Source organism: Tenrec ecaudatus, chromosome 11 (genome assembly GCF_050624435.1).
Source record: "Tenrec ecaudatus isolate mTenEca1 chromosome 11, mTenEca1.hap1, whole genome shotgun sequence".
NCBI classification, from domain to species: domain Eukaryota; kingdom Metazoa; phylum Chordata; class Mammalia; order Afrosoricida; family Tenrecidae; genus Tenrec; species Tenrec ecaudatus.
In genome coordinates, this window is record NC_134540.1 from 75,215,555 (window position 1) to 75,285,149 (window position 69,595).

Consider the following 69,595-nt stretch of genomic DNA (forward strand, 5'->3'; position numbering starts at 1 on the left):
TCTTCCGTTGCACACAGACCTGGTGACACTTTCCGTTTGTATTAGGTTTGATAATATAATAAATACATGTGTTTTGCTTACCCTGAAGCAAAACTGAGGAAGAAAGACAACCTCTCACATTTAAAACCAACCCCCCAAGTCTGCTCTGGGCCCCTCAAGCCATTTTTGCTGCCCCTCGGGAGGAAAATGAAGCTTTCTACTGTAAAGAGTTTCCGTTTCTGAACCCCACAGGGTCAGTTCCACGCTGCCCGCTAAGGTTGTATGAGTTGAAAGTCCCCATGGCAGTGAGTCTGAAGACCGAGAAGTACACAGACCAAGCAAAGGCAAGCATCTCAAAGACTCCCCCGCTGATTGGGAACTGTTTCTGGACCTGGTGCCTAGCTCCTGAACCGGGCTCACAAGCTTGCTCCCAGAGCCTGGTCTGCTTGGTTGGTGGGAGAATCCAGGAGTAGGCATTTTTTTAAACTCCACAAATAATGAGTGTCCAGCCAGATTGGGACACTGGACACTGCCCAAGACCAAATACATCACAACTAACGGATCTAGTGACTGTGTTTAAAAAGCTGCCTAGTTATGAATATGTATGTCCTAGCCCAAGTGCTCTCCTACAATATGTCCTCAGCCATCTGACCAAAGACAAACTCACGGCCTGGAGTCAAGTCTACTCACAGGGCCCCCATGGGACCGTGTGGATTGAGGAGACTGGAACTCTTTACGGGAGTAGAAAGTCTCACCTTCCTCCCATGGAATGCAAATGTTCTGAAGCTGGCCTTGTGGTTAGCAGCCCAACTCGTAAGCCCATTGAGAGCACAAGTCTAATTCCCTTCCCTTCAAATCTAGGGGGCTCCTGTATGTTGGCAAATGGGGTGTGGCCAGAATAGCATGTGACTTCTACGGCTGACCCATGAGATATCATGCAACTTCCACCTGTTTCTCCTGGGACAGTCACTGTGGGGGAGCCATGTAAGCACCGCCGGAGAATGCCATGCCGGAGAAGCCAACAGACCCAGCGCATAGCCGCCCAGGCACACACATGCGAGTAAAACCATCTTGGACTCTCCAAACCAGCCCTCCACCCCCACCCCACCAGTGGCATACCACCTGCGCTCCTCGGTAGCTACCACAGGGGCAGATGAACCACCATCTCAGATCTAGACTCCTGGACCATCGATCCCATCAGCATAAGGAAATAGGCTTTGGTTTGCACTGCCAAGCATGAGGCAGGCTCCGATGCAGCCGTTCATACCAATGGAATGCTGCCAGAGGTCAGGGTCATGTTCTTACACCAAGGACATTTGTCTAAATCATTACAGTAGGTCCCCACAGGCGAATGCAAACGGTCCTCCTTAAAGCTTCTTGCCTATACAGGCAGGCAGTCCCTCAGCGAGGCATGAGGTCTGAACCTGTGTCTGTTAAAAAAAAATGTAGGTAAATTTAAACAGTTGCACGTGAGTCTTATTGCGCTTTATTTATTGCAAGAAAAATGGTGCCTGTTGGTGCTGTGGACTAAGCATGGGACTGGTAGTTCCAGTCTAGCAGTTGCTCTGAAAGGGAAAGATGAAGCTAATGGCTCCCGAGAAAGAGACAGTCTTGGAAACCCTAGCTAGTCACACCTGCTCTAAGGCCACTATGGGACGGAATCAACTTGAAGGCAATGGGTGGCCTGGTGCAAGAGAAGGCTTGAAACTTTTTTGATGGTTTAAAAGCTGTATGAGCAGCAAGAGAGGAAACGCTTAGAGTTTGTTGCAGTCGGTGCTGATCCAAAGAGCCCGAGCAGTGCAGTGGAGTACACTAGCTGCCATCTCGGCGGCTGGGGCCCACCAGTCTCTCCTTGGGAGGTAGATGAAGCCATCTACTGTCATAAATGTTACTGCTTCAGAAACCCCAGGGAGCATTGCTACGCTATCTACCCTACAGGGTCCTGTGAATCAGAATCAACCCAATGGCAATGAGGTTTTGCTTTTTGTAAGGGTTAATCTGATGATACAATGATATTAAACAGTGCCATCTACTATCTGCTAATTGATCCCTTATAAAACAACCAGAGGGTTCCAGGTTCAATCCGTTCCAGGTTTCAGTTGGTTAAGCAAACTCATCTATAGCCCATGTAGATGAGCTTGTGCCAATCACCAATGAAATGGCCTTATGCCCTCTGGGTGAGCCCTAGGTCACAGCTGTCCTACCAAACCCAAATCCACATGATTCTGACTCATAGCAATTGAGCATAGCAGAGGAGAACCGTGGAGAGTTTCCAAGGCTGTCAATCTTTCTGGAAGTAAACTGCATGCTACATCGTTCTCCTGAAAAATGAGCGATTGATGGGTTCAAACTACCAACCCTTCTGTTACCATCACCGCACCATCTGCCACAACTCCACAATATACACCATCAAACCACACCTGCATTCTTCCCAGTGTTTACCCAGTCAGTGTTACCTACAGGCCCACCTTTCACCTGTTCCTAATGAAATCCACCAGCTGCCATCAAGTTAATCGCAACTGATGACGGCTGTCGTTGTGTCAGAGTAGAGCTGTGCTCCTAGGATTTCAATGGTCAATTTTATTTTTAGAAGTAAATAACCAGGACTTTCTTCCTGAGTGTGGGTGGGTGGAATCAACTTTATCTATTACCCTTTCTACACGTAGTACTTTTTAGAACGGATCAAAAATAGCCAGGTTGCCTCACTGGGCAGAACTAATGTGGCCGAGGCTGCTTGTCTGCACGGCTCCCTTAATGGCTTCCCCAGATTTCTGGCTTCTTTGCCCAGCTGTGCCTGAAGCTAATCCTCCCATTCCCAGGTTGGTCACGTCCCCAGAAGCTCCATTGAGCCTGTGGGGCCTCTAAGCTTATAGTCTTCACTGCTTCCTTCAGCAGGGGGGAGATCTGCCATTCCTGATGGACATTTCAGCAGTCACCTTCTCAAACATTTAGCTTTGAGAGACACCCCATAGATGACAGGAAAGCGAGACAAGGCCAGGGACATTGGCTTTTGGAAGTAAGCACGTGATGGCTTTGACAAGGGTATGTTCTGCGAGGTTAGCAGTACACCAAAGAAAGAGACACTATCTCTTTTCAAGGCAGGTCTTAACTCGGGCCTTGGAGACTCAAGTGCAGCAAAAGGCCAGCCAACTGAGTACGGCTCCAACAAGAGCACAATGAAACGCTGCCACCTCTAAGTGCGCTGTGTCCCTGCAGCCTTAAAGGGCCTGCTGCCACAGCTGCTGGGCCGGGGTAGGGGTGGCTGGTAGGTTCTGGGAAAGAGAGGCCTTAGGGAATTGCAGAAGGCTACTGTGACTTTGCATTGTGTTGGGGAAATTATGTTGGCCCATGACTCCAGTCCATCCATTAAATATAATAACCCCAATTCCAGAGGCAAACACACAATTCAAACACTTTTCCAGTAGCAACAATAGCAATGACTCAGCCTAGCTGCCTTTGAATAAAAGTTATAGTTCAGTAAAAATGTATATTGTAAAACCACAAAATTGAGGGTTTGATTTTTCCTTCATCCACCTAAAAAATACTACAAGACTCTCATGCAAGAACACCACGGCATTTCTGAGCCTCCCTTGAGACTGTCGGAGCAGTGTCTGGAGAGCCTGTGGTAGGGGATGACTCTTTCGGGTGGGTGCCTCCCTCACAGGGTTGCTACCCACAGGCACTGCAGGCAAGCTATCTTCTGTTTTTAAAGAACTAACATGTTTCATCAAGAACTGGGAGGATCACCATCTCCTTTTCTCGTCCCATTTGTCCCAGTAAAAAGTACATTTCTGCAACGTAAGATCTACTTGGGGGTGGGGGGGATGGCGAGATTTAGATAGACCTTAACGTGTCAACAATCAGGTTGGGTTAAGGACTGAGTTGTGTGTTGTCGATCTGAACCTTCAAGCCTATGGCTAGACGGCTGACCGCAAGGTCAGCATTTTGAGCCACCAGTCACTCCAAGGGAAAAAGATGAGCTTCCGCTCCAGTAAAGATTTACAGCCCCAGCAGCCCACACAGGGGGCAGTGGTTCTCCATCCAAGGGTCACTGTAGGCCAGTGACCCTAGGTTATCATTCCATTTGCAAGGGGTTGTCTTTGTTCCGTTATTGAGGCAAGATCATCACAGGGTGTGTCTTTAGTTGATCTCTCTTGAGATCCGACAAGCCAGCAGAGGAAGGATGAGATAAGGTAGGTGGGATAAGAAACAAGGAAGCATCAACTGAAGAAACCAAGACCTTCCTTCAGCGTCAACCTAGAAATCTCCCCCTGGAGCTGGTGCTCAGAATTTGCCCTTGTATCTCCTTAACTGTGAGAAAACAAAAGTTGGTTTGTAAAAGTCATCTCCTTGTGGTATTTCTGTTACAGCAGCACTAGGTAACTAAGATATTAGACAAATGGATGTAACCCTCTTTTGAATTCTTAAGTTGAGTTCAATTAAAGAATAAACTTGCCAAGTACACTTAGTTGTAAAACATTCACAGCACACTTAAGGTATGGTGCCCAAGGGAGTTGAACTTGTTTTTTTCTTAACAAGGGAAATAAGTCTCTAAGTGGGTAACTGTTTTTTCTCCAGGGAGCACGGTGTGTAGAGCAGCCCTTCTCAATCTGTGGGCCACGAGCCCTTTGGGGGTCGAACGACCCTTTCACAGGGGCTCCCCTATTCATCACAGGAGCAAAATGACAGTGATGAAGTAGCAAGGAAAATAATTTTATGGTTGGGGTTCTCCATACCAAGAGGAACTGTATGAAAGGGTCATGGCATTAGGAAGGTTGAGAACCGCTGGTTTAGAGGAAAAGGCCTGGTTTCCTTGACAGCAGCTAAAGGACAGAGATAATGCACCTGGGAAAAGCCAGGTCCATCAGTATTTTGTTTCCTACAGTTTCGTTAAAAAAATAGTATTTAGAAAAAAGGATCAAACAAAAAAATGGAAAAAAATAGTATAAAGAAAATGTGTTTCCACAAACTGAACACATCTGTTTCCTCAGCACCCAGACTAAAATAGAGAACATAATTAGCACCCCAGGAGGCCCTTCCTTCTCCTTTCTAGTCAAGCCACCTCCAACATAAAACCAGAAACTAACCCAGTCACCCTGGAGCCACATCAACCCCAGGTGAGTCCTTGTAGAGGGGGTACAAAAAAAAAAACCTAGAAAAGTTTAGCAGGGTAGAGCTTTTGTAGCATGAATTTTTCCCACTAGGTAAGCATAGAACAACTCACTCTGAGTTAGTGAACCCAGTGTTGTCACCTGGGAAGCTTCTCTCTGGTCACAGTGAATATTTTTGTAAAGGCAGTTTTGCTTGAACCTCGTTTTTTGCGGTAGCTGATTTAAGAGAACACCTTGCAGCTGTGAAATTTTGTTTCCTGCTTGGGAAAAATTCAGCAGAAACTGTTGTGATGTTGAACACAGCTTATAAGGATAGCACTATGGGAAAAACTCAAGTGTACAAGCAGTTTTCCCATTTCAAAAAAGGTGAAATGTCAATTGATGGCAAACCTTGTTTGGGACGTCAGTCAAGTTCCTGAATGGAGGAAAATGTCACTTGTAGTGCATTTGGAGTCCATTCCACCAGGTCAGACTGTTAAGCTTTCTATTTCGAGGTTCTGAAAAGATTGCCTAACAGTGTGCAACCAAAAAAAGGCCTGATTTGTGGCAGGCGGGGGACTGGTTTTGTCACCACAACAATGTACCTGCTCATGCAGCCATCTCAGTGTGCCAGTTTTTGGCACACACAAAAAAAAAACAGCATGCCTCTCTTGCCCCACACACTCACCTGATCTCAGGCTATGCGACTTCTTGTTGTTTCCAAGAGGAAGGGGGGACATGAAAGGACAGCAATTTGATGACATAGAAGAGGTGAAGAAAAAAAACGAGGGAGGTGCAGTCAGCCATCCAAACAGATGAGCTTGAAAAATGTTTCTGAGAATGGAATCACAGATTTGACATATGTAATAAGCATAATGGAGAGTACTTTGAAAGTGACAAGGTTGTCTTGTAAAAAAAATGTTAATACATAGCTTTGGGGCGGATTCACTTTTTGGGGGGGCATAGAATCTGTCAGCATAGAACTGGCTCCACAGGGTTTCCCTGAAGGTGACCTTTTGAAATAGATCACTCTTCCCAGGTACCTCCAGGTAGATTCCCAACCTTTGTGGGGAGCAGTTGAACACTGTTTGCATTAGCCAGCATAAACCTGGTCACCAGTATCCTCATTTTAATGTGACTGATTCGGTCTGTTGATTGCACTTTATGTCACGGTCTGGAACCATACTGGAAAACCTAAAGTGAACGGGGGGAGAGGGGGGGGGATTTTTTTTTCGTGGAGACTGAAACCCAAATAGGACAAAAGGAAAAAGAAGAAGAAAAAGAAAAGTTTTTCTGAATCTAAACTGAAATAGAAAACTTATTTTTCATTCCGTTCATTTTGGCCCAGCTACAATGTTAATGTTAAGTCGCAAGCCAGACCCCGGCCTCTTTATGTTTGATGTGCCGCGGTGCCCTCTTGGTGAGGGAAAGGAAAGCGTGCAGCACATCCCGTTAACAAGCTATGTCGCAGGGTCGCAGCTCTGGCAAGGAGAGCCGCTAACGAGATGTTCATGGACCAATCAGCATTCACAGTGTGCCTTCCTCTCCGGGATGTGAGAGATGCTCGGCTACTGAGAACCTTGGCGTCAGAAATCTGAAAGAGCTGGTGACACAGCACTGCGTGTGGAAGAGTTTCATGTGAACAGGAATGTGCGCTAGGGGAGTGTAAAACATTTTTAAAACACACTATTCAATTTGCTTTCTTTTCTTTAAAGATACTCTTACTGGGGGCTCTTACAGCTCTTATAACAATCCATATATCAATTGTATCAAGCATATTTGTACATATGCTGCCATCATTATTTTCTATTTGAGCCCATGGTGTCAACTGGTCCTTTTCCCCTCCCTCCCCGCTGCCTTGTGACCCTTTAATAAATTATAAATTAGTATTATTTTCATATCTTACACCAACCGCTGTCTCCCTTCCCCCACCATTTTTGTTGTTCCTCCTGGGGTGGAGGGTGGGGATGTGGTAATGTGTCTGTCATTTCAATTGCTCTGCTTCCTCCCCTCCTCTCCCCCCTTCCACCTACCCTCCTGGTATCACTACTCCCATTTCTGTTCCTGATGGGTTTATCTGACCTGTGTTCCACGTGTTACCAGCTCTTATCTGTACCAGTGTGAATGCTCCAGTCTAGCCCGAGTGGAAGGCAGGACTGGGGTCATGAGAGTGGGGGATGAGGAACCAGAGGACACTATTCACATTTTGAAGCATGAGATTAAAAAACATTTTTAAAGAGAGAGATCATGTATACTTTTTGAATATTCCATTCTTATACTCAGTCTTGATTTATTTGCAACCGTTTTGTTGACATATAAGTCACATATCATACAATCTGATAGCTCAATCACACCAAGAAGAGCTGAACAGGCATCACAATCACAATCAATGTCAGAACATTGGGTTCGTCTTTGTACTTGCTGTTATTAGCTCTTAGCCTCCCCCAACACCCCTGCCATACTCCCAAGGAACTACTATCTCAACTGTTGTCTCTGTAGATTTACCAATCCTGAATTGCATATACAGAAAAACATTTTAAAAAACCTAACAACATGAACAAAGTAAACTGATAATAACCTCAACTGAAAAGAAAGCAGAAAATAGTAAAAACTAGAACAAACTTAAAATGAGGTAACACCTGTGACAGGTGCTAAATCAAACGATAAGGTAACTTATCACTTTCCAATGCCTTCTACATGGGAGCAGAGCTACCCACACCCCGGTCTGCAATCCAAAAGGATTCACTAGAGGATTAATCCATTTGTATTTCTTCACTTTTTTAAACTGAAACAACTTTAAAGTGTGTCAAAAGGAAAATCAAATGATAAGATATTACATTTTACCCATGTCTGCCATAATTGTCAGTCTTGGTTTAAGTGCACTGTCACTCATTGTTTGTACTTACACGTTTATATGTATCTCATACATTGAAACGCTAAACAGTAACTGTTGGGAAGAAAATGAATGTTCCAATTGCCATACATCATTATTTCATTCAAAACAGTTTAACGGCATCACCATGAAGATTTTCTTCCAAAGGTGCTGGGGAATCGTATGGGAATGGCATGAAATGAGGCTTTGGGTGGAAGCAATCAGCAAACTCTGCAAATGAAAAGTCTAAATTATTCCAGTTTTTCTAATACACTTACAATACCCGACTACAAGCATTTTAACACAGACTGGCTCTAGTTCATTTCTAACTGCAAGGTCAGGAGTTTGAAACCGCCAGTCGTGCTCCCAGGGCAAAAAAAAAAAAAAAAAAAAAAAAAAGAGGAAATATACTCCCAGAAAGAGTTAATAGTCTCAGCCACCACAGGGATGGTTCTACCCTGCCTTATAGGGTCCCTGTGAGTCGGAAACCACATGTGGTGGTGAGTTTAGTGTGGTTCTGCAAGAAATAAGTCACCAAGCTGCTCCATCTTCAGCCATCAGGGAACAGATTCAAGCGGTTACAAAATGGCCAGTGCACCAGTTGACTGATAGCTGACAGGACGATCACTAGAGCTCAGGCTCCCTGGTGAGCCACGTGCAAACAGGATGAATTTAAAACGCAGAGTCTGGGAGTGGAGAGGAGAACTGCTCTGGAGGGAGAAACCTGGAATTAAAGACATGGGCGATGTGAAAAAGAAGAAGTACATGATGTATATGGAAAGATTGTTCACCCCATAGTACTCAGTCAGTGAGGAGTCCAGGGAAGATGTTGGCAGACCAGGAGATAAAATGCTTTCAGAGGGGCTGTGAGGAGCGCCTGCCTCCCCTGCCTGGCTTATCTCCAGGTTGGGAGCCCAATGTTGCGAAATTGAATAATGAAGTCCTTGCTCTAGCTAAAGTGAGTACAAAGTGGATCTCCTGGTTGCTCATCAGTTCAGCTCTCATGATAGCCCATTGGCAACCTCATGTGTGATAAGATAGTCCACCTCAGTTCTTTCTCTAAAGACCCATGGACGTATGGTTCCAAATCAGGGGATCACACCAACTTGCCAGGTAGCAAGAAGAACCAATACGGTGTCCGAGAACTCTACCTAATTTCCCACAGTTCTGCTCAGGTTGAAATGTCCAGTCTCAGTAACCCACAAGGGCAGCTCTACTCTGTGCTGTGCGCTTGCTGTGGGTCAGAATCCCCACGGTGGTAGGGAGAGCATCATGAGGAGCCCGACCGCTGCTAACAGCAAGGTCAGCTTCAAAATCACCAGCCGCTCTCTGGGAGAGTGACAAGGCTTTCTACTACTGTAAAGCATTACAGTCTCGGAAACCCACCATTCCCAGTCATTGGAATTGACTTGATGGTGGTGAGTTCGGTTTCAGTTCCCCATTGAATTAATTCCAACTCAAAGTCACTGCCACCAAGTGGATTCTGACCCATTGCGACCCTGTAGCTCAAAGCAGAACTGCCACCTGTGAGTTTCCAAGGCTATAACACTTTACCGCTGAACTTGTGGTTACTATGCTACCGAGGCTCCTAATTCCAAACTCGTAGTGGCCTGATATGACAGAGAAGAACTGCTCCAAAGGAAGTCTGTAAATCTTTACAGAAGCAGACAGCCTCTTCTCTGCTGAGTTCCAATTGATGCCCTTCTGGTTCGCAGTCTGATGCTTAACATACTGCATCACCAGGGATAAGATGCCCTCATGTTGATATTATGTCTTAGCCCTTTAGTTCTATCTACCATAAGATAAACCAGAGAAAATCCATGTCGGGAATTCTCAAAGATTGAATATATATATGTAAAATTGAGAACACAGATATAGTTGAAGACGGTGAATCAATTTTGAGACAGGCCTACCTAAAGCATCACCAGACAGCTAAATACAATGCGGTGCAAAGCAAGAAGGCAAATAAAGTTGGTGAAAGCGTCAAAAGGATGTGGAATAAGAACACATACACACACGCGCACACACACGCAAAATAGGCAAATTTGCCTTTGTCGGTCCAGAATGCATTAAGGTTTAATCAGATAAATCATTAATTACAAAGTAAGTGTTGAATATTATTGTTAAATGGAGGTCCTTTAGTTAATTAGATAATCATATTTCTATAAACTTAAATCCAACTATTGCTCCGATTGGTCAAACTTTTTCAATCAAGTCAGAGAATATTAGGGAACTGATACTTCACTTGTCCAAAATTAATACATACATAGCTCCAAAATTAGTAGGTATCTAGAAAATTGAATATTCTCTTTGACAATAAATGTTGTTAGTAGAGCAAGCCGGTCAAGTCTAGAAATTAATGTTCAGTCCCCACAAGATGATAAGAAACTTGTTGACAGAGGGAATGGAAGAATTGAAAGAAAGACACACAGGTCTGTACATTAGAAACAAAACAAAACTGTCTATAAAAGTTTGAATATTGATAGTACCAGGGACTGCCAAAAGAACCAACAAATCTGTCTCTTGGAAAAGTATGGCCTGAATACTCTTTAGAGGCAAGGATGGTGAGACTTCCTCTCGCATGCTTTGGACACGTTGTCAGGAGAGACATGTCTCTGGAGAAGGATATCAGGCTTGGTAAGGTGGAGGGGCTGTGAAAAAGAGGCAGGCCTGCAACAGAGGGATCCACCCAGTGGCTGCAACAGTGCGCTCAGACGAAGGAACTCTAGTGAGGGTGGCACAGGGCTGGGCAGTTCCCTTCTGGGGTGCCCATGGCCACTGCGCATCTAACCGGCTAGACGGCACCTGACACCACCAGCAGCAGCAAACTTTAGGTAAATTACATTGGCTTTATTCAGTGACTATGAATAATGTCTCTTATATGATTAAATTTGTTGATTTGCTCAGAAATGATTGCAAAATTGAATGTCAAATGTCAGGGGGAAAATGGCCATTTGGAAGACTCTAATTTAGTGCACGCTGACATATATAATATTCCGTCCCGAAATACATTGAAAGGGACAAGATTGATAAGAAAATTTGGCTGATATAGAGTGTGCTGCACCCAGACACACTTCGATTGTTTTATATATATAATAAAAGATGGTATCTGAATTTTTTTTATGAGAATGCCATGAACTTGTTCAAATATTTTGTGTTCCAACATTGTACAATGCCTACCAATTTTTCAGAAATAAGGAAACCAGTACTGGATTGCAAGAGGCCCTGGGGGCATAAGGGATTATTAATTGGGCTGCTAACTACAAGGTGAATGGTTCAAACACACAGGCACTCTGGGCGAGAGAGATGAAACTGTCTGCTCCCATAAGGAGGTACAGTTTCAGAAACCCACAGGTGCAGATTGAGCTAATGACAGTGTGTTGGTACTGGATTGCCCACAATGGAACATGTGAGAAACTATTAAGATGCAAAAATCTGTGCGATGTATTAGCTAAATAATATGAAATCTTGCTTGTCTATGACAAATGAGCGTGTCGCTGTTGTGTGCTATCAAGTTGGTTCCAGTTCACAGCAACTCGATGCACAGCAGAAGGAACTACCATCCAATCCTGAACCATTCTCACGATTTTTCTTATGTTGGAGCTTGTGTTAGTCTGGGTCGACCAGAGAAACAAATCCAGAGATACTCATACGTGTTTAAGAAAGAGCAATTGTATATTGAGAAAACATCCCAGCCCTGTCTATATCAAGTCCATAAGTCTGATATTAGCTCATATGTCCGATACCAGTCTATAAATTCCTCTTCAAACTCACACAACACACGTAATGACACCAAATGCAGGATGATCGCAGGCCTGTGGGTGGATAATCTTGTGGATCCAGTGGCAGTGGAAGCATCTCAGCACTGGCTGGGGTCTCCACATGGCTCCTCCAGCTCCGGGGCTCCAGCTCCATCAGTGTAGCTCCATGTGGCTTTTCAACAGGAATGTCTCGCAGGGTGAGTGGGTGTCCTGCCTCCCAGGAGCGCCCAGAATCCTCAGGAGAAGGCCCTACCCATACAGAGGCTCCATTGGCTATGACCTGATTGACAGGCTGGACTCCACTCCTCCATCAAGTTGACAATACATTCGATAACTGCCACAGAGACCACTGTTGGAGCCACTGTGAGTCCATCATGTCCAGGGTCTTTCTCTGTTCCCCTGTCCCCATACATTACCAAGCATGATGCTTGTCTACAGGGACTGGTCTCTCTTGATAACATGTCCAAAGTATGTGAGATGATGTGTCACCATCCTTGCCTCTAAGGAGCATTCTGGCATCACTTCTTGTAAGACAGGTCTGTTTGACCTTTTGACAGTCCTTGGTACTTTCAACATTCTTCACCAGCACCGTAGTTCAAATGCATCCATTCGTCTTCGTCTTCTTTAGTCAAAGTTCAACTTTCACATGCAGATGAGGCAATTTAAAATACCATGACTTGACCAGGGGCACCTTAGTCCTCAAAGGGACATCCTTTGTGCAGTAGATTTACCCAGTGCAACACGACACTTGAATTCTTGGCTGCGGCTGGCATGAGCATAGATTGTGGATCCAAGCAAGACAAAACCTTTGACGACGTCATTATTTTCTGTTTCTCATGATGTTACCTATTTGTCCAGTTATGAGGACTTTTTTCTCTTTTCTTTGAGTTGTAATCCACACTGAAGGCTACAATTCTTGATCTTCATCAGCAAGAACTTCAAGTCCTCCTCACTTTCAGCAAGCAAGGTTGTGTCATCTGCAGATCACAGGTTAGTAAGCCTTCCTCCAATCCTGATGTCAGATTCCCTTCATTGAATCCAGCTTCCTTGATCATTGGTTCAGCTTACACTTGAATACGTTTGGTGAGAGTGTACACCATAGCGCACACCTTTCCTGATCTTAAAGCATGTAGTAGTCTCTTGTTCATTTGCACAACTGCCTATTGATCCATGTACAAGGTCCGAAGGAGCACAATGAAGTGTTCTGGTAATCCCATTTTTCTCAAGGCTATCCATAGTTTATTGTGATCCACACAATAGAATTCCTTTGTATAGTAAAAAAAAAAAAGTTAAACATCTTTCTGGCATTCTCTGCTTTCAGCCAAGATCCACCTGACATCAGCAATGCTATCCCTTGTTCCACATCCTTTTCTGAATCCAGCCTGTGCCTCTGATGACAACTCCTTGTCGATGTATGGCTGCAACCATTATTGTATGATCTTCAGCAAGATTGGATTTGCATGTGATATTAATGACACTGTTTTATAATTTGAGCCACCTGCTGGGTCACCCTTCTTTGGTAAGGGCATATGGCACCTTAATTTTTGAAACTGTAGAACCTTTAGAGAAAGTGACAGTAAACAACTAGCCACAAGTGACATTTCTGGAGCGCTGGTGGATTACATGTTGAGCTTTGAAGCCCCTACTGCTCCATGAGAAAAAGATGAGTTTTCCACTCCCTTAAAAATTTGCAATTAGAAAAAAAGAGATTTGCAGTGTCAGAAACTCAGGGGAAAATTCTACTCTATCCTATTGGGTTGATATGAGTCAGAATTGATGGCAGTGAGTTTGTTTTGTTTGATTTTTATGTTCTTGGTTCATGGGTAAAAACTAAGATAAAATTATAAACTCTTAAAGGTACATTGAAGGGTCCCTGGTGACACAGTGGATTAAGCATTGGACTGCTACCCACAATGTCAATGGATCAGATCTACCTCCACTCTGAGAAAGAGAGACTTTTCTGTTTTGGTAAAAATTTACAAATCGTTCAGTGCATGAAAACCAAGATAGACAATCCTTCAGAAACAGTAACGGGAGTTATGATTCCCTGAGGGTGTGGGAAGAGAAGGAGTGTAAGAGGGAGCAGGGAGAGCTAATAGCATTGATGACTGTATAAGGCCACTCGAGGGGAACGAATAACAGAATTGCAGAAGAACAAATATATTGGATGGTGTAAGATACGGTCTATCTATCTGTATAATAACAATAATAATATATTATATAATATTAGGGATCCTGGGAAGTAGGGTGGGCATGGGAAGGGGCAAAGGGAAGATGATATCAAGGAGCTCAAGAAGAAAATGTTTCGAAACTGATGGTGGCAGCGATTGTACAATTATGCTGGATCTAATTGCATTATGGACTGTTCTGATTTCTGCGAGAGCTCCTAATAAAATGATTTTAAAAATTAGTCTCAGAAATCCTAAGGAGCCATTCCACTCTGTCCTCAAGGGCTCCTATGACTTGGAATCCACTCAGAAATAGTGGGCTAATCACCCAATTGGTGGCACATTCATTGAAAATGTCATGTTGGAGAAAAAATAATCATTGAAAATGATAGCATATTAGGGGCAGCTTATCTAGAACCTTGTTATCAATGTCTACGTACTGTATATCCTCATGTATATGGCGAATTTTTCAGTGAATTTTTACTGTAGTTTTTATGGTAAAATTAGGTGCCTAGACTGATATTTGGGTTGGCTTATACCTGAGTATATACGGCAGTTCTCAACTTGAGGTGAAGGCCATATTACATTAAAAAAGCCTCAGGGAAATGATAGAAAATATGAAAAGCCATACTAGACGTGTAACAGGAAAGCAATTCAGGAAATACTCTCATTTCAAGTAATGATGTTGATGAGTTGGAATTCGTTCTCAACATGAAAGAGAACGGTTACATTGAGCGTAAACACGTGTACTGTTAAATCTGAACCATGGTAATCAGCTTTGGTGGGACACAAATAGTTGCAAGAAAAGAATCATATTCTTGGATATTAGGAAAAACACCATTCCCAAATATATAAGATGGTAGCTTTCAGTGCAGAGATCCTCTGGTCAGGGTTGACAGAGCTCTTTCAAGTTTGGAGTTTGCTTTCTTAATTAACTAGATAATTGTGTCTCAATTAAATGTCTATCATAAAATGTTTTCATGTAGTATTGTAGTAATTCTACTTAAAATGGGGTGAATATTGAAGTTTTAAATATTTTATTGCATTTACTTTATGCCATGAATGAATGGTTCTCGGATTACTGATGAGTGTTCTGAGTGAAATGTAATGTACATCAAAATAGTTTAGAGTATTAAGAACTTCCTGCTAAAAATAGTATTTCAGATATCCAATTTAGCCTATTTGCAGTATGTTAGGAATAAGGAGCCCTGATGGTGATGTTGGGTTAGGTAAGTGTTGAATTGCTAACCAAAGGGCCCAGGGTTCAAACCCACCAGCCACTTTAAGGGAGAAAGACGTGGCTCACTCCCTGCCCATAAAGATTTACAGCCTCCCTATGAATGAGAACGGACTTGATAGCAGTGAGTTCTGACTTAGGTTAAGAATATTTTAATCACAATACTTTTTAGAGTGACTGAGTGCTGCAGTGAATTTTAGTATATTTTAAAAATCAGAATTAAGAAATATGTATCTTTTATATCATGTTTTCCTTGGGATTGGAATGTTTTCAGACAGTGATTAAAATTGAACATCATTGTCACTTTAGAATTATTAATCACTGTGTGGAAAGAGTTTAATGTTACCTTCAAAACTTATCACACAATCTTGAGAAGAATAACGTCAAGTTCACCTAAAATAGGAAAATGCTTTGCATTATAAAGGATGAATTTGGTAGCCATACTGCTCTAGGTTATTTATTTGTGGACTATAAATTTGAGATTGGAGAGCCAAAAACAGGTCCAAATCGGTTAGCATCAGTTCAGCCCTGATCAACAAAAGAAACACACACACACACACACACACACACGAACTGAGCTGGAGTTTTAAATTTTAATGAACTGGAACAATAGCTGGAAAACAAGAAAATTACGGCTGGAAGCCCTGCTTCACATAAATGGAAGCGTGAAGTCTCTCTCCCTCAGTGGCTGCCTTCTTTCACAGCGCATTGTGTCTGTAAGGTTCGTCCATATTGCTACATGTAATTACTTTATTCTCTCTGCTGGTTGGTTCTCCTTCGTGTGCATATGCCACAATGTATTAATCCATTCTACTGTTGATGGACATTTGGATGGTTTCCAACCGGGGGCTATTAGAAAAGGCCAGCTGCATGGGTCTTTTAACTTTCTTTCTTTTCTATTTTACAGTGTGTTGTGAGCCCCGGATTCTTCCTCACTTGTGTGAATGCTTTATGATGTCGATTTGGACCTGCGACAGCGCTTGAGGCTGACAGCATTGTCAGGCTTGTCCTTTCTGTTGGCAGATGCGGACCTTGGAAGAGAAAGGCCACAGCTCCCCACCTGTGAAAACTGGTTCTTGTTTTTATGAAAGAAAAAAAAAAGGTGGGGGGATCGCAACGGAGAACAGAAGTAAGTATTGTTTGCTTTATCTTTGAGGTTTGAGCAGCTGGCCACAGGGAATTTGGGTCTGAGATAATAAGGTAAATTTATCTTATTGAAACAGGATACAGTCAAACAGTTCTTGAACAAGGCAGAGGGCATGCCCAGGGAAGTAAAATGTTGCAGAAATGGAGAGGGAAAAGACAGCCACGAAACCTTAACTGAAGCACATCATCTCACCAGGTTGTGGGTTCAAACAAGAAAGGGGGACGGAGTCTTCATGCAGCAAACTCCCTTAGCCTAATGCTTCCCTGCGGCACCATGGGGATGCTACCAAGCGGCCCAGAAGGTTTCCATTCTCATCTGCAAAAAAAAAAAAAAAAAAAAAGGCGGGGGGGTCGCTAAGAATGTGGCACATACACACAATGAAATATTACTTTGTCGTAAAGAGAACCGCTGCTGTGATGTTTCAACATGGATGAGCCTAGAAAACATCTTCACTGAGTCAGTCACAAAAGGGCAAATCTTGTGGCGTTTCGCTGTTTGAAGTACACCAGATAATTTACTGGGATCGGCGTTCTCATCGTGGTGACCAGAGGTGGAAGGAGAGTGGGTGGTGTGGTGGTTAAAAGCTCTCTGGTAACCAAATGATTGATGATTGAAACCCACAGCTGCTCAGGGGGAGAAAGGACCTGGTGATCTCTCCCAGTAAAGATGATCGCCTAACAAAGCCCGTGCGACAATTCTCCTGGGTCATGGAGGGCTGCTGCGGGTACGGATCGATTGGACGGCACACACCAGAAAACCAGGAGGGGGGAGGAAGAGGTTTGGGAAATTTCCTTAGGAAGCATTGAGTTTGTGTCTATCTCACTGCCCCGGAGTGGACTTCCACTCAGAGTGACCTGCCAGGACAGGGAGGAACTAACTGCCTCTGTGGGTTTCCGAGACTGTAACTCTTTACGGGAGTAGAAAGCCCCATCTTTCTCTCTCAGAGCAGCTGGTGGTTTCAAACCGCTGACCTTGTGGTTAGTTAGCTGAACGTTAGGGATGGTTGTACAACGTGACGAATGTAATTGATGTCACCGAATTGTAAATGGGAAGCATGTTGAATTGGCCAGTGTGGGATGATCTACTACACTTTTGCAATTATTTTTAAAAGGAAGGTTGCTAGCCCCATCCTTGTAGGGCTGTGAGAGACAATGAGACATCCTAGCTGAAAGTATTTTGGCCTCAAGACATGCTGGACAGACGCCACTTTCCCTCTCTCTGCCCCTAAGTGCCATGGTTTCTATCAAGAAATATATTCTACATAATCGAGAGTTCCTATGCTTCAATGATCTGGGGTTTGGGGAACTTGAAAAGAGTACAACAGAGCTTGTGTACTCTTGTGTCTTTTGCAACTCCCGAAGAATCATAAAGGAGATAACTGTTGGTGCCAGTGGAGAGGAGGGCCAGGCCCTCTGAGAGGGCAAATAAAAGGCGGGGGTCAGGAGCAAGGACCCCGGCTGTTTGCATTTTGATTGTATTTGAGGTCCTCTCTGCATGTCAGGCTCAGGTTACCAAAGGAGTATTTGCATGTTGTAATATTCTTGCTTTTCTAGACAAACACATCGTCTTGAATGCTAGACCACTTGGCTGGGTTGACTGACCTCTGTGAGGGACTGAGGTCTTGGGACTTAGTCATTCCTTCTCAGAACTTGGACTTTGTGTAGCCCCCTGAGTTAGGAGTTCCAAACTGCCTTTTGTTTCTACTACAATGCCAATGTTAAGATTCAAAGACAACAGGCAATATTATCTTTGGAAATACATAACAGAGAAGGAAAGGAAAAAATCCCATTTCCTGGCCCTAGTGAAGAAAGCACCCAGCCCCAGTACAACTCCGGCCATGTGTCTGGTTTCTGCTGGATTTGCAGGTGGCCTCTCTGAGCGCTGGTGGCAGGGCACTGGCCCCAGCCCTGCAAGAGGCTTCATGGAAGGGGGGAAGCGCACGGGTTCTAGAGGCAGGCGTGAAGGAAAGAATCGCTCAAGCTGGCTTGGTTTCCCACCTTCCTGGGAGCTGAGGCCCCTTTACTGTTGGAAGGCCAATAATCACAATCACCAAGGCCAAACCCACTGCCGTCAAATTGATTGACTCACTGTGGACAGAGCTGAACTGCTCTCCCGGGTTTCCAAGGCTGTAAGTCTTCAAGGAAACAGACTGTCGTCTCTTTCTCTTTTATTGCAGCAGGTGAGTTCTAACCACCGACTGATTAGCAGCCAAATGTTTAACCGCTGCACCACCAGGTCTCCTTGTAACAGCAATGCTGCTGTTCCTAGGAGTCATCGAATCCATCCTGATTCCGCGATCCTACGTACAGCAGAACGGAGCACCACCAGCCCTGGGCCATCCGCATAATTGTTCTCCGGTTTGAGTCCTTAGCTGCGACCCCTGTGTCCATCTAGCTTGTAAAGGGCCTTCCTCTTTCTCACTGCCCCTGCACTTGACCAAGCAGGAGGATCTTTTCCAGGGACCATGCCCAAAGTTCATGAGACAGAGTCCCACCCATCTTGCCTCCAAGGGAGCATTCTGGCTGTACTTTTTCCAAGACAGATTTGTTTGTTCTTCTGGCAGTCTATGGGACTTTCTTTTTTTTTAATTTTTTTTTTTGGGGGGGGGACTTTCAATAGTCTTCGTCAACACTGTAATTCAAATGCATTGATTTGTCTTCAGTCTTTCTTATTTCATGTCCGACTTTTACATGCAATCTCAATACTTCACACTCGTTCACGTATGTAGTGGTTTTCTGGTCCTCAAGAGAACACTACTGATTTTACCCCAACATGAACACAGTAAGGCAAGTATCATTCAACCCATTTCATAAATACACCCAAGCAAACCCAGAGACATGATGTACCTGAAGCAAACCCAGAGACATGATGTACCTGGCAGTGTGGGACGACCAGGTCTCCTGGATGTGTTAGCCCCATGACACCTCCCAGAAGCAGGCACAGGAACCTCGGACACAGGCTGGCATGGATGCCTTCCAGTTCCTGCATTAACCAGCCCCTGGATTCAGTGCCACGGTGAGTTGGAATCGACTCAATGGCCGTTCCAGATTTTTTTTTTTTAACAATTTATTGGGGCTGATACAATTCTTTTCACAGTTCATACATATACATACATCATAAAGCACATCTGTACAGTCTTTGCCCTAATCATTTTTTCTCTTTTCTTCTTTTACATTTTATTAGGGACTCAAACAACTCTTACCACAATCCATACATATACATACATCAATTGTATAAAGCACATCCATACATTCCCTGCCCCAATCATTCTCAAGGCATTTGCTCTCCACTTAAGCCCCTTGCATCAGGTCCTCTTTTTTCCCCCCCCTCCCTCCCCATTCCCCCCTCCCTCATATGCCCTTGGTAATTTATACCTCGTTATTTTGTCATATCCTGCCCTATCCGGAGTCTCCCTTCCCCCCTTCTCTGCTGTCCCTCTCCCAGGGAAGAGGTCACATGTGGATCCTTGTAATCAGTTCCCCCTTTCCAACCAACTCACCCTCCACTCTCCCAGCATCGTCCCTCACACCCTTGGTCCTGAAGGTATCATCCACCCTGGATTCCCTGTACCTCCAACCCTCATATGTACCAGTGTACAGCCTCTGTCCTATCCAGCCCTGCAAGGTAGAATTCGGATCATGGTAGTTGGGGGGAGGAAGCATCCAGGATCTGGGGGAAAGCTGTGTTCTTCATCGATACTACCTCACACCCTAATTAACCCATCTCCTCTCCTAAACCCCTCTATGAGGGGATCTCCATTGGCCGACACTTGGGCCTTGGGTCTCCACTCTGCACTTCCCCCTTCATTTAATATGATATATATATACACATATACACCTACATATATACATATACACATATATACATATACATACACACACTTATATCTTTTTTTTTTTTGCATGATGCCTTATACCTGGTCCCTTGGGCACCTCGTGATCGCACTGGCCGGTGTGCTTCTTCCATGTGGGCTTATTTGCTTCTGAGCTAGATGGCCGCTTGTTTGTCTTCAAGCCTTTAAGACCCCAGTCACTATCTCTTTTGATAGCCGGGCACCATCAGCTTTCTTCACCACATTTACTTGTTCACCCACTTTGGCTCCAGCCGGCCGTTCCAGATTTAGGAATACTAATAGTGGTGACATTCGCCTCCTCACTGCCCCAGGTCTACGCTGTCACTTCCTAACAAAGAATGTTAGGTGAGAGTTTGGAGGCAGAGTAAACAGGATTTGGGGACAAACAGCTTGAGGAGGAAACGTTGTAAGATGCAGGGAGTTTTCCGGTCTTTGGATCTGTGCAGATGGTGGTGCACCTACTGTGAGCCAGGTGGCCCTGGAAGGTCAGCCAGGAGTATAGAGAATCACAAACTGAGTCTCAGGAACCATGTCATCATTTAAAAAAATTTTTTTATTGGGGCTCTTACATCTCCTATCACAATCCCTACCTCCCTCCAATGTGTCAAGCACATTTACACATATGCCACCATCATCATTTTCAAAGCATTCTCTTCCCACTTGAGCCCCTGATATCAGCTCCCCACTTCTTCCCCCTTCCTTCCCCGCCCTCCCTCTCTCACGAACCCTTGATAAGTTATGGATTATTTTTTCCATATCTTACATCGTTCTCCATCGCCCCCCAAGCACATTTCCATTATTCATCCCCCTGAAAGGGAGTTTTAGATTGATCCTTGTGATCGATTCCACCTCTCCCCTCACCCCACGCTCCCCTAATCCTCCAGCTATTTCTATTCTCCTTGTTGGCCCTGAGGGGTTCATCTATCCCAGACTCCCCAAGCTGCGGGCTCCCATCTGTAGAGTGTGCATGCTCTGGTCTAATCCATCTTTTAAGGTAGAATTGAAGTCATGATAGTGGGGTGAAGGAAGCACCAAAGAGCTGGAGGAAAGTTGTATGTTTCATCAATGCTATACTGTACCCTGACTGACTCATCTCTTTCCTGTGACCCTGTCCAATTGTCTACACAGGGTCTCTACTCCATGTCCCCATCATTCACATTGGGTATGGTTTTATTCTGGGTCTTAGATGCCTGATATCGGATCCCATCCACACCTCATGATCACACAGGTTGGCGTGCTTTTTCCATGTGGACTTTGTTGCTTCTCAACTAGATAGGCTCTTGCTTATCTTAAAGCCTTTAAGACTCAAGACACTATATCTTTTGATAGCTGGGCACCATTAGCTTTCTTCACCACATTTGCTTATGCACCCATTTTGTGTTCATTGATCATGTGGGGAAGGTGAGCATCACAGAATGCTGGATTGTTAGAACAAGGTGTTCTTGTGTTAAGGGAGTGCTTGAGTGGAGGCCCAATGTCCATCTGCAGCCTTAATTCTTAACAAATAGATATGAGTTTAGTTCTATTCCCCACTCATTATACATTCATTTATTTATTTACATATGTACATGCCTATATTTAGGCCTCTATAAATGTCCTTTGCCTCCTGGTTCTTTCCTCTATTTCTTTTTTACTTCCTTCTGTGTCCCACCATCATGTTCGGCCTTCATTCGGGTTTAGTAATTCCTTGCTGCTACATTGCCCTTGATTGAGCCCCACAAGGCATCCTATGGCCTTCCTTCCATTGGTTTTAGTTCACTTGTTGTTCCCTTGTCCCTGGGTTGGTCATTCGCGCACCCCCCCCCCATTTCCTTTCTCCCATCTCCCTTTCTCCGGTATCCCCCCGAAACCATTGTTCCCATTCTTTTCATTTCTGAATTATTTATCCCATCTATCTTATCTAGATAGACATGCAGATACATTAATAAGTGCAAACACCAGGCAAAGCCAAATAAAACAACAAAGGAAGTCAAAACCAACAAAACAATAACAACAGCAAAAAACAAAATAACAACAAAAATAGAGCCACTGACAAAAATGGAAAAGCCTATAAATAGTTCAAGGTCTGTTTGTTGGTCTTTGTGAGTGTTTTCCTGTTGAGTCTGATGGGGTGCCACACTCTGTCTCCCAAGTCTATTTTTGGTGTTCCCGGGGGTTTCATCAGTCTGCTCCCCCTGCTGCTCTGCTGCATGCCCTTAGTGCCTCGCCCCAGCGTGATGGGGCCAGACCGGGCACTATTCCTGCACTGTGTCTCCGCAGTGTCATGGTTCAGTGAGGGATGTCGTGCCCGGTGGTGGTCCTCCCCGTGTGTTGTCTACTCTGAGCAGGAACATCATCCTCAGGACTTGGTGGGCCAGGATGTCCTCTCCTCCCTCTCCATCTCTTTGCATTTCTCCCGTGTGCTCTAATCTGATGCGCCCCTCTCCCCAAGTTGTAGCCCCAGTGCTGTCCTCTGAAGTGCATTCTTCTGAGGGGGGCCAGGGGGTTGTGTGTCAACATAGTCAGGATTGGGGATGGCCCCGCGGACCTCTCTATTGGTTCCCTGCTACATGCCGGTATGTTGTATTCACATTTTAGCGCATCGTGTTGGAGCCTGGTCTCTCTTCTTCCCCTGTGGAGATATAAACAATACCCTCCCCTTGGGTGAATTAGTGCCCTGCTCCTCCCCTACTCATGTCTTTTTTTCTTCCCCCCCCCTCTTATTTAGTTGGCAGCCATATGTCTCCCTGGATTGGGTTTGGCCCCTGCCATAGTTGCTGGACCTCACCCCAAGGATATATGTATATAGTAGCTTTTCCCTTATGCCCCGTTTTTTTTTAAGCTTATCTCAGTGGACTCATATTGGATTTGTGCTTGACTTACTTCACTCAGCATGATTTCCTCCAGTTCTTCCCATGCGACGATGTGCTTCATGCGTTCATCACTGCATTCTAGGGACGTGTAGTGCTCCATTGTATGTCTGTACCACCGTTTTTTGATCCATTCTGATCATGGAAATTTGGATTGTTTCCAACTCCTTGCAATTGTTATCTGTGCCACAATGAACATTGGAGCACAGATGTCTAGGCATGGTTTGTTTCTTTCCTTTTCTGGGAATATGCCCAGTAGGGGGGTTTCTGGGTCATGTGGTAGCTCAATTTCCATCTGTTTTAGATATCGCCAAATCAACTTCCATAGTGGCTGGACATACCTACAGGTCCACCAGCAGTGGACGAGAGTTCCTATCTCACCACAGTCACTCCAACACTTGTTACTTTCTGACTTTTTAAATTGGGCTATCTCGTAGTTGTTTTAATTTGCATTTCTCTTATGGCTAATGATTGGCAACATTTTCTCATATGTTTATGGACCATTCAGATTTCTGCCCCTGTGAAGCTTCTGATCAGGTCCTTTGCCCACCTCTTCAGTGGGCAGTTAGTTTTGTTCTTATTGTAAGCTTGCAAAGTATTGTAGATTTTAGTAATAAGGTCTTTGTTTGATGTGTCATTGCTAAAGATGATTTCCCAGTCCGTGGGCTCTCTTATTACTCTCTTGGTGAATTCTTTCGATATACACAGGTGACTTATCTTCAGTATATCCCACTTGTCAATTTGTGACTCCTCTGTATTTGTGTCCTTCCCTATTTCTGATAGCCTATGTATTTCCTGTGCCAAGGTTCTCAGGTTTGTCCCAGTTCCTTCATTGATGGCCCTAATTGTTTGGGGTTTTACCTCAAGGTCTGTGATCCACCTTGAGTTTATTCGTGTGCGTGGAGTGACATAAGGGTCTTGCGCCATTTTTTTGCAGGTAAATATCCATTTTTTCCAGTACCACTTATTGAAGAGGGCATCTGCTTCCCATTTGATATTTTGGGGGCCTTATAAAAAACCAGTGGTCTGTATGCTGGTGCTTTTATTTCTGGATCTTCAGCTCTTTTTCATTGGTCTGAAGAGCTGTAGTCACACTAGTATCTCACTGGTTTGACAACTGTGGCTGTATAATACATGCTAAAATCAGGTAGAGAAAGCCCTCCCACTTTGTCCTTCTTCTTGAGTTCTCTGCTAATTTAGGACTTCTTCCCTCTCCATATAAAGTTGGTAATCAGTTTTTCCAGTTCTTTGAAGAAGGATGATAGTATTCATATCTGGGTAGCATTAAACTTATATAGTGCCTTGGGAAGAACTGACATCTTTACTATATTGGATCTTCCAATCCATGAGCATGGGATATTCTTCCATTTGTTGAGGTCACCATTGGTTTCCTATAGGAGTGTTTTATAGTTTTCCTCGTACAGATCTTTTGGTTTTTTAGTCAGGTATATCCCTAGATATTTCAATTTGTGCTTGGTTATTATATAGGGTACTATCTTTTTAATTGCCTCTTCTGTGATCTTGTCTGATGTGTATAGTAGTCCGATAGACTTCTGTTTGTGGATCTTGTATCCTGCCACTCTGCCATATTCCTCTATCACTTCCAACACTCCACTTGTGGTTTCGGGGATTTTCGATGTATAAAATCATATCATCTGTGAATAATGAGGGTTTTGCCTCTTCCCTTCCCAGATGGATACCTTTGATGTCTTTTCTTTGTCTTATGTTGTTAGCTAGGACCTCCAGTATGATGTTAAATAGGACTGGGGACAAAGGGCATCCTTGTCTAGCTCCCTTTGCTGGTGGAATTGTTTTTGCCTTTTCTCCATTGATTACCACATTGGCTGTTGGTTTTTCATATATAGCTTGTATACTATTGAGAAGTTTTCCTTCTAGTCCCATCTTCTTGAGCCATGTCGTCATTTATTCAGCCAGCAACCATTAATGGAGTGCCCCGTGGGAAGCAAGCTCCCTATCAGGTGCAGAGTTCCTTGGGCCAGTGGCATCTGTATGTGCCTGTGGGAGCTCAGAAGGCGCCCTCTTGCTCTGTCTGCTGTATGTGACTCCAGGAGACTCTTGAGTCCTCCCTGGTTAATTGATGTGCAGCTTGGTAGGCCCGGTCATTCACCCACCACCCAGGCACTTCTTTATGTGCTCAAGAGATCCATCTTGACCGAAGAAAGGAAGCAATGACCTTTTAAAAAGACAAATCAGGTCCAATCTCTGCTTAAAAGTAGCAATAGCTACCTGTGATATTTGGAATCAAACTCAACATCCTCGAAAATGTCTTCAAAACCAATTTCTATGGATCTCCCCACCTCCCTAACCTCTCCTGGCTAGTTCCCACCTTGCCATCCTCTCCAACCCTGGACCCTCCGGACTTGCTTAGCTTCCATTTGAATCTGGCCTCGCATCCACAGCTGGCCTTTAAAGAACTGCCTGCTTCTGATCTCAAAGTCCAGCTCCTAGAGAAATCTTCCCTGACTTCCATCTCATGTCACTCTCAAGCCCATTACTATGTTGGTATTTTCTTCAAAGCACTTAATACTACCTAAGATTTGTGTGTCAGGGTGTATTAACCATTTCCACCACTGTATTTTTTGTTGACTATATGAACCCAGGAAGAGAAGTTAGCAGGCAGCAACTGAGCGAGAGTCCCGGCCTAGGGTCATCCAGGTGGCCACGGAGAGAAACAGACAGACTTGTGAGTTGTTAGGAGGTGGAGTTGACAGAGTTTGGGTGTACACTGGACAAGGACAAGGGAAGCCAAGACATTGTTCAGGCTTCCAGTCTGCATAATGTTGTGCTGGTCATTAAACTGGATTGCCCTAAAAGAGGGCCAGATGTGAATTTAAAGGACTCGAGCTGGGCATTTCATTTATGGATACCTCAGAGGTATCCAAGAGGTCATGTCAAATGAGCAGCTGGATACCAGGGTCTGAAGCTCAGCGAAGAGGTCACCTGTGCACAGCTGGCAATGGACTGTGGGCATGGATGACATCGGCTAGTGGGAATAAAAGAAGGAAACAGGAGGGGACCTTGGAGCTCTCTCCGCTCCCCTCCATGAAGGAGCTCCACGATGGACTGTGTGGCTGAGAAGAGTGAGCTCACAGGACATGTGAAGGCTGGAGAATGAAGCCCAACAGATGTTTAATTGGTCATAGCAGCCAAAGGAGAAAGACTACGTCAAGGTTTCCTGACTCCCAAGTTTAGACTACTTACTTCAGAGGTTCTCCTCGAGCCCTGACACCTGAAACTGAACCCCAAACTAACCCCCTTGCCTTCATTTGATTCTCACTCCCAGCATTCCAAAAGGTCCTCAGGATTTCTGAATCTGTACAGCAGTGAGGGAGCAGGAAGTCTCATCTTTGTGTCTTGGGACAGCTGGTGGATTTGAACTGCCAACCTTGTGATTCGCACGGGCTCCTTACCCTGGCATCCACTGTCCGACAAATAGATGCTTGTTGAACTGGGCCACACAGAGATCCTCCATTGATCTCCTGAATAGCCTTGTGGTGCTGGCGAGGAATACTGAACTACCATGGTCTGCTAAAAGGAAAGGGAAATCTGTCATGGAAGAATTACGGCCAGAGTGCTCCTTCGAGGCAAGGATGGCTAGACTTCGTCTTACGTATTTTGGACATGTTGTCAGGATAGACCAGTCCCTGGAGAAGGACCTCATGCTTGGTAAAGTAGAGGGGCAGCGAAATAGGAGAAGGCTCTCAACGAGATGGATTGACACAGTGGCTGCATCAATGGGTTCAACACAAGAACAATTGGTGAGGATGGCGTGGGACTGAGCAATGTTCCGCTCTAGTGTGCATAGGGTCACTATGGGCTGGAACTAACTAGATGGTACCTAACAGCGATAACAAACTTTATGCCAATATATTTCAGGAACTTTTTATGCGGTGATACGTTCCGTTGGCGGGGGGCAGGCGGTGGGGAGGGGGGGATCTGTTGATAGGAGAGAAATGATTGGTTAACTCTGTAAACAGTCAAAGATAAGGAAATTAATCTGAATTTGTTCTATGCCCCAAGTGCCATCAATGTATAGGATAGCGTATGAGCTACACTTCTGTGCTGCCTGTGCCGGAGGGTTAAGATCGATGGTGCTAAGAACAAGAGCCAACTGCAGACCCTTGTCTTCTGTGTATTTTCTCTATTGCACTCGTTTGAGCAATGGTGTACGAAAGAAATACAGAAAGGAATGCTAAAATTCTAAGGACAAAACAGGAAGTGTTTTGGGGTTTGACTTTTAGCCAAAGAGGTGAAAGCGATGTTTTGTGAAGATAAAAAACCAGTTGCTTTCAAGCGGCTTGTTTTGTTTGTTTGTTTTGACAAACACTCATCTAGAGAGTGTTATGAAGGCACATGTGTTTACATCGGCATCTCTTAAGTAAAACAGATTACCCTCCATTATGTGGATAAGCTGTGTCCTAGCGGCAGGAGACCTTGGAAGCAAAGAGTAAATTTATCTGAGGGAGTGTTCCGCTTCCAGACTGTAAATAGAAATCTTGCCAGAATTCTCCCCTTCTGCACTCTTAGTGTTGCCGACCCACAGATGTTGGGACATGGACTAACAGAATCTTTAGCCTATGTCCTGACCTGGACTTGTGGCCTGAATCCCCACATTCCAAAAAATCAAACCCACTGCCATACTGACTCATAGCAAGTAATATTGACTTGTAGCAAGCCTCTAGGACAGGGCAGAACTGCCCCCCGTGAATTTCGCAGACTTTAATTGGCATGAGTTGATGTCTTAACATTGTCCTACAGAAAAAGAAAGAGGCGTGAAGAAATAGCATTTGTGTTCTGTTCCTCTAGTGAACCCTAAGACAGTGACAGTGGAAACGGGTGCATCTTTAAGTCAGCAGTCACCAGGAACTAAGAGAGAGACCCACAGAAGGAATTGACAAGGCCAAAACCCTGAACCCAAACTGTTAGAAAATCACTGCTCTTCTGAGAAGGCCTCCAGTGTGTGGCCGTTTTGCGATGACAGCACTAGGTAACGAAGAAGTCAGGCCCGATCATTACTTTCCCCTTTCAACAAAGGAGAAAATCCTACCCCCATAGCGTCACGGAGCCAACAGTCGGCAACTGGAGGGTTTACACTTCAATCCCAGATTTTGCACCCATGGTCGTTACCACCTCACAGAACCAACCGTCCCCTCCCCACACACCATTATTTTCCCCAGTCTCCGATTTTTGCTGATATAGCAAGTAGCAATCGCCAAATTTTAACATCAGTCCTCAAAACATTAGCTTTGAATGCAAATGGGAGGTACAGCTAATTATCTTCTTCTTGGGCATTTGGTTAAGATAATGATGCAATCTTGATTCCTTCCTCTCTCCTTAGTCCCTTCTCTATCTTCCTTGAGAATTGCTTTATCGCCGTCTTGGGGGCGAGGGGGGGTCCTGAACTTTGGAGGCTTCTGAGCAGCTTCTGAGACTACAAGCCATGCCTGGACCCCGGCCCATCCAGGCCTTGCCCTGTCGTAGAGAACAAGGGGGTCTGTGGGGGTGGACTGGGCCGCTCTGCCAGCCGCTACCGCGGCCCGCCTCATGCTGGGCGGCTCGGCTTCCATCAGCGGAGCTTCTGCAGGAGAGTCTCTTTTGGGCCTCTTACAGATTTGTTTGTCCTGAGTGAGAAGACAAAGTAAGTTACTGAGTGTTGGGGCAATTTTCTAAGGCCTTGGGAGCTTCTCTTCATAAGTTGCTCCATCGCAGACTTCCTTTCTCGTCACAGTGGTACCCTCACACCTGCCACATTCCCCTCACATTTTTAAGCAAGTCTCTATAATGATTTCGAAAATCTGCATTTCAAACAGGGTGGGGAAAAAGTCGATACACAAACAACCTTACCTTTCACAACAGAAACGGGGATTTGTTTCTTTATAAAATCCCAGAGCAGCAAACCTCAGAGTATATTGTAGTCCCTTGAGAGTCCCATGACACTGGATGGTTTGGTGAAAAGTGTGTATTTATCACCATCAATGTATTGAAGACATCAAATTGCTATAGCGGGGACTCTTGAAACAGCCCATCGGAACTGCCTTCACTTCAGAAATGACACACTTGGAGCAGAACTTCCTATTTTAAAACCACATAAAGTCGCCACCCATTCCCCTTCCAACAATCCGGCAATGTGATTACGCAGTTTGGGGGATTTTTTTTCGTTTGTTTTGTGTTTTTCTTCTAATTTCCTCTCTGTCATTGACATTTTCCATTCCACGTGACCACGCTCTGGGAGGCTCGCAGGAACCTGTCCCACTGTTTTCCCCACCTTTAAGGTCATAGGTCTGGTGTTTCCCCATTTGGGTTCATTGCATCAGCGTCTGTCTGGAAACTCTATGATTACTGCCCATCACCAAAGTCTAGGTGAAAACAGATTTAGAGATGTGATTGGGGTTCGGTAAAGTTGGCGCATCGTAGCTAGAAAGAAGGAATACCTCTTGGGGCAGCTTACCTTCCATTGAGAAGACATAGGATCGGTTCCCGGTCAATGCATCTCGTCGCCAGTCTGTCGATGGCGGTTTATAGGTGTCTGTGCTGCTGGAGCGGATTCAGCAGAGCTTCCAGACTAAGATGAACTAGGAAGAAAGGCCTTTCAGTGTATTCTGAACATTACCACCAAGGAGAAAACCCTTGGCGTATAATTCACGCCTGATCATGGGGAAGACAAGGACAAGGACATGCCTTTAGTACAGAGTCATCCTGAGTCAGTGCCATTTGATGGCACCTAACAACCACAAGTTTCCAATGAAAGCACCTTGATTCTAGGCACCCTTCCCAGGGGTCTGCCCTTTGTCTGGGCTGACTAATCTCCTTCCCTGTAATGACAACCTCCCACAGTCATTCCCAGCAACAGCTTGTCAGCAAAGCTGCCCTGGATGATGATGGTCCCAGTGTCCCAGACTCAGCTTACATTCAGATGCGTCCCCCTCGTCTGTGGTCAGGACAGCAGTTCTCAGGCAGCAGTCGGAGTCCACGGAGCCCTCTCTGTGGCATTGGGCTGCAGAGCTGTGGAAGCAGAGGGGCCAGTTCAGATTCTTACTCTGTAATCAGAGATGTTTCCAGGAGGCCCTACATTCTTCACAACCATGCTAACACTCCCCTCTCTCCAACCCCCCCCCACCAAACACACTGCTCAAAACAGATCAGACCTATACTGACCTTACAGGAGAGAAGAGAACTGTCTGGTAAGGTTTCCAAAGCTGCAAGTGTTTACAGAGGCCAACCGGCACATCTTTCTCCCTTGGAGAGAGCTAGTGGTGGATTCAAACCTAGCACCTTTTGGCTAGCACCTAGCACTTTAACCACTACACCACCAGGGCTCTTTAGTCTAGCACCAAGTCCTGCCAACCAGACCTCTCCAATACCACTTAGCACCCCCGCTTCTCTCCATCCCCATTGCCACCGCTGGGTCAGTTGTCATTGCCCTTAGCTGCATCATGCTCTCCTGTCCAGTCTTCCTGCGTCCACACGTGGAGGGAATGCACATTAAACACCAAACCAGTTGGCGCCAAGTTGACTGACTCACGGCCACCCATGCGCAGAACTAGGCTCCATGAGGTTTGGGATGGCTGGCTTTTCAGAAGGAGAGTGCCAGGTCTTCCTTCAGAGGCACTCTGGCAGGGCTGGCACCTCCAACATTTTCCTTCAGCATTAGCTGTCTGCATCATTTGGGATGGCCAATCCATATTGGGAGTCTCTAAGCATGCAAAGTCGCTGACAGCATCCTTACATTTAGAACTCGTCGATTGCCATCCATTGCCTGACGCCAGAACCTGTTATTGTTATTATTGTGAGCTGCTAGTTAGTCGGCCCCAGCTCAGAGTGACCCTATGTGTAACAGAACGAAGCGTTACCCAGTCCTGCGCCCATCCTCACAACCACTGTTCTATTTGAACCCATTTTCTCAGCCATTGGGCCAGTCCATCTGATTGAGGGCCTTCCTCTTTTACGCTGCCCCTCTACTTACCAAGCATGACGTCCCTCTCCAGGCACTGGCCTGATACCACGTACAAAGCTCACTCTCTTTGCTTCGAAAGAGCACCCTGGCTCGCCTTCTTCCAAGACAGATTTGTTTGTTCTGGCAGTGCGTGATACACTCAGGATTCTTTGCCAGCCCCGTAATTCCATTGATCTTCCTCCGTCACTGTCCAGTCTCCCTATGCATGTGAGCGATTGGAACCCTCGCTATTTCTCTCTTACTCTTCAGCCCTCCTCCATCGCTTGGCGCTGCCCGCCTTGCCAGGATGATTCTTCACACTTCCACATGTTCCTGTCACCTCCGAGAATCTCACTCGGTTTGTGCCTCGTAGCACAGGCACCCTGTGTTAGGTCGCTTTTCCGCGCCTTATTTCAAGCATTCTTCCAGAGGAACCTTCCTCTGCGCCTCTCCCAATTCCTGATCTTCTCCAGCTCAGTGTACAGTCTCCAGAGTCACGGAGGTTGTTCTCCTCTTGTCATCCCCTCCCCCTCGTTCCTCCCCATCATTCCGATCTCTAGGGCTCTGACACCCCGAGCTGGAGGTAATTTTCTTGCAATTGGGCTGCGTCTTCCAGGCCCAGCGACTCATGCTGGCTTTTCCTCCCTATCTCCATCCCAACCCAGCGTCTGTCCCAAAGGAGGTCTTCCCCGTTTGTTGGCCAGGAATGGGATAAGGGCTCAGGGCTTCCCGGCTTCCACCGACAGCCCACAGAAAAACCCAGTATTGTTTATCCATACGTGGCACGTGGCAGACCAACACATTGAGAATATATAGGGAAGGATGTTCATTTTTAGTAAAGATGTTTACATAAATTTCTTGTCATTTGCTGGCTGCTTAAAGGACATCCTAAGGCTTCCGAGGTGGTTATTTTTAAAACGATTTCAATTTAAAGCCAGTTAGCTATGTGACTTCAGAAGGTACTATCATAATGTGATGAAAGCAAACCACAGAACTAGCTTAGACCCTGGGCAGGAACCAATGAAATGCCTTCCCATAATTCCAACTTCTGCAGTTGCCGTTTATTAAGCAGCCTGTAATTCTTATTGGATCAGACATTTTGTTGTGTTACAGATACAGTCACTATGCATGGGAGCTGACTCAGTACCACCTAACAATAACAGCAACAATTCTTATTGATCGGCTTTATAAAGAGCAAATGACATACATTAGAAGCTACAAGAGACATGTAGACTAATAAAATGCACCTTTGAACCATTTACTAGTTTAGGGATTTTCTGTGAAAAAGATGGGTTTAGCTACTTCTGTAAAATCTGAACTAGACAACAGGAGAGTTTTTTCGGGTAGGGGAGCAGTTCAGCAAGCATCCGTGAGTCCTCTCTGCACATCCAGGAAGGTGAGAGATGCGTTGCGTTGCCCGCGTTATAATGGGCTGGTCTCTGCCCTGGTGCTGGAGAAGCCCTTGAGTGGCAGATGTTGTGTCCCTGTGTGTTAGAAGCTGGAGGACAGTGCCTAGCACTGCATGTACTACAAGTTTTGAAGGCATAGCCATCCGAGGCCCCAGGCTTTCAGCTCTTTACAAAGACCTGATGGAAGTCAACAAGGAGGGCTCAGTCCCGTGGGTGGGCTTCTCTGTCCAGAACGGGAAGGCAGATGAAGGGGGAGCCCAAAGAAGCACAAGGATCTCCTTTCTTCTTTCTCCCAGATAGCCTGCCAAGCAAGTCGTGTGGTGTGGCCGTCCACCTGGGCTTTTGTCCCCAGCCCCCTGCTCCCTCACTGGATCGCCTACTCTTTCAGTAACAAAGTGCCACTGACCACCAGGCACTGTGCTAGGCTCCCTCTCGGGGACTTTCTGTAGCATGCTCAATGACACGTGCCAGTATCCCCCTTCCTAAAAATAGCCTTCCCCACATGGAGGAGGTTAAAATGTACTATCTGATCATTTGGTCTCCCTTTTGGCCTGTTTTAAAACTGTTTCTGTTTTTCAAAAGTAGAGGGGAAACACTCATGGGTTACGCCCCTGGTGGTTCTCCCCTCTGGTCAGGGACCAGGGCTGTGAGCGGGCTTGCTATCACACAGGACAGATAGGTTAAAATTTAAAATCGAGTACCCTGTCATTTGATCTTCTTCATGACCCATTTAAACTTTTCCAGTTTTTAATATTTTCTGCTTTTTAAACAAAACTGGGTTTTCTGTCCATTTTATTTTGCTGTTGTTGATAGCTTTTTGTTTGTAAATGTTTTTCTGTAAATGAAATCCTGGACAAGATTGATGGCTTCTTGGGGGCAGGGCGGGGGACTTTGGAAGGAAATGGGGAGCTAATTATATACAAGAAGGAAGAAATGTCCTAAAACAGATTGTGGTGATGATTGTACAAGTCTTCTTGATGTGACTGAATTATTGAATTGTATGATATGTAATTTGTATGCCAATAAAACTGTTTTAAAAAAGTCACCTTTCCTTGTTTCTGCCTTCCTCTCAATCTGCAGCCCCTCACAGGAAGTTCTCCAGAATACGAAGTTACCGGCGCAGACCCTCCCTTTACATTCCACTCCTGACCTAACTACCTCGGGTTTTCCCACTGCGCAAATGGCACGGTGCTTTCAAAGGTCACCAGCGACTTCCTGATTTCCAGAGTCAGCAGCCGTCTTTCTGTCCCTGCGTACTCACCACCTCTCTTGTAGCAACAGATGCCGGGAAGCCCCCTCACTCATCCCTGGAACGCTCTTGGCTCTCGTGATTTTGTCTCTTGCTTCCCTCTGATCGCTTCTAGTCTTGTGTCCAAGGACTTTCTTTCTGTTCTTCTTCAGCAGAGGATCTCGACCTTCCTAATGCCCCACCCTCTCATACAGTTCCTCATGTTGTGGAAACTCCCCCCACCAACCATACAATTATTTTCATTGCTACTGCATAACTGCAATTTTGCTACTGTGATGAATCAGGCGACCCCTTGGAAAGGGTCGTTGGACACCCCCACCCATGGGGGTCGCGACCCACGGGTTGAGAACCACTGTAGAATCTACAAGAAGATGGTCTTTTAGATTTGGTTCTTGGCCTTTTTTGCATTTCTTTCCTATCTATACCAACTAGCATTTAAAGCTTCAGGTGTTGGTTTTGAATGAATATTTAATTATTTTTTTGAATTAAAAAAATAATGCAGCCCAGTTGACCTCAAGCCAATTCTGACTCAGGACAATCCACTGTGTGTGTCTGCCTAGAACTGAGATTCATAAGGGTTTCGATGAGGGATTTTTCAGAAGTAACGAGCCCTGGCGGTGTCATGGGATACGCTTTGGGCTGCTAACCACTAGGCTACGCAGTTCGAAGCCAACAGCCGCTCTGCGGGGGCAGGATGGGGCTTTCTATTCTCATCCAGCGCTACAGTCTCAGAAGCTCGCGGGCGCAGTTCTGCCCTGTCCTTGCCGGGTCACCATGAGTCAGAACTGACTCAATGGGCAGTAAGTTTGGTTTGGGGCGGAAATTACCAGGCAGATCTTTCTTGCCCCAAACCAAAAGCCCACTGCGGTAGATTTGATTCCACCTCCATGGCGACCCTTCTAGAACAGCACCGAACTGCTCCTAGAGGTTTCCAAACTCCATCTTTCCAGACAGCCTCATCTTTCCCATGCAGAGCGGCTAGTGGGCTCAACGCACCCACCCTTCCGCGCACCGCACCACCAGGACACCTTTCTCTCAAAGCACCTCTGAAATGAACCATCCCCATCGTGCGTACATAAGCCCATAAACCACAATTTCCACCAAATAAAGTCTTAAGAATTCTACGATTCTGGGATCCATAAGTCCTTACCTTATCTCCCCAACGCGCCAGCCTTGTCACATACACCTCTCTCCACACGCCACCGCCCTACTGCTTGTCTGGGCGCCTGGCCCCATAAATTTCCGCCCAACCCTTTCTCTTACTTTTCTGCTGCACCCCACTCCGCATCCCAACATTTTCTCTGTCCTGCGATTGGTTACATCGATTGCTAACCAACCATACGATTGGTTACATCTTATGGGGAGGGGCGGTCCCACTTTAAAGTTTGTGAGGGTCTTTCTTTAAGTTATTGAGCATCTCAGTGACCAGTCTTTTACTATTAATCGTCAATGGCCTGTCGAGACAAACAGTTCTGGCTAACACCGGGGTGGCGGGTGTCAGGGAGCCTTCTGAGCAGACGTGGTGACCTTGACACCACTGCATTGGAACCCGTTCCGAAGGAAAGGCCTGTCTGTGGGACATATGTTCCTTTCGTGCCTGGCCCTGTCAGGTTATGAGTTTTCAATTCAGCCCTGCTTAAATGGAAAACAATTCGACCAAACATTTGTCACAGAATGTGGAGACAAAGTTTAATGAGATTTTTTTAAATGATGTGATGTCGTGCCGTCTGCTTGCCATGGCCACAAAGCGCCAAGTCCACCGCTTCCTACGTTGCTCTGGTAGCTTTCTGTGACCCCATGCCATGGCCCATCTCACTTCTCCCCAGCCCACCCACCTCTCGTGCCTGCAAACTCCACGCAGAGCCTTCTGCAGCTGGGGCTTTCCTCATTTCTTATCAACAGCACTTCAGGCCAGCAGCTGAGGCCCTGGTTTCCTGATTGGATTCCTGTTGTCCCTCAGTCCCTCCATGAACCTGAAGGCACATGCTCTTCTGTCTTCCCTGGACCATCCTCTGTACAAAGAGCCCCCCTTTTCACCCCTCAGGACCTTCCCACCCCATTCTGTCGTTGGGACCTCTCCAGACACCGGCCGCCTCTTCCTGGGGCTGATCTCTCTTCTCCTGTTAACTCCACACGTTACGTGACCACATGGAGCACTAATAGGTGCCTGCTGCCTGCTAAGGCATTTATATGCTGTTATCATGTCAACTTTTACACGTCTTCACAAGGCAGTTTCCATCATTAGCCCCTTAGAGTCTTCAAGGGGCGGGCTGAGTGGAAGGTTATTTGCCAGAGTCTGCCTGTGCTGTGTCTTGTGGGCCTGGTACTGGTGCGTTTCTCCAATGCCCAATTTAGACAATCGGTCCTTTGATGAGTGGATCTTTGTCTTCTATCTTTAAAAAAACAACACATTTCCCATCTTCATTTTCCTGGAGGCACTTCTGTCCCCACAGTTGGCCATTATTGTTTTGCCAACAGAGCCTTTGGTCTTGAAACACAGAGTTAGCGCAGGAAGAGGCCTGACCGGATAGATTACCTTACATTTCTGAAAATTCCAATAATTAGGGATTCTTCGGAGCAACAACAACCCTTTCAATCGACTATGAATTGGTAGCTTCAACTCTGCTAAACTGCCTGCTGGCCTTCCAGCTGAGAGAAGTCACTAGGGGATCTTTGATTAGGGGGAGGCAATCTGGTTGCACCACACTTAGCCTTTTGTATTGCTAATGACGATCACCATCCAAGCCCCTCCCCCAGGCTACCTCATTAACGGGGTCAAAACACAAGACTTCATAGTCCCCGGATGTTCCTGCAGTCCTCCATGTCACGGGACAGCCCCTTCTTCCAGAACTGCGGGCCCAGAAAGAAATGGCTCTTCTTCTCTTTCCTCCTTCTGACTTCTTTCCCTCATTTTACGGCCTGAAAACAGAGGGGCCTCCAGGACAGGGGGATGGGGTTGGGGGGTCGGCAAAAAGTAAATGTGTAGCCATTATAGATTATTTTGAAAAATGTTCTTTCATGATATGGAAACTGTTGATCATATACTATGGAGTGAGGGGGAAAGCAGATTACAAAGCAGTAGCTATAATAGGATCCCACTCTTCGACTTTATATTTAAATAAAGGTATGTTACATTTTACCTATAGAAACTGTAAAATATATATATGTGAAAAAGAAAAATATATGGCCCATACATTTCTGAAAGAATTTTCCAAAATGTCTTCAGTGGCAGATTTTGGATATAATTGGGTTTCCTTTTCAAAGATGTATTTCTTAAAGTTTTCTGAAATAGCTAGCTTAGGGGAACGTGTGCGTGTGTTTGATTGATTGATTGATTTGGAAGCAGCCTTGTGGCTCATAAGGCAATTATGCAAATGACACATAAACCAGGCACCTCCAGCATCTGTCGCCTCCTCAGCTCACACAATACGCACCTTGGCTGCTGTCTGGAGAAAGGAGGAACAAGAGTCCATCAGAGACGCTTCAACGGTGGCATGTGAGTGCCTTCGCTGGGCAGGAACTTGGTCAGGAGGGTACCGCTTCCCCTTGGGTTGGGAATTTCAGACTGAAGTGGTGCTATGATTTGGCTTCAGAGGGCGTGGCCAACCGTGAGGGAAACTGGGAAATGAGCACAGCTCTCCTGATTCACCGTCTTGTGCTTTTACCACAGTGCTCCGCTTCCTCTAGTTACCCACCTGTGCCTCTCCAGCCTGGGGGTGGGGGGGGTGTCCCTTTACAGGACTGCGTGAAGTAGGGGCAGAATGGGTCCCGGCCACTGCCCTTGGCTTACCCCTTTATCTTGAAGGTCTGACCTTGACCCTTTTCAGCCCACTAGTCTGCCAACCATGAGCTAGCTGTCTCCCTGTCAGCATGCTGTGACCTCCGGTGCGTCCCACTCCTTCCTGGCTGCCCACTGTCCTTGCTGTCTCTGCTTAGACAGAAAGGTCTTCAAGACCCCTGTTTCTCCACCCATGCCAGGAATCCAAACTAAGGGAAGAAACAGGGTTATCAGTAAAGGGGGAATCCCTGACTGCTAACTGAAAGGTCAGGGGCCTGAGTTCACTCACAGGCTCCTCTGAGGTAAGGCCTGGCGAGCTTCCTCTGCAATATATGCATTCAAACTCTGTCCTCCTCTGACACACATGGGGGATGGGTATCAGTCAGTATAGGACGCTGGCACAACTCGGGCATCCCCAGCTCTAGAGAGTAGGAATGGCTGAACAAAACCCATGAATCCAAGGGAAACCGGCCAGGACGGGGGAGAGCATCTCTGAAAGAGCTGACACGCGGTCCGTTTGTCCCTGACTACATCTTCAGCACGTGAGACTTTCTGGCCATCCATCTGGTCACAGAAGCCCTCCTCACGCCCTCTGGTCTGCCCTTCATAGTCTTCCAGCCCGTTTCAGCCCAGGAAACCTGCTTGCGACAGCACGTGTGTTGGGATATCATGGTTCATCTGTTCACATCTTCTTTCCTTCCCCCAAACACAGCATTCTTCCAGGCCTGGGGCCATATTTCTAGAGTTAGTGGGAGCCCTGGTGGCACAGTCGTTATGCCTTGGGCTGCTGACTTCCAAGTCAGCGGTTCAAAAGCACCACTGCCTCCGAGGGGGAAGGATGAGGCTTTCTATTCCCGTAAAGAGTTACCGTCTCACAACCCCACAGGGGCCGGTCCACCGTGTGCTCTCGATCGCTGAGTCAGTGCTGAGTCCGTGGCAGGAGAGAGGCTTGAACACATTGTGCTTAGGACTGAGACCAGCACCTGGGTGTGTGCAAGATCATGGGGAAACGACCGGACCCTTTTTAGTCTTCGTCATTGGGTCAGCCAATGAGTCAATAGGAATCCCTGCTTCAAGGGATTGGGGAAAATGAAATGAGCTAATATAGTGAACTCTGTTTTCTGCCTTTGAAAGGGTATAATCTTGCCACTTTCCTATCACCTACTAGTGGAAAATATTTGTGTTTGCCACAAATTTCTCTGACAGGTTCCAGATTTTCCAAGTTTAGCTATGTTTAAAGGCTCTAGTAAGCAGTTATTTCCCTAACTTTTAGCATCTTCTCATCCTATATAATACCCAGCAGAGGCCCTTGGGCAGCAGATGTTCGTAAGAAGTCCATTGATTGGTTGATTGGCATATGGTGGGTTGCATTCTGTTCCTCCCTGAATTGTTTCTGTATATCTCAAGAGAGTTGGCCCGTATGGAATGTATGATGGAAGGGTTTTGATCTATCCCCTAATGGCCACCAGACACTAGAGAGAAATATTACTGATTTTTATTTAACAATCCATACAAAGTTTGGTTTGGTTCCACACATTTCCAACGTTCAGAGAAAAATAATCTATCTTTTTAATTGTTCTTGTCTTCTCTCTCATTTAAGCTACAGAGGATCTGGTCCTTCTAGTTAGTATAATATTCATTTACTTGATGGAAAGAAATCTTAACAAAAGGTAATTGAATATAAGTTAAATTGGATTTAAGGGAAAAGTTCATGCTAATCAGTCCTTAAGGAATAAGGCTTGTATGAGCAATTAGCAATCTCCACCACAAAAGCAATTTACAAAAAGGTGATCTATTCAATAAAAAAAATAGGTATATGGGTCAGAGATCTGGCCAGAAATGGATAACATGCTCCAAAGAGATCGTTAAAAAGAGTTTGTTAACTCCTTCGTGACCAGTGGCACATATATTTATAGTGCCGACCTGCCTTTTCTGCCTCTTGAATTTAGTGGGAAGCTACTATCCCACGTGTAGTGTGTGCTTCCATTGGTGCGAGTCTATACAACTCTGTGAATCTGAGGAGATGGGTCTCATTCCACCAACCTGGCCCACCAGAGATCCCCCACAGGACAGAAGTGGCTTACTAATTCTATTAAAGTCCATATTAGCTTAAAAAATTTCAGCAAAATAATTCGATACAGGAAATTATTTTGTTTTGAATGGGTTCAACACTATAAAGCGTTCATCAAGATAGATAAGGGTTCGTGAAGTATTCCAAGTTAGAACAATGGGGGCGCTTCAGTTCCTGGAGACCTGGAAGGGGAAAGGGAAGGGGTAATTACTGGAACCCAGCAGGAGTTGTAAGTGTCTAGAAAAAGCCCTGCCTCGAACTGTAGCCTGCATTAGAGAAATACAGGCATAGACGGGGCAGAAGGAATGAATGCCTCCACTTCCCTCCACACGTCTTCCAGTATCTTGCTGGTGCTTCCCATTGGCTGATTTTCACCCAAAGCCAAAAGGCAAATGGGGCAGTTGCTATCCGCTGAGGTTAGTACCCTGGGCACAGAGCTTGGTGGAGAAGGATGGAGCATGAATCTGAAAAAGCAAACAGAGAGCTCCTTAGAGGCAAAGATGGCAGGACTTCATCTTATGTACTTTTGACATGTTGTCAGGAGAGACCAGTCCCTGGAGAAGGACATCATGCTTGGTAAAGCAGAGGGACAACCAAAGAGAGGAAGGCTCCTAACAAGAGTAATTGACGCAGTGGCTGCAACAATGGGTTCAAGCATAGGAACCATTGTGAGGATGGCGTAGGGCCGGGGAGTGTTTTGTTCTGTTGTGCACAGACTGGCTATGGACTGGAACTGACTCAATGGCACCTAACAACAACAAGGCAATCACAGTGGGTGGTTCCAAAGCATTTTTCTCCGAATTAAACAGATAAAGCAGACCAAAAATAACAGAAAATTAAGACATGGAAATTTTGGACAAAATATTTTAAACAGGCCAATTCTAGTAGAAGACTCCTGCACCATCAGACATCCGACATATATTATTTTCAAGCACAAATGGAAGATTTCACGACTTGATCTTATTAGCATAGTATTAGGCCAAAGAGGAAGTCTCAACAAATTAAAAAAACAGTATCATAAAGACTATGGTCTCTGAAAATAATGTTATTTTAGTATTTATTAAAAGTTACTCAAACACATAACCAAACAACCTCTCTCTGATATTTTGAAACTAGATGGCATCCTTTTTATAAATTCATAGCTTTAAAAAGAAACTGAAGGGGAAACTTAGAATATTTTAAACTAATAGCTATGAAAAGTCCCCATAAACCAACTCCCTGTCATGGAGTCGAGGCTGATTCATAGTGACCCTATAGGACAGGGGAGAACTGCCCCTGTAGGTCTCTGAGACTGTGACTCTTTGTAGCAATATGAAGTCTTTCTCCTGCAGAATGGCTAGTGGTTTTGAACTGCTGACCTTGTGGTTAGCAGTCCAATGAGTAACCACTATACCATCAGGACTCTGTAAAGTCAATATAGCTCTTTTGAAATGTAACTAAAGAAGCACTTCCAGGGAAAGTTAAAGCTTGAATTATATATGTTAGAAAGCATAACAAGCTATAGCTTCACGAGCTAAGAATTTAATTAAAGAATATTTATCTTAAGGAATTTTACACATCAACAGAATGGAATTTTCTCTCCATCAAATCCACAGCAAATTTATAAGGTGCTGTCTTGCTTACTGGGTAGTTCTTGGCATAGATTAGGTGCTCAATAAACACTGGGTGAATGATTAACCAAGCATTTTCCCATTTTCCAGGTGTTGACTACAGAGCATGAGAATTTAGTCACGGTTTCTTTTGGTTTGCACTAGAAAGAATCTTGCTTTCTTTAAAACTGCACACCAAAAAAACCCCTTATTTTGAATTAAGTGAAGGCTTACAGAGCAAATCAAAGTTTTACAGTCACTAATTCATGCACATTCTGATTCAATGAACCCACAGCAATTCCCCCAGTGTGCCTGACTTCCTTCCTGCCGGGCGAATTTCCATGCCTCCTTTTTTCTACCCCCTTAATTTTGTCTATGGGTCAGCTCTGCCCATCATCCGCAAGGGTCCACCATCCTCACAGAGGTCAGGTGAGACCCAGCCAACCAGCCATAGCCTTGGAGGTCCCACCAGTCCCTAGTGACCAAGAAGCCTGATCTGTTTGATGATGTGTGAGTTGTGATCTACGTGTGTCTTTGGATTTTCATCATTCCTTCCCTCCGGATGAGGGACCAATAGTTACACCTTTGATGGCTGCTCCCGAACAATTAAGACGCTGGTGGCGACTCATCAAATCAGGAAGGAGAGTGCTGTCTGTGAACCTTGTTACGCCAATTGACATGGGTGTCCCCAAGACTGTAACCCAGATCCTTCAGGCCCAGCAACCTGTTTCCTCAAGGTGTTTGGTTGCTTCTAAGAAGTTTTCATAACTCTGTACCCCATATGTTCCATCAACTTCACGGATGTATTTGCAGCAAAAGTAAACACACAGAGAAATGTTCTGTCAGACCTGTATGTATTCATCAGTATACGCCCACTCTCCCCCTCCCATCGACGCAGACAGTGTGTCTACCTAAGAATCTACTCATCGATCACCACTGCTGCAAGGCTGTGTGCATAACAGTATTTGCCTCTGCTGCTTTTAACTCAGCGAACTTCCTGGTGTCCCCCTCAGCTTCCATCATTTTTGCCGAAACTCTCTTATTGTGCATCACCGTCACCTTAACCCAACTTACCATTTGTCTGTCCCTTCGGCCTTGACTCCCTCCCACCGCTGATAACTGGCACTTAATGGTCCTTCTAGTGTGAAAACATGCTCTTGACTTTTTATAATAGTGGTCGCATGCACTATTTATTCTTTTGTGCTTGACTAATCCCACTCAAGGTCATGTCCCCCCAGGCTCATCTGAGTTTTAGGGTGTTTTGCCCTTTGATTGTTATGCTGTTGATGTTGCATAGTATTCCATTGTGTGTATGTACCAGAATCCCACTCCCACCCCCCAGCCGGGAGAGCACGAATGCAGTCCCCACAGCCACAAATCATGCAGTCGAGTTTCCCACATTTGGGGAAATCACAACCGGAGAGCAAAACCACCTTCACGATCATGGTGTCTCCCCTGCCAGGTAAGTATCCAGAATTTTTTTTATCCCTTCTTCTATGGCTAGGCACTTAACTTGTTTCTATCGTTTTTGCTTTGTGAATAGTATTTTACACATACCGTATACACTTGTGTATAAGCCAAGTTTTCAGCACAAAATGTGCTGAAAAACTGGGGTTCAGCTTATACACAGGTCAGTGGTACTCCAGCGAGGTGTAACATCTTGCTGGGGCCACCCCGAGGTAACGGGACAAGCGCCGTTATCTCGTGAGTGATTGCCATTTCTCCATTGCTCATTCAAAGCCCCTCTGACACTGCAGGGCTTTGAATGTTTACTCACATCTAACCAATCAGAGCCGTCCTATGACATGTATCTTTGAATAAGCCTTTTAAAGACCATGTGCGAAGGATGTGGCATGAATGGATGTCATATGGTCAAGCCCGACTAACAAAAGGAGGAAATCTCATGAAGCCTGACATAGAGTTAATAGCAAAGTGGGTTCGAGATGCATGGGAAGACATTCCAGAAGACATGGTGCGACGTGCCTTCCAGAAATGCAGTATTACTAATGCTATGGATGGCAGTGAAGACTGCGCTTTGTATGAAAATGACAGCAGTGATGGTGATGACGGCGATCTCAGTGAGGACAGCGTCTATGATGACCTCACACCAGCTGAAGCTCTGCATTGGGATATGGATGATGATGAGGAATCCAGTTTTGAAGGATTTTAACTCTTTATATTTTAGCTTGGTTGCTGATTGAGCTCAGGGAAGAGTACTCTTAAGGTATCACTGTTGATACCTTATTGTTTTTGTTGAACCTATTTTCCACTTACTGTGCTGGTTCACTAATGTTAAATGACTTGTCCTTTTATTTAAAATAAATATTTAAATACATTGCCCCACTGATGTCTCAATTTTTAGTCATTTTATTTTCATTTGTTTTGATTATTGAAACTCACCAATAGCTTCTGCATTTTCCACCCTAGGCTTATACTCGAGTCAATCAGGTTTTCCTGGTTTCCCAGGTAATAATTAGGTACCTCGGCTTATACTCGGGTCAGCCTATATTCGAGTGTATACAGTATATACATAAGGCATATGTCAATTCAGACACTAAATTTTCATTTCTCTCTTTTTTAACATTTCATTGGGGCTCTTACAGCTCTTATAACATTCCAGACATCCATTGTATCAAGCACATTTATACAAGTGCTGTCATCATCATTTCCAAAACATTTTCTGCTTGAGCCCTTGGTATAAGCTCCTCTTTTTTCACCTCCCTCCCCCATCCTCTCATCCTCCTGAATCCTTGATCAATTAATTATATATTGTTATTATTATTTTGTATCTTACACTGTCTGTTGTGTCCCTTCACCCATATGTCTGTTATTTTTCCTCTTGGTCGGGGTGGGGGGCTATACATCCAACCTTGTGATAGGTTTCCCTTTTCTCCCCTTCACCCCTCCCCGATGATCCTTCCACCCTCATGATGTCACTACTCCAACTACTGTTCCTGAGGGGGTTATCTGTCCTGAATTCCATGTGTTGAGAGCTCTTATCTGTACCCATGTGTCTTCTCTGGCCAGATTTGTAAGGTAGAACTGGGTCATGGTGGGGGGGGGGGCGGCGGAGGAAGCATTCAGGAACTAGAGGAATGGTGTGTGTTTCATCAGTGCTATACGGAACCCTGATTGAACCGTCCCTTCCTTGTGACCCGTCTGTGGGGAGATACCCAATTGTCTACAGATGGGCTTTGGGTCTCCACTCCAAACACCCTCATTCGCATCAATATAGTTATTTGTTTTGGATCTTCTGATACCTGAGCCATCGACATCTCATGATCACACAGGCTGGTATGTTTCTTCCATGTGGGCGTATTTTCTTCCCTGCTGGATGGTTGCTTGTTTAACTTTAAGCCTTTAAGACCCCAGACACTATATCTTTTGATAGCCAGGCACCATCCACTTTCTTCACCACATTTGTTTATGCACCTATTTTGTCTTCAGCAATCATGAAGGGAAGGTGAGCATCAAAGAATGTCAGATTATTACAACAAAGTGTTCTTGAGTAGCGGTCCAAAGTCTGTCTGTTATCTTATTACTTAACATATAAATATATGCACATTGGTCTCTATCCCTTTCCGTTTAAATTAGTATTTTACATATATGTGTGCATATATATGCCTATAGCTATACCTCTATAAATAGCTTTTGCCTCCTATTTCTTTCCTCTCTTTCCTTTCACCTTCTTCCTATCCCACTATCAGGCTCATTCTCCATTCGGCTCTCAGTAATTCCTCTTGGACACATTGCACTTAGTTAAACCCTACCAGGCATTATACATCTCCTCGCCATCAATTTTAGATCTCTTGTATCCCCGACTTTGTTGGCTCCCTGCTCCCCCTGCCTGCCCCGTCCTCTCCTATGTCCCCATGGAACTGCTGGTCCGATTATTTTCTCCTCAGGATTGTTTGTCCTTCCTATCTCAGATAGACAGATATAGAGCAAAAACAAGCACACAAAACAAAGAAACAAAACCCAATAGACAGTTCCAGGTCTCAGACACTAAATTTTCATCAGAATCACTTGATCTGTGTTTAGATTTCATAAAATTTACTAGTAAAAAGTAGTTTCATGTACCGAAGTTGTTCAAAATATATTTAAACACTTCCAACAACGGAGTTGAGATATTTAAATTTAGTTAGAAGTTACTCTATTGGATAATATAGCCTCTTAAAACTCACTGCCATGATTCATTTCAGATTCATCGCAAACCTACAGGACAGAGTAGAGCTGGCCCTGTGGGTTTCCGAGACTATAAATCTTTAGTGAAACAGAAAGTCTCATCTTTTCCCCTTGGAGTGGCTAGTTGATTCAAACTGCTGACCTTGTGGTTAGCAGGCCAACATGTAACCCACTATGCCACCAGGGCCCTAGCCTGTATAAACATTCATATGACAAGTAATTCCTCCTTCTAGAAGATTCCACTTGTCTGCTGGCCTATACTATGATATGGAATTTTATATTCTAAACTTTGTAGAAAGTGAAGTTTTCTACCTAAACTAATATGTAGAAGTACCTCCTCTTAATATCTCAAAGCACCTCCACGCACTCAATAAGCCATGTATGTTTCTCTTAAACAATAGCATTTTCTTGTACTATACTTCAAAAAAAATCAATAACCTCCTAGAACCAAAACAATGGGGTAATATGCTAATGAATTCAGGGCACTTAATTTCAGAGGACGCCAGTTAAGAAGTCTGAGAATGCCTTGGATTGGTGCTCTCCTCCACTTCCATATTGGTTGGGTCTGACCATGAAGTCAAAGGAGAGTTCCTGACAGCCTCGCTCCTTACATGTACTACATCCCTCCCTCCCAGAGGTTCCTGATGGGCTCGATGCCAACACTCCGGGCCACCTGTCTCCCCTGTCCCTGCCTGGCTTGGTCAGAAAGAAGGAGTACTTGTTCTGGCTAGAGAAAGTGAACGCCCCTGTCAGGTCATTCTTTGTGCTCTGGCATATTTTCAAGACTTGCAAAACCCTCCGGAAGCTTCTCACCAGAGGGCTGTGCCCTAGTTGCCTCTGACACCGGTCCTTCCAGCTTGTAGAACAAGAAATTCAGACAAACAATTCAAGGTCTGTGCTTTTGGCCTTCACATTGGCTTGCAATGTGACTTGGGGCATGTCTTTTTGGTGAGATTCTTTAGCTCTAGAGTAGGAATAATTAAACTCCCTGATTTACTACATAGATTGCTGTGAAAGCCAAAGGAGAGTTAGCATCCTACACAAAAAAGCCTAGAAAAGTCAAGTGATATACACACCTAGAATGGTATTTAAAATCATGTTGCCTACAAGCATTTCAATACATGCCAGGAAAATCTTGAAGATGGGTAAGCTAGATAGGCCTCTTCTGTTTCCTTTGGGGCCTATAAATACGGGGGAATAGAAGGGTAAAAACTTTTTGGAGGGATATTTGGCAATGTCTATGCTCAATGTTTGCAGCCTTGGGCCCATAAATCCCACGTCTAAGTGTAATGTGAGAAATGTCCCGATGTCCAGGGAGATGTATAAACAAGGGCTTTGCAGCAGTGTTGTTTGTAATCACATAAGTGGAAACCTGCCCAAGATTCCAATGGTGAGAGATAATAAAGAAAATAATGCAGCTGCCAGGGGATGAGGGTGACCCAAGAGTACCTATATGCAAATGAGTCTATAACATTTACATAATTTGTTTAAAAGTTTATTTCAGACTTAAAAAAGAAGAGTTGCTACTATATCGACTCTGACTCATGGCAATCCCACGTATGTTAGGGTAGAACCATGTTCCATTAGAGTTTTTCGTGGCTGAGGTGCCATTGGGTGAGCTTGTCACCACCCTGTGAGCAGCTGAATACGTAACAAGTTGAAGAGATGTGCCAGATAACATGCGTACCCCAACCCAGCTCACTGCCATCAAGCTGATGCCAACTCACTGGGACACTATAGCACAGGGTGGAACGAACTGCCTTTGGGTGTTTCTGAAACTGTAACTCTTTACAGGATTAGAAAACCCTGACTTTCTCCTGCTGGTTTCAAACTGCTGACTTTGTAGTCAGTAACTCAACGCATAACCACTCTGCCACCAAAGTTCCTGATAGTACGCATACAATACTTTATTTTAATTAAGTACTTCTATTGGGTGTTCTGACAGCTCCTATCACAATCCATACATTCAACCATTGTGTCAAGCACATTTGTACATATGTTGCCATCATCATTTTCAAAACATTTTCTACTTCTTGTGATCGATTCCCCCTTTTCCCCCCACCTTCCCCTTCCCCTTCTGATATCTCTATTCTCATTATTGGTATTGAGGAGTTTATCTGTCCTGATTCTCTGTGGTTTGAGCTCTTATCTGTACCAGTGTACATGTTCTGGCTGCGTCAGATTTGTAAGGTAGAATTGAGGGCATGGTAGTGGGGGAGGAAGCATTAAAGAATTGGAGGAAAGTTGTATGTTTTATTGGTGCTATAGTGCACCCTGAATGGCTCATCTCTTCCTTGTGACGCTTCTGTAAGGGAATGTTCAATTGTCTACAGATGGGCTTTGGGTCTCCACACTGCACCCCGTCGCCCATTCACATTGGTATGATTTTGTTTTGGGTCTTAGATGCCTGATACCTGATCCCATAGACACCTTATGATCACACAGGCTGGTGTGCTTCTTCCATTTGGACATTGTTTCTTCTCAGTTAGATGGCCGCTTGTTTATCTTCAAGCCTTTAAGACTCCAGATGCTATACCTTTTGATTGACCAGACACCATCAGCTTTCTTCACCACATTTGCTTATGTACACGCTGTGTCTTCAGCAATTGTGTTGGGAAGGTGAGCATCACAGAATGCTAGATTATTAGAACAAAGTGTTCTTGCTTTGAGGTAGTACTTGAGTGGAGGCCCAATGTCCATCTGTTACTTTAATACCTAACATATGAATATAAGTACATAGATCTATTTCCCTATCGTTATATATAAATATATTTATATATGTAAATGCCTGTCTTTAGACCTCTATAAATGTTCTTTGCTTCCTAGTTCTTTCCTCCATTTCCTTTTATTTTTCTTTTGTCTCACTATCATGTTAAGCCTTCATTCAGGTTTCAGTAATTCCTTGCTGTTTCATTGCCCTTGATTAAGCCCCACTAGGCATCCTATGCCCTTCTCTCCATTGGTTTTAGTTCATTTGTTGTTCCCTTGTCCCTGGGTTGGTTGACACACACCCCTTCCTTTCTCCCACCTCCCTTTCTCCTGTGTTCCCCAAAACCATCAGTCCTGTTGTTTTCTTCTCCAAATTGCTTTTCCTCTCTTTCTTTCTTTCTTTCTTTCTTTCTTTCTTTCTTTCTTTCTTTCTTTCTTTCTTCAGGGGATAGTGGGAATGCAGTCCCTCATTATCACAAATTATGCAGTCGAGTTTCCCACATTTGGGGAAATCACGGGGTCAGCACATCCAGAGGGCAATGGATAAGCCTCGCCCTGGGAAAACCACCTTGTGATCATGGTATCTCCCCTGCCAGGTACGTATTTTCCTGTCTTTCTTATCCAGATAGATATGCAGGGACATTAGCATGCACAAAAACAAGGCAAAGCCAAACAAAACAACAAAGGAAGACCAAACCAACAAAACCAACCAAACAACCAACCAACCAACAAACAAATATGACAACAACAAAAAGAGCTAATAACAAAAAAGAAAAAGCTATAAATAGTTCCAGATCTGTTTTTTTTTACCTTTAGGACTATTTTTCAGTCGAGTCTGAAGGGGTGCCACACTCTGTCCCCAAAGTCTATCTTTGGTACTCCCCGGGGACTTCATTGTTTTGCTCCCCTTGCTGCTCTGTTACACGCCCTTAGTGTTTCGCTCCAGTATGATGGGGTCAGATCAGGCACAATTCACGAACTGAGTCTCCAGAGTTGTCTCCATAGCTCTGTGGTTCAGTGAGGGATGTCGTGTCTTGTGGTGGGGCCGGCCCTATGGTCCTCTCTGTGCATTGTCTGCTCTGAGCAGGAATATCGTCCTCGGGGCTTGTTGGGCCAGGGTGTGTTCCCCTCCCTCTCCTTCCCTCTTCATTTCTCCTGTGTGCTCTGATCAGACGCGCCCCTCTCCCTAAGCTCTAGCTTCAGTACTGTCCTCTGAAGTGCATTCTTCTGGGTGGGGTGGTGGGAGGTGTCCACATGGTTGGGATTGGGGCTGGCCTCGCAGACCTCTCTGTTGGTTCCCTGCTACATGCCGGTATGTTGCATTCATGTCTTGGTGTACACGGTTGAAGTCTAGTCTCTCTCCCGCTCCTGTGGAGATATAAACAATACCCTCCACTTGGGTGGGTTAGTGCCCTGCTCCTCTCCTACCCATGTCTCTTTCTCTCTCTCTCTCTGTTTCTTTTCTCCTCCTATTTAGTTGGCTGCCGTATGTATCCCTGATTGGGGTTGGCCCCTGCCATAGTACCTGGATCTCACCGCAGGAATGGCATACAACACTTTAAATATAGTGTCTATAATGTACTGAATCATTAAATGTGTGCATCAGGGTTGCATCCTTTCACCGTACAATCTGTATGCTGAGCATATAATCCGAGAGACTGGGCTTTCTAGGGGAGGGAGAACTCAGCGCCAGGGTTGGCGGAAAGCTCATTACCAGGCTGTGATATATAGGTAACACCACCCTGTTTGTTGAAAATTAAGAGGGCTGGACGCATGTGCTAACAAATATCAAAGAACATAGCCTTCTGTACGATGACAACTCAAAGAAAACACACATTCTCACAACTGGACCAGTAGGCAACATCACGATTAGCAGAGGAGAGGCTGAAATGATCAGAGATTTCATTTTATTCGGGTCCATCATCAATACTCGTGGAAGCAGCAGTCAACAAGTCATGCAATAAGGGCCACACAGTATCTCTTTAAAGGGTTCCAGAGCAAAATTGTTACTTTGAGGACTAAGGCGGTGGTCTTTTCAGCCACCTCAGATGCACATGAAAGCTGGACAATGACTAAGGGAGACCGCCAAAGGACGGATGCTTTTGAGTCCTGGTGTTGGTGAAGAGCATTGACAGACTGGACGGCCAGAAGAACAAACACATCTATCCTGCAGCCAGAATGTTTCTTCGAAGAGAGGGTGGTAAGACGTTGTCTTACAAACTCTGGACATGGGATCAGGAGCCATCAGCCCTAGGAAAAGGACAGCCTGCTTGGTAAAGGGTCAGCAGAACAGAGGTAGGCTCTCAATGAGATGAATGGACAGAGTGGCTTCAACAGTGGGCTCGATCATGGCCACATTTGTGAGGATGGTGCAGGGCCAGGCAGTGTTCGATCTCTTGTTCTTATAGGGTTGTTATGAGTCAGATCCAAATCCATAGCACCTACCACCACCTCCCTCAACAAAGCTATGGCGGAACATGAGGAAATTACAACCTCTTAGGAGGTGAACCTAGGTAGCCCCGTCACTGTCAAAACACTTCTGTGTCTGCACTGAGCATGTGCCGCAAGAGGGGTAACGAGGGTTTCTATTTTTAAAAACAGAGAGATTGAAAGAGAGAGAGAGAGAGAAGTATGTCAAGATTGTGATAGGCAGTAGGGATTTGAGGTGATTTAGAAATACAGTCCATTTCCTGAAGGAATTCACAAAATAGCCAGGCACACTTAAAGAAAAGAAAAAATGGCCTGCCTTATGCTCCAGATAATTATCTGAGTTTTCCAAACCACTTTGGAAATTCCTCACCTGCCCCCCCCCCCTGCAAAAAAAATCACAGGAAGCTTTCCTCCTTCTGTTCTCAAAGCGTTTTGTCACTTTGAAGTGACGGGATATACTTGGCTCCGGTCTTCTTCTCATTTGTTCCTTCAATCCCTAGGCAAGGCACTGTGAACTGTGTGCACTAGCTGACCCAGGGGCCTGATTCACTGTGACCTTGGCGAGTTTTCAGTCTGATAAGGAACACAAAAGATTTGTATAACTAACAATAATGCAAGGGAGAGATGTGATGAGTCCGTCAGGGATGAAAGGTTATGTGGGGTCATGCTCTGGCAGCTGGGTGTCTATCGGGCCAGAGGATGATGGGGGTTAAGTAAAAGGGGTGCTTGAGTTGCAGGGAGAAGTGGTGGAATTTGGGGAGAAAATCTCATTTTCCAAAGTTAGAACTTACCTGCGAAAGGGAGCGTCATTAAGGCAGTGGCTGTCAGCCTCCCTAATGCGATCCTTTCATACACTTCCTCGTGTGGTGGGGACCCCCCAAACCATAACATTATTTTCATTGCTTCTTCATAGCTGTCATTCTGTTACTGTGATGACTCGGGCGACCCACGGGTTGAGAACCGCTGCGTTCAGCAAGGGCTAGAGTTTATTGGTGCTGTGTTTATTTCCAATGGCTGAGCCAACTCCTTTCTGCCACACCCCAGCTTCATTTTCTTGTTCCGCCGAAGGGTAAGCACATGGAGTGGGTGTCCCGCGGCCGTTTCCTCCGTGTAAGAACATGCATGCCACACGAGTGAGTCTCGGAGCGCTGGGCTTCCCTGTCTGCAGGGCTGGCTCCCAGTCTGCTGCCCCTCACCCTAGAAAAACAGCCCTTGGCTAGATTTCTCTGGTAATTGGAACCCTCGCAACAAACCCGATCTCTGTTTGAACGGAGTTCAAATGTCACATTTGTGTGTAACCCACACTCCATCCTTCTGCACACACCGAGGCCCTTCGAGTCCCCCAGGGCCCGGGCCCAGGTCAGTGTGACACGACCAGAGAGCTTCGGGCTGCCAATCTCCATCCTGCTTGACAGCCCCAGGCTCTTGAGCAAAGGCTGTGTGACACAGCACTTTGAACCATTTCCTCCCAAGCCTCTTTCAACATTCTCAAAGATCCCTCAATGGAAGCATTCTCCTCCCTTCCCCCACCCCACCACCCCCACCACCTTTTAAAATCCTTTTCTCACGACAGTCTCTGGAGAAAGTTTGAATAAAGGCCGCCCTTTTGTTACAAAACAGAGCTCAGTCATGGTGAAGAAGAGAAGTCAGTGGGTCATGAGGCTGGTGGCTGGGCCTGGGTGAGCGAAATCTTCCAGCAAACGTTTTCTTCCATTCATCAAGCAGTTGACACGGACCAGGCACCGAGGACACGGGACTGAATGACACGATCCTTAACTTCCAAGAGTTTATGGTCTGGTGGCTGAGACGTCTTTACAAATCATATTCATTGCTACCGTCAATTGGGACCTTCTCTGGGTCAGGCACTTTGCCAGGTGCTTCGCTCGTGGTTTCAATCATGTGCTCGGCCAGCTACGTTTTGTTAGCTTTGTTCTGTGTGTTTAAAAAAACGGGCCTGAAACACAGAGGAGGTGCACACGACACAGAAATAAATGCCCAGCTACAGGCGGGGTGGGGCTCGTCACACATGCCATTTGGAAATACGCGCGTGGCATGCGGCTAGTAGCAGGGAAACACGTACAGGTGGGGAGGGCTGGCGAAGCAGTAAGCGTCGTAAGAGGCAGCTGGACTGGTGGGATCCGCAAGGCCCACTGCGCGCACAGAGGTTGACAGGGACAACATGCCGAATCCATGAAGTTGGAGCGGCAGAGATGGCCGCAAAGAACTCTGCTTCCTGACCAGGGATGGCTCCCACTCTGTCCCTGCCTTCTGTTTTTCCTGCAACGGTGCCCCCCTCTATCTCTGGCCTGTGCCTTAGTCAGCGGTCTTGAAGTGTAAAGAGAACAAACGCAAAATAGATGCAGATGGAGCGTGGGTAATGGACTTGCCTGGAAGGAGACTGACTGTGATACTAGCAGTGAATTGGCAGAATCGTGTCACATTAAGCAAAGTGCGTAATGGCTGGCATGGGCCAAATACTCCAGAGGGGGAGCTGTGAGCAGGTTGAATTAACACGGGTCCAAGAGGTTTATTTCCTTTTCCGCTCACTTCGTGAAGTTCTGCTAGTGGTGACAGAACTTGATCTGTGATGTTGGGCAAGACAAGTTTCCTGGAGGTGTCTGCTTACTCATCTGTGTAATATGCGGGGTTGGATTTGATTTCCAAGGTCCCTCCCTGCTTTAAACTTCCACAATACTAAGTCAATGTTTTGAAAGGCCAGAAGAATTTCCACACTCCTTCCCTCCTATCTGATGAGCACATTTTATTGCAATAGCCAATGCTTGCATGTGAAAAAAGTGGTAAAGTCCTAAGCATCCTGTTACAGATAGGAGTGGCGTGACAGGGAAGAGCTGCCCTAAACCCTGAGAATATTGACAGACTATGCTTGTGTTCCAAATGTGCATTCTGAAGCAGTGGGTGTCAGAACATCAAGGCTTTAATCTGGCTTCCTTCACTTATTGCCCACTGAGTTTTAGGCCCCACTCTGCCTGGATCTCAGGGTTTCCATCCATCAACTAGAGGACAGCATCTTACCTGGTAGCATTGTTGGAATAAGATGATGGCTATAAAAGAATTTTTGGAAAGACAAGTAACTAGACATGGGTATGTTATGAATAGAATTTCTAATGTCAAATTCGTCACGGGCCAAGATGTGGCTGGTAGGCATAATTCCAAAGGAAAGGAATTATGGGTAAATACAGAGCAGTTATGGAACGGGGCCCAGGAAAGTTGTGGGGGGAAAGCTTGCTGACAAAATGAGACTCGGGAAAGAGATGATTCCATTTCAGTTGGGAAGAGGGAGGGAGCTGGTGTGAGCAGTGTAGAGCACTGCAGAGGTCCAGACAGAAATCATGAAGAAAGCTCTTCCCTCTGCGAATGGATCTCCTCATACTGGAAAGCAAGCACCAGGGTCACTGGGTACAGAAGTTCACGTTGCTTCTCAGATTGCTCATGTTGAGATCATCTGACTGCCCGGCCATGTCTTTTAGTGATGGGGAGACAGGGCAGGGAAGGTGAGATGACTTACCTGAGGTCACAGGAGTCGAGCACATTCATATTGCCCTGAAAAGGGCCCCAGGGAGGGAGGGAAGTGCGAACACAACCCGAGTGGGAGCCGAGGGCTCTGCGAAGGGCAGACAGTCTTTCAAAGGGTGCGACACATTGCATCCCACCAGGAAAGGACATGGGTGCGATACATTGGATCCCACCAGGAAAGGACATGGGTGCTATACATTGGATTCCACCAGGAAAGGACATGGGTGCTATACATTGGATCCCACCAGGAAAGGACATGGGTGCTATACATTGGATCCCACCAGGAAAGGACATGGGTGCTATACATTGGATCCCACCAGGAAAGGACATGGGTGCTATACATTGGATCCCACCAGGAAAGGACATGGGTGCGATACATTGGATCCCACCAGGAAAGGACATGGGTGCGATACATTGGATCCCACCAGGAAAGGACATGGGTGCTATATATTGGATCCCTTGTACTGTAGGGGAAGTGGGCTGGGACCAACAGGACATTGATCTGTGTTTTCTCCCATGTCAAGAGAAGTTCACTGACAAAAATGTAAGTTTATCTATTATCTGTCTCCACACAGTATGGACTTTGAGGAACATAGATGTGTGAAGGAGCAATTAACAATTGGTTTGGAGCTGACATCTGCATTAAACGTAATTAATTAAATGGAAATTATTATTGGTGTTGTATTATCATGACTATGATTAATTCAGGAGTTTGCCCGTGTCCCATATTCTGTTATTGTGCACATGCCCTCTGACCCGCACAATGACACCACAAGGTAAGTATTTGCAGATGAATAAATTGAGGCTCAGAAAAGTTAAGTCATTTGCCAGAGGTCATACAGTGGAAAGTGGCTGAGCCAAGGTTCAAACCCAGTTATTCCTGGTCGCTAAATCCAGCCAAAGATCCTCCCCCCCACTTCATTGTGCTCCAGGTCACTGTGATGGCAGAGAAACAGCTCTAAGTGTCAAAGAGTTGGACGGTCCCCGTGTCACCATCATGAAGCCACGTGACAGTGTAAACTGAACTCCGCAACCCAGATCCATTCTGCACTGTCCCCACGATTCTACTTAGTTCAAGGCTGGGTTCTTTAGGGAAGCCAAATCAGCAAGAAAATGACTGTCACACTCGACTGGAAGCAGGCACCCTCAGCCTGAATTCTGTGGATCAGGTCTTAAGCTAGACGCTTCTCCTGACGGGCACAACTTCAGGCGGTGATGAACTCAAGATCCGCAGGAACATCGCACGGGCTGATATCAGGCTGCAGTGGATGAATCCAAGGTCAGTGGTCAGGCTTGTGACTACAAAGGCAGATGAGCTCAAGGTCATCAGGTCAGATGGCAGGTGGCTAATGGCTCCCTGGGTCTGCAGTCATATGGCAAGCCATTGACTCAAATCCAAACAGAGGTCAATGAGCCAGGTGTGGGATCCAAATCCAGAAAAAAAGAGAGCAAGCATCCCTACAGAATCCATTTATAGGAAGTAGGCCACACTCCAGAAGAAATTTTCTTTAAATCACATCAGGGCTGCGACCTGAGTGAAGGGGCTCCATTCTACACTAACCTTCTTCATTTTCATTAGGGAGCTGATTACGTGATGTTAGGTTAAATCATAGGGAAGTACAGGCCTCGACTCCCAAACCTCTGAGAAGCTTGGCCCAGCCAAGTTGACACAAAACTGTCACAATGTCACTTACTAAATTCACTATGGATTCCAAGTGTGCCAAGATAGCAAATAGTCTGTCTCATTAACCCAGGAGCTCTTGTTCGCTCAATGGTAAGAAAGTCACAGAAGAATATTTATTCTCAGGGACCATTAGTAGAGTCAACTCAACAAGCACTTTTTGCGTACCAAAACATCTAAATCCTGTGTGTGTCACCGAAGAATGAGAGTTTTGTTGTTGTTGTTGTTGTTGTTTTCCCCTTCAAGGCCTGTAATCAACATACCTACCGCCTGTCCATCAGTTGGTGGGGCTGTGGTGACTTGCATGTTAGGAGGCAGGACGCTATGCCAACGGCATTTTAAATACCAGCGACGTCACCCATGGTGGACACCTTTCAGTGGAGTTATCAGATTAAGAGAGGAAGAAAGGGCTGGTAATCTACTTCCTCAAGTTCCCAGTAAAAACCCTAAGGATCACAACTAAATATGGTCCAATCTGGTGCTGGAAGACGGGCCCTGGAGGTTGAAAGACGCTCAAAACAGACAGTGGTCAATACAACAGACTTGAGCAAATCAAAGATCGTGAAGATGGCATAGGACTGGGTAGTGTTTCACTCTGTTGTACGTGGGGTCACCATCAGTCAGAGTTGATTTAATGCCGACTAACCACAAAACAAATAGGTCACATGTAAAGGATGTTACTGTAGCAGACTGACGATTATGAAAAGAGCCCTGGTGGTGTAGTGGTTATGCTTGGACTGCTAACTACAAGGTCAGCAGTTTGAAACCACCAGCCACTCCATAGGAGAAAGATGAGAATTTCCATTTTCCACAAAGATTTATAGTCTCATAAGCCCATGGGGACAGTTCTACTCTGTTCTATGAGGTCGCTATGAGTCAGAATTGACTTGGTGGAAGTGATAACATTTCCTAAGTGTCTTGGGAGTGTTACTTAAAGATAATCTTTACTAGCTGACTCAATAGTTTCATCCAGCTGTCCCATGTTAGAGAAATGGGCTAAAGGGAGCCTTGTTTTTATAAAATCATTCAGAGTCCAGAGATGAAGCAAAGAAAAAGATTCAAATGATAAGTTTGAAGACATAGATCAGTGTTGTGTTGGTCTGTGTTGACTAGAGAAACAAATTCATAGACACTCCTATGTGTATATGAAAGAGCTTTATATAAAAAGTATTGTATATTGAGAAACATTCCAGCCTAATCCAGATCAAGTCCATCAGTCCAACATTAGCCCATATGTCTAATACCAATCTATAAATTTCTCTTCAGACTCACACAATACATGCAATGACACCAAATGCAGGAAGATCACAGGTCAATGGGTAAAAAGTCTTGTGGGTCCAGTGGCAGTGGAGATCTCAGCATTGGCAGGGATCTCCCATGGCTCCTCCAGCTCAAGGGCTCTAATGTAGTTTCACGTGTTTTGTCAACAGGAATGTCTCACAAGGAGTGAGTGTGTCCCACCTCCAGTAAGCTTTTTATTTCTTTAGTGCCTCCAAATGAGGTCATCAAGCTGCGACTTGATTGACAGGCCAGGCTCCACCCCTTCTTCAAGGTGACAGATTACGTAACTGCCACAAGTGTCTTGGGCAAAATGCAGGAAGCCGATACAAGAACTATAAGAAGAGTGTCTTCATGGTGTTATATGGGAATGGCCAGAGATACAGCCACGAGCCCAGTGTCCTACATTCTTTGCTGCCTCCAATGGACTCCTGTCGCCCCAGCACAAACACCAGGAGACTGGGAAGGGCAGGAACTCCTCAGGGGAATGACAGGCAAGCCAAGCTAAGAAGGCTTATTGTTGAGTACTGAGTCTTCAGGGACACTAAGCCTGTTTCAAGAACCTTTTTCCTTTAAGAAATATCCATCAATAAACATTTTAAAACCAAGCACCGAGGCGATGTTTAGGGGACACTGAGTTTATGCTAATGATGGTGAAACAATCTGGAGTGGGATAACAATAATGGCAGTACAACCCAAAAAGTATCATCAACGGCACTGAATTATGCATGTGGAAGTTACTGAATTGGAGAATGTTCTGTTGTGTATATTTTTGCCACATTAAAAATAAATAATTACACTAGTAATGAGAACAAAGAAAATGTTCTAAAATTGATTGTAGTGATGATTGTACAATTCTTATTTATTATTAGTTTTAATAAATCATTTTATTGGGGGCGCATACAACTTTTATCACAATCCATACAAACATCCATTGTGTCAAGCACATTTGTACATTTGTTGCCATCATCATTCACAAAACATTTGCTTTCTACTTGAGCCCTTGGTATCAGGTCCTCTTTTTCCCCCCTTCCTCACCCACGCTCCTTCCCTCATGAATTCTTGATAATTTAGAAATTATTATTTTTTCATGTCTTACACTGACCGATGTCTCCCTTCATCCACTTTTCTGTTGTCCATTCCCCTGAGAGGGAGCTATAGGTAAATCATTGTGATAGGTTCCCCCTTTCTCCCTCACCTTCCCCTTACCCTCTGTGTGGCTACTCTCCATATTGGTCCTGAAGGGTTTATCTGTCTTGGATTCCCTGTGCTCCCAGCTCTTATCTGTACCCATGTACATGCTCTGGTCTAGCCAGATTTGTAAGGAAGAATTGGGATCATGGTAGTAGGGGAGGGGAGGGAGGCATTAAAGAACTAGAAGAAAGTTGTATGTTTCATCATTGCTATACTGCACCCTGACTGGCTCGTCTCCTCCCCAAAACCCTTCTGTAAGGGGAAGCCCAATTGCCTACAGATGGGCTTTGGGTCTCTACTCCGTACTCCCCCTCATTCACAATGATATCCTTTTTGTTATGATTGACTTATTAAATTGTATGTGATGTGGATGAAGTGCCAATAAAACTGTAAAACAAAATTGTAGTATGCTTTTAAAATTTTAGGGGAAGTTATTTCAAAACTAAAATTCTAAACCCAACCAAACATGGGTCAAGAATGAAGATAAATAAAATCCACCCCCTCCCACCCCCAATTTTTTTTCCTTTCCCTAGTCTCTCACAAAGAAGAATCATGCAGCCAGGAAGAGAATTCTGATGCTGATGACTGGGACGGTGGGCAGCTATGCAGCAGGCCTGGAGTATTATCAGTTCGATTGAAGCAGGAAAACAGAGGGTTACTAAGAGATAGCCTTAAGAAAACATGCAATAAACAAATGACCAACTGGAGTTTAGTTTATTTTTTTAGTTTTTTTACCAACTCTATTTTAATATGTGAAAAGATCATTTACATTTGTGCATTGGGATGATGAGTGTTATGTATCAACTTAGCCAGGCCAAGTTGTAAGTACCCTTTATTTTGCAATCTGATGTGAGGGAGTTTTCGTGAAGGTGTGGTCTGAGTCTAACATTTAATATGGATGCTCTGGCAAAACTTTTTCCCAATCCTGCACCCAATTTGTTACCAGTTATTGGGGATGTACGCCAGCAGTCTGCTGTCTAACCTGCCGATCGATTTTGGATTCCACAGCCCTTGCAAGCCCCATATGAGTTCAGAAAAGCCTCCATCCTAATGCCTGATCCAGAACTTGCCAGCCTCCACAACTGGGTGAGTTATTTTCTTTAAAAATATATATACATACAGTATATATGTATGTATTTCACAGGCGTTGTGAACCTAGTCTAAGACAAGGAGCTTTATAGGAATGGGGAATAATTAGTGATTGGTACATGATAATCTAGTAAGTAGGGAAAAAAAAGACCATTATCAACTCTTAGGAAAGCAAAAGTTTGAACAACAAAGAAAGGAAAAGGAAATAGAGCTAATTACTGACACCACAAGGCTAGGCTTTGATTAGTAATTTTGTAAGGGTAATAAGTACTGGATACTGGTTCGATCAAAAGTAGAATATCATTATTTATATTGGAAAGCAAAGTGTTATGTAAGAAAGCAAGTTCCTTTCTTCCACGAACAGAGTTAAAGGACAATATTAGAACAAAAGGGGGGAAAAAAGCATCAAGAAATGGCAGCAGTGCTGACACACAGGGGCCCAACAGGACAGGGCAGACCTGCTGTGGTAGTTACGTGATTTCGTGCCAACTTGAAGATCTCAAAGTGAAGGCGTGTTGCCTGGCCTCCAGGCGGGTCCCAGCCTGATGGTGCCTCCCTGTGGGAGTGGCCTCCTCATAAGGAGGTCCCGGGACCTCCCCTCTCTCTGTGTCTGCCTTCACCTTCCTGTGGAGGAGCCACATTAGACCTTCGCCAGCTCTGTGCTGCTTCCCCATCATTGGGTCCACAGACTTTGCACCCATCGGCCTGTGGTCTTCCTGCATTCTGCATCATTGCATGTGGTGGCGTGAGTCTGAAGAGGAATTTATGGACTAGTATCAGACTTATGGACTTGATCTTGACTCGGCTGGGATGTTTTATGGATGCACAATTACTCCTTGCTTTAAAGCTCTTTCTTACACACATATGAATGAGTGTCTCTCGATTTGTTTCTCTAGTCAACCCTGCCTAACACAACCGCCTCCTCAACTTTTACAGGAATAGAAAGCCACATACGTCTTTCTCCCTCGGAGTGACTTTTGGTTTTGAACTGCTGATCTTGCAAGTAACAGCCCAATCTGTCCTCACTACACCACCAGGCTTGTTATTTTAAAATATAAGGGTAAAAATAAACAGCCGATATAATTGTAACTGGGTAGCAGGAATCAAGAGCACAGAAGGCTGCTTTTGCTATAAACCCTTAAAACTATTCAATTTTTTTGTAATTCAACCTTTTTAGGTTTGTGTTTAGATTAAACATTTCAAAGAATAGGTTCCTGGCCATCTTCAGATGTCTGCAAACAAGCACCTGTGCCTGGTGTGGGGTCTGCTCTTCCCAGGGACTGCCGCCTGCCTCTGGCTTCTCTTTCAGCGTTGTTCTGTTGTTAACAGCCAGCTAGTTGATGCAAACTCAGCAGTTGCTCATGGGCAGAGTAGAGGTGTACTCTAGCCTGTGACTCTTCAGAGGCAGATTGCCGGGCTTGTCTTCCAGAGCGATTCTGGGTGGGTTGGGAGTGCCAACTTCCAGCTGATCGTCCTAACGGTTTCACCACCCAGCCAATCAATTTGGTTTAGTGGTCAATGAAATCAAAGCAAATTGATTCCTCTGTGATGGCTTATTCTCAGTGACTAGAGCACATTCTATAATTGCAAGACTGGTGGGGGGGGTGTTGTTTTTTTAGCATGTAAAAGAAATGCACAGGTTGCCAGGCTAATTAACTAAATGTTATATTTAGCTGGGAAGATAACATATCTGTAATGTTTGGATTTGTCAAACAAATTCCAGATGGCAGGCAAGTCACAGAGAGAGAGGCCATCTGGGAAATGAAAGCAGGGTCCTTTTTTTCTTCATAAGGTGAAAGGTCAGTACATTAAGCTGCCTATGGCGAACTGTATCTATCTGTTGAGCCTCTTGGAGAAGCACTCCTGAGTCTCACATCTGACATTTGCTAATGTCGCTTAGCTCAATGCCGCGCTCTTTCGCCTACCCAAATGGTGGTTTGTGTTTTCACCAAGCACTTGGCTGACCTTGTGCAGTAAAGTTTCAGGGTTGACCTGTTCAATAGACATTACATGGTGATAGCCATAGGCATTAAGAAGACCAGGACCGTACAATTACCGGAGTTCTTTGAGAGCATCAACGACAAAAAAAAATAAATAAATCAGAAATTATTTTTCATCAAAATGGTTTAGGATGCTGCCACTATTTTAGAAATTGAGTTCAGCAATGATGATTTAGTGCCTTTTCTGTTCAACAGGATATATTTGCATCTATATTGCATATGTATATTTATTCACCAGGTTCTCTCTGACTCTCTGTCGCTTTTTCTCACACCCACACCCCACCCATCCTCAGTGCAGCTTGCACACAACTGCCAGTTTAATCTTCTTTAAACACAGCTTTGTTTATATAACTTCCAGGCTCAAAAAAAATGTCAATACCTCTCCAATGTCCAGAAGATAACTTACAGGATCCATTCATCGCCACTCCGCTTCTTCCTTCCCACTGCTCAGTGTGGGTCCTCCTCCCGCCCCATCCTGCAACCTGTCTTCCCTGGGAACTGAAGCGTTCCTCAGTCTCAGCGCAGTGGACCAGGACCCTGCGACTCTCTGCTGGCCCAGCAGTGTTCCTCCTGAAGAGTGTGCACTCTACTCCTTTGACCCCACTCGGAACTTAATGCCACATCCAGCATGCTGGGACTGTTGGCTGTCCTCTGTGGTAGGCAAACACAGGAAGGTGCCCATGTCCTCATTCCCAAAATACGTGTGAGTATGTTATGATACATAGCAGAGGGGACGTTATAGCTGAGATTAAGTTAAATCTTGAGGTAGCAGGATTATTCTGTATAAGCCAGAGCAGCGGTTCTCAATCTGTAGGTCGGGACCCCTTTGGGGGGTCCAACGATCCTTTCACAGGGGTCGCCCGATTCATCACAGTAGCGAAATGACAGTGATGAGGTAGCAACGAAAATAATTGTATGGTTGGGGGGTCACCACCACATGAACTGCATGAAAGGGTCGTGGCTTTAGGAAGGTGGGGAGCACCGCTGCTCCAGATGAGCCTGGTGCCATCACAGAAGCCCCACAAGAGGGAGACAGTAGTTCCAGAGTGAAGGAAGGAGCCATTATAATGGAAACGAAGTCAGACAGGGAAGAGGTTGAAGATTTTGTTGGTTTTGAAGATTGAAAAAGTGTCCTGAGCTAAGGAATCCAGGCTGTCTCTCGAAGCTGGAAAGGCAAGTAATCAATTTTCACCTAGAGCCTCCAGAAGGAAATAGCCCAATGAGACTGACAGTGGATTTCTGACCTTCAGAATCGTAAAACTGATAGGTATGTCTTGCTTTTAGTCATTAAATTTGGGATAATTTGTTACAACATCAATGCTGCAGTATTCGTTACGTGCCAGAGTCAGGCCTACGGGTAGTCACCCTGTGCACACCCAGCAAAGCTCCCCCGTCTGCACCGCGCTCACGATGTTGCGTTTACGACCCTGGTAGCGGTCACCTTCGCCGCTGAGAAACATTCTGGCTGTTCTGTTTCCCTGTTCTCCAGGCCGTCTGTTTTATATTCGACATCCTTCATAACCACCCGATTTCAAATGCATCGAGGCTTCTCCAGTCTCCCTTATCCATTGTCCAGCGCAAAGGGAAAGTACAACACCCATGTTGCAGCCTCTTGTGGTTCCAGTGTGACAAGTCCTGGTTTCTACTTGTCGGGGCCCAGAGGATGTGATTTCAGATTTTGGTCTAATGCATGAACGATTCATTACATGTGGCTATTTCTACCTAAATTTAACTTTAAAAAAAATTTTAAATCAGTTCTTCATCCACACAAATCAGTCCCTCATTCACATTTCAAGTATTTATCAGCCACACCACGAGTGACTGGCACTACTGTACTAGATGGCCAAGTTAGCCAACATTTCCGTTACAGACGAAAGTTCTAGTGGACCGTGCTGGTTAGAACAATATGCTTGCTGTGTACTCGTACTGACAAAGTCACTGAACCCTTTGGTCAAACAAAAACTCAACTGGAAGATAACTTTGTTTTAGAAACAATGCTGGACATGCTTTGTATATATTCACTCTTTAAAAAATCATTTTATTAGGGGCTCATACAACTCTTATCACAATCCATACATACATCAATTGTGTCAAGCACATTTGGACACTCATTGCCCTCATCATTCTCAAAACATTTGCTCTCTGCTTAAGCCCCTGGCATCAGCTCCTCATTTTCCCCTCCCTCCCAGCTCCCCTTCCCTCATGAACACCAGATAATTTATAAATTATTGTTCTGTCATATCTTGCACTGTCCGACATCTCCATTCACCCATCTCTATGTTGTCCATCCCCCAGGGAGGAGGTTATATGTAGATCCTTGTAATCAGTTCCTCCTTTCTACCCCACCCTCTCTCCACCCTCCTGGTATCGCCACTCTCACCACTAGTCCTGAAGGGATCATCCACCCTGGATTCCCTGTGTTTCCAGTTCCTATCTGTACCAGTGTACATCCTCTGGTCTAGCCAGATTTGTAAGGTAGAATTGGGATCATGATAGTGGGGTGGGGGGGAGGGAGAGGGGGAGGAAGCATTTAGGAACTACAGGAAATTTGTATGTTTCATCGTTGCTACACTACACCCTGACTAGCTCATCTCCTCCCCGCCACCCTTGCATAAGGGGATGTCCAATTGCCTACAGATGGCTTTGGGTCTCCACTCCACACTCCCCCTCATTCACAATGATATGATTTTTTTTGTTCTGATGATGCCTGATCCCTTCGACACCTCATGATCACACAGGCTGGTGTGCTTCGTCCATGTGGGCTTTGTTGCTTCTGAGCTAGATGGCCACTTGTTTATCTTCAAGCCTGTAAGACCCCAGATGCTATATCTTTTGATAGCCGGACACCATCAGCTTTCTTCGCCACATTTGCTTATGCACCCATTTGTCTTCTGCGATTATTATCAGGAAGGTGAGCACACAATGATATGATTTTTTTGTTCTTTGATGCCTGATAACTGATCTCTTCACTACCTCGTGATCATGCAGGCTGGTGTGCTTCTTCCATGTGGGCTTTGTTGTTTCTGAGCTAGATGTCCACTTGTTTATCTTCAAGCCTTTAAGACCCTAGATGCTATATCTTTTGATAGCCAGGCACCGTCAGCTTTCTTCGCCACATTTGCTTATGTACCTGCTTTGTCTTCAGTGATTGTGTTGGGAAGGTGAGCATCATGGAATGCCAGTTTAATAGAACAAAGTGTTCTTACACTGAGGGAATACTTGAGTAGAGGCCCAATGTCCATCTGCTACCTTAATACTAAATCTATACATATATGCACACAGATCTATTTCCACATCCTCATATATAAATATATTTACATCTGTACATGCCTTTATTTAGACCTCTATAAATGCCCTTCACCTCTTTAGCTTTTCCCTCTATTCCCTTTTACTTTCCTCTTGTCCCACTATCATGTTCAGCCTTCTTTAGGGTTTCAGTAATTCCTCTCGATTCCCACCCTACCAGGTCTCCTAAACCCTCCTGATTTGGATCACTTGTTGTTCCCTTGTCCCTGGGTTTGTTAACACCTCTACCTCACCCCCTACCCCGCCCGCCACCTCCTCCTCTCCCATGTCCCCTGGAAATGTCGGTCCTATTGTTTTCTCCTCCAGATTGTTCATCCAGCCTATCTTATTTAGACAGATCCGTGGTGATAATAACATGCACAAAAACAAGACAGAGCAAAACCAAGGAACAAAATAAAAGGAAACAACAACCATAAGCCAATGACAAAACAAACAAAACCCAACAACACAAAAACACAGCAACAAGAAAGAAAAGCTTGTAGTTAGTTCAAGGACTCTGTGTTGGCTTTTAGGAGTGTTTTCCAGTCATGTCTGTTGGGGCTCCAAGCCCTGGCCCCAAAGTCTATTTTTGGTATTCCCTGAAGACTTCATTGCTCTGCTCCCCTTGCTGTTCTGTTCCATGCCCTTAGTGCTTTGCCTCAGTGTGGTGGGATCAGATCAGGTGGAATTCCCACACTGTGTCTCCAGCCCCTGTAGGGCTATGGGTCAGTGAGTTATGTCATGTCTCATAGTGGGGCTGGCCATGTGGGCGTCTCTGTGGATTGGCTGCTCTGAGCAGGAATATCGTCCTCAAGGCTTGGTGAGCCAGGATGTGCTCCACTCTCTCTTCCTGACCCTTAATTTGCTCCTGTGTTTCTTCACTCTTAACTAGGGAATCCATGCTAATGCTTTTGGGTACCTGACCTGCAGGATGCGGAGTTCTGATAGAATAGCACAGTGGCTACTTACTGGGTGCCCAACTGCAAGGTTAGCAGTTCAAAAGCACCAGATGCTTCAAGGAAAAAGTGGAGTCTTTCTACTCCTGTGAAGAGTTACAACTGGGGAAACCCACAGGAGCAGTTACCCGGTCCTGTAGGGTTACTCAGAATCAAGATTAACTTGGTGTCGATGGCAATGAGTTTGAAGGGGTTGTTTGTTTGTTTGTTTGTTTTGGGCCTTCAGTGTGGATTACATTTTAACATAAGGAGGACAAAAAATCCTCACAACTAGACTAGTAATCAGATCATAATAAATAGAGACAATATTAAAATTGTCAAGAAAATCATTTTACTTGGAAACTCAATTGATCTCCATGGAAGCAGCAGTTGAGAAATGAGATAATTTGCCAGTTATGTGGGGTAGCTCTATGGCTCGAGCCATCTGTGAAGTATTAGAATGAAAGGTGTCCCATGGATGGGTAAGCTGCACCTGAGCCGAGCCATGGTTTTCCATTTTCTTCATCTCAATGTGAAAGCTGACAATGAATAAGGACGATAAGATGAGAACTGATGCCTTTCAACCACAGTGTTGGCAAAGACCATTGAATGTGGCATAGGCTGCCAGAGGGGCAAACAAACCTGCTTGCTAGAGGAGCAGCTAGAATGTTTCTTAACTATGGGGATGGCAGCAACAAAGCCCACATGGAAGAAGCACACCAGCCTGTATGACCACAAAGGTATCAGGCATCCAAGAACAAAAAATCCTATCATTGTGAATGAAGGGGAGTGCGTATTGGGGACCCAAGACCTGTCTATAGGCAACTGGACATTCCCTTATAGAACGGTTGTGAGGAGCAGACAAGCCAGTCAGCGTGCAGTGTAGCAATGATGAAACATATAACTTTCCTCTAGTTCCCAAATGCTTCCTCCTCCCCCCCCACTATCATGATCCCAATTCTACTTCTACAAATCCAGCTAGACCAGAGGATGTACATTGGTACAGATAGGAACTGGAAACACAGGGAATCCAGGGCAGATGATCCCTTCAGGGCCAGTGGTGAGAGTAGCAATACCAGGAGGGTGGAGGGAGAGTGGGGTGGAAAGAAGGAACTGATTACAAGGATCTACATATAACCTCCTCCATGGGGGATGGACAACAGAAAATTGGGTGAAGGGAGACATCAGACAATATAAGACATGACTAATAATAATTTATAAACTCTCAAGGATTCATGAGGGAAGGGGGAATGGAGAGGGAGGGGGGAAATGAGGAGTTGATATCAAGGGCTCAAGTAGAAAGCAAATGTTTTGAGAACGATGATGGCAATGAATGTACAAATGTGTTTGACATGATGGATGGATGTCTGAATTGGGGTAAGTGCTGTATGAGCCCCCAATAAAAAGAGTAAAAAAAAGAAAAAGAAGAGAAAACAAGAAGAAAGTGATGTTAGATTGTGGGGATTATACTCAATGGCATAAAACAAAATATTATGAATTATTGAATGGAAAATTGATTTGCTCTGTAAGCTTTCATCTAATTCACAATTAGAAGTTAATATATGTCAAAAATATGGGGATGGTGAGGCTTTTGATCACATGCTGGAACAACTAATTAGGAGGGAGCAGTCCGTAAAGAAGGACATTATGCTCTGCAAAGTAAAGTCTCAGCATAGAAGAGGAAGAGCCAGTGACCAGTGGCTGCAACAACGGGCTCAGACACAGCAATGACTTCGAGGACGGAGCAGGACCAGGCAGTGCTTTGTTCTGTTGTACACAGGGGGCGATGAGTCTAGCTTGTTCGTTGACTGGTATGAATTTATACTTTTGTCTTTTTCTTATTCTGAATTTTATTTGTTTTCTTTTATTTTCTGTTGTGCAAACTAGTCAAGACCTTTATTGTAAGGTGAAATTTCCTAGATCATCCATTCCCTGCATGAACCAGTTTTTTATTTTATTGATGAAATAGGCTGCTTTTTTTAATTGTTTGTTTTTTCTCTTTAGTTAATTCTCCCGTTTCCTTTTTTTTCCCTGGGATATTTTATTCTTCTTTTATGATTCATGGTTTTGGTACGTAATATTCCTATTTTTCTTAATTTCAAAATAGTTCATAGTTTCAGTAATTTCTTTTTATCCTAGGAATTTTAAAAGTTATTTTAACTTTCTTCGATTAAATTAGCATTCTATGATGCTCACCTTCGCGACACAACCACTGAAGACAAAGTGAGTGAACAACTAAATGTGGTGAAGAAAGCTGATGGTGCCCAGCTATCAAAAGATATAGCATCTGGGGTCTTAAAGGCTTGAAGGTAAACAAGCGGCCATCTAGATCAGAAGCAACAAAGCCCACATGGAAGAAGCACACCAGCCTGTGTGATCGTGAGGTGTCAAGGGATCAGGTATCAGGCATCATCAGAACAAAAATCTTACCATAGTGAATGAGCGGGGGAGTGCGGAGTGGAGACCCAAAGCCCATTTGTCGGCCATTGGACATCCCCTTACAGAAGGGTCTGGAGGAGACGAGACAGTCAGGGTGCGACATAGCAACGATAAAAAATATAACTTTCCTCTAGTTCCTAAATGCTTCCTTCCCCGCCTCCCACTGTCATGATCCGAATCCTACCTTGCAAGCCTGACTAGACCAGAGGTGGTACACTGGTGCAGGTGGGAACTGGAAACACAGGGAAGCCAGGACGAATGATCCCCTTGGGACCAGTGGTGAGAGTGGCGAGGGCATAGGGAAGGAGGGTTGGACAGGGGGAACCTATTTCAGGGGTCTGCATGTGACCTCCTCCCTGGGGGACATACAACAGAAAAGTGGGGGAAGGGAGACATGGGACAGAGCAAGATATGACAAAATATTAATTTATAAATTATCAGGGGTTCATGGGGGAAGGGGGAGGGAGGATGGAGGGGAAAAAATGAGGACCTGATGCCAAGGGCTTGGGTGGAGAGCAAATGTTTTGAGAATGATGAAGACAACAAATGTGCTTTACACAATTGATGTATGTATGGATTGTGATGGGAGGTGTGAGTCCCTAATAAAATGATTTTTTAAAAACTTATTTTATTTATAAACATATTTATATACATATATATCAAACAACAAAATGGTAGGCTATATATATTGCCACCATTGTGTTGTATAATTCTATTTACTACATTATGATCAGGGAATGTATCTTACATATGTGATTTGTACTTTTAGAAGTATGTCTGTGTTCTGAACTATGTGGCCTAGTTCAGAGCAGCTTTTATGAGTGTACTGACTAAAGAGAATGTGTGTAAAAATTATTTAAAGATCTTACATGCATATAATGTGTCAGATTATATATTAATCAATCTCTATTTCTGAGGCTTAAAAATATCTTTCCTCATTTCATCTCATGCATTTGATTCAAATCATATTTTGTCTGATATTAATAGTGACATATTTTGCTACTTCAAATGATCTTTCATCTGTGTAATTTTAATTTATAGAGCTATATGGCTTATAGCAGAAGGATGGTATTACTTATAAATATGAAGCAATTATCAGAGGAGCAATGCAAACAGTGGTAAGTAGATGCCTATAAACAGAGAAAGCCGATTGAAAACTGATTATGGTAGCAATTGTACAATTATGCTTGATGTCATTGAACCATGGAATGCTATAATATCTGTAAGAGCCTCCAATAAGATTATTAATTAAACTTTTTTTAAAAAGAGAGAAAGAAATGTACAAAGGCTTCCTTATTTCATTTTAAGTCTTGTAGAATTGTTTCATTTTAAAAGCCATGTTTCTATATACATTGAAATTTATTCAGATTAAAAGTAATTTATAAGCACAGCACTTGATTTTTTCATTTTAGATTGTATCTATTGATTTTATCTTGTAGAAAATTACTAAGCGCTCATACATGACCCTGCCACATACTCATTTCCATTCCCCACTTCCTAATGAAAGAGTTATAACTTTGGGTGAGATTAATATTCAGTGTTCATTATTATGTGTATGGAAATTGTATTTACATTTGAGTATACTTAATATGCTATGAATACATATCCTTTTTTGGGATAGGTACTACTTTTGATTTGCCCTGAAGTTAATAAACATCTCCCTTTGATTGGCTTTTAAGGGTGTATTAGAGCTTAAGTTCTGAGTCCTAACTTTGTGCAGGAGTCCTAGTGGGGTAGGGGCTCTGGGGGAGCTGCTAAGGACAGACGCAGAGGCTTGATCCCACTGGTAGGAGAAAGGCGTGGCTGTCTGCTTCTGTCAAGGTTGACAAG

General features: G+C 44.8%; 1 non-coding gene and 1 pseudogene across 1 annotated transcript; both read right to left on the bottom strand.

Moving 5' to 3' along the window:
• Positions 1-42,347: 42,347 nt before the first annotated feature.
• On the bottom strand, positions 42,348-42,476 carry LOC142461834 (U1 spliceosomal RNA; annotated as a pseudogene).
• A 5,866-nt stretch (positions 42,477-48,342) lies between these two features.
• On the bottom strand, positions 48,343-48,504 carry LOC142461807 (U1 spliceosomal RNA). Its single transcript, XR_012787002.1, has one exon. It is a non-coding gene; the product is annotated as a U1 spliceosomal RNA (small nuclear RNA).
• Between the last annotated feature and the right edge of the window lie 21,091 nt (positions 48,505-69,595).